This window comes from Mytilus edulis, chromosome 4 (assembly GCF_963676685.1).
Source record: "Mytilus edulis chromosome 4, xbMytEdul2.2, whole genome shotgun sequence".
NCBI lineage: Eukaryota > Metazoa > Mollusca > Bivalvia > Mytilida > Mytilidae > Mytilus > Mytilus edulis.
In genome coordinates this window covers 67,377,335-67,445,533 of record NC_092347.1, presented here as the reverse complement: position 1 = coordinate 67,445,533, position 68,199 = coordinate 67,377,335, and the positions used below count along the sequence as shown (strand labels likewise).

The window sequence follows — 68,199 nt, the reverse complement described above, 5'->3', positions numbered from 1 at the left end:
TTTTTTTTCTCTTTAAAATTTAATAAAACCTAAAAAAAAATTAAAAAAATTAAAAATTTACAAAATCATTTTTTCCAAAATTCTGAAAAAAAAGTTTAATTAATTTCCATGTTTTTTTCCAAAATTAAACAAAAAGAAGAAAAAAATGGTTAATTATCACTGTGTATCATCACCACCAGGTATAGATAGGTACCCTTGGATATAGGTATAAATGCCACATGAAAATATTCACGTCTGCCAAAAGATTGGAATGTGTTCACATTTCATTTCAATGGTAAAAACTCTTCACTGAACAGATCAGTTGGAGGTGAAAATTTTCTTAACATAACCTGGACAGTAGCTGCAATTAGTTCCTGAAAGTTCCTAATCATTTAGTAGTGGTAAGTGTTATTTTAGTTTATTGTTATTATATCTGTAATAAACATGTTTTGTTGCACTATGATTTTTGCCTTTGTTTCAATAGCAGTTAACTTTTTGTATATATTGTACATGTACATGCAAGTCCTCAAAACATCAACCCAAAAATGTAAGATCTGTAAATTTGCTTTCGCAATTTTTTTGTTCTTCCCATGCCGAGATTCTAACCCATGCTACTGAGATATTGTGACACCAAATCTGTACAATTTTTAAACACCAGAGAAGAGCAGATGATTTAAACACTTTTGTGTAATCCAGCATTATATAAGATGTTTTTGTGTCTAATGTTATAGTGCAGTTTGAGCACTCAAAAACATGTTCATTATGTCGACTGGTTGTGTTTGGTTGCTGTCTGCCATATTAAATGGATTTCCTTTTTTTTTGTTTTTTGCTTTAATTTGTCTATTAGCTTTCTCTTTTGAAATTAAAAGAAAACAGTTCACAAATTAGGTGTGCTGGGCTTATTTTAATTAACCTTCATCATAAGGCTAGTAACCTGTAACACCAAAAGTGTCAACTGTCAAGGGAGGGTTTGCATCAAGTAAATATGTTCTTCAAATACCATATGTACTCGACTCAGTCAGAAGCCTATATAAGTCTAATGTTTGTCCCTTTTTACTGTATTTTATACTTGATTTTTGTTCATTGTTTTGTTCAATAAACCTTTTTTTTTTATTCCAGTCTGATTGTCAAAGGATGCACTGTGATATTTGCTTAAGGCTCAATGTATACTGCTATCTTAAGTTATACAATAGCAGTACTCAATCAATATATTTTTGGTTCTATATCTTTTTTTTTACAAAAATAAAAATGTGTTTTTTTAACAATTCATGCAAACATAGGCATTTTTGCATGAATTATAGCTAAAAAATAGCACAATGACCAAATACTCATCATTTTATGTGTGAAAAAAGCATAGTAAATCTTCATACTGTATCTGGTCCAAAAATCTTCATTTTGGCAATCTTAGTATCTGAGGAAATATATCATGATGATTCATCTTGTCTTGGATAGAGAGTTGTCTCCTTAGCAACCAAACCACATTTTCTTATGTTTATAACTATTGTACAAATCACATGTAAACAAGTATTTTGCATCATATCATCTTGTAAAATTCATGAATAATTTTCACCAACATACAACTTTGGTTATGAAGACTTATAAGTCAGATCTCAACTTTTCCCATGAAGATTTTGTATAAGTAAATTAAGGCATATATTAGAAACAACTTTTATTGAAAAATTACAATAATAACAAAGATGTCTCAAATAGTGGCTATGGGTGAAATATTTTTTACAATTTCTATGAATAACGAGATTGGTTTGATCAACAAAACTTACAATGAACTTCAATCCTAAAAAGAATACTTTTAATGTGTCATTAAAATTCCATTCATATTCAAGATTGAAATTGTGAAAATATTTCAAACCTGTAAATTGATTTTAATTATTTATATCAGGTCCATAATTTAGCTGTACTGTTTCAAGTTTCGAAGAAAAGCTAAAAAGGGCAGTTTAATGTAACTTGGAAAATCAGTTAATTTAAATCAAGATTTAATGAAATTGCAGAATTTGTCAACTACATGAATATTGAAAGAAATTTTGTTGACATTTCTATGTTTGGTACTAATAAAAGATGACCTTTATATTTAAAACTGTTATATTTTTGTATCTGTTTGTGGAGAAAACATTGCAAATTTTGAGTACTCCTAATAACCCATGCAGTGTGTAATTTAAAAGTGTTCTCCATACTTTTGACATTTTTCAGAATAGATACAAAAAATACATCAGTCCTTCCTTATAGATTATGATTCAAATTTTAACTCCATTTGTAAATATTGATAATAAAAATACATGGTAGTGTCAAGACTCCCACCACAACATTATGTCCAAGTTGGTAAACATTAAAAATTATACAATTATAAGACAAATCTACTTTTGTTTCTAATTGTTTTGGTTATAACAGTGTCCAACCATTTTAACTTTTGGTTTTAGTGATCTACTTAATATGATTGACAACTATATAACAAAAATGTCCACTGCATTTCACAATAAGGTAATTTTTTATGTAAACTTGATGGCTTATTATGTAGTACATTTATTAATTTTTTGTGCATTCAATTAACATACAACTGATACTTCAACATAACATACATGAACCCCGTGTTTTTTCAATATAAAAAAAACCCAGGAAATTGATTATAATCATAGGAATGTGATATGCTCCTTGTTATATTGATGAAAAAAATAGAGAATGTGTCCGTGGAACTAAGATGATGCTTCCACTTGCAAATGATGTAATAAAGGGTCATAACTCAAAAAATAATGTCACCCAAATTTATTCTTGATCTGAGCTTTCTGGTAATAAGCATTGTGTAAACCTTTCATAACATTTAGTAGAGACATAGGTTCCAAAACTGAAACCAATTATAAAAGGCATTACCTCTAGAATGGTAAAAATTATAACAAAATTTTAACTTGATCTGTGTTGTATTATAATAAGCATTGTCAACATAACTTTTGGCTGAAGCAAACTAAAGTTAGAGAGAAAGGAAACAAAAAAATCAAGAATATTTCCATTTGTAAATAAATTTCGACCGCCAAACTTTACACTTGATCTGTGTTTAGTGAAAATAAACATTGTGTATTAGTTCCATAACATTTGTTTGTGACAAACTAAGGATAGAGAACTATTGATTTATACTAAAGTTTGTATCCAGAAGTCATTCATCTTTAGAAGATAATGTGATACCAACATTTGATCTAATTTTTTTTTATTTTTTGCCGTTGTATAAAAACTACAAAAGTTACTTAATACAAGAAGTAATTGCAACAGGATGCTGTTACGATGTCTTCCAAACAAAGCTCCCATATCTCGCAATTTATATGGTCCCATATTTATTTCATTTGAATTTTTGTCCCATACAAGAATATATATGACTTAGGTGTGGGGATCTCCACCATTTACAAGTATTCAAACAGGAGGGGATGGTGGTGGCCCCAGGTACCATATCTACATTTCATTTGATTTGTTTTATTGTCCAATACAAGAAAAAATATGGTTTAGGGGTGGTGATGTTGACTGTTTACAAGTTTCAAACAAGAGGGGGTGGGATGACACCCTAAGGACTTTTCTTTTATTTCATTTCTTTTATTGTCCCCAACAAAAATATATATGGTTAAAGGGTGGGGATCTGGACCGTTTACAAAATAATAGCACATTCTCAAATTGAACAGGGTAGGGGTGACCCCCAGGAACTTCCCTTTAATTTCATTTGATTTGTTTTATTGTCCCCTACAAGAATATATATGGTTTATGGGTGGGGATGTTGAATGTTTACAACTTTTCAAACAAGAGGGGGTGGGGTGACCTCCTAGGAACTTCCCTTTAATTTCATCTGATTTTTTTTATTGTCCCATTTAAAAATATATATGGTTTATGGGTTAGGATCTGGACCGTTTAAAAGATAAAAGCATATTCTGAAATTGAATGTCCTTTAATCATTCTGAAGACTGCATGTATCTATCACTTACAGTTTTCAAGTTAAATTCATTTAAAAATTTTCGAAAATAAAATTCCATAGGGTTCTATAGTAAACCCCTCCCTCCTTTCTACCCCCAAAAATACGCCTTAATAGACCTCAATGGATAAACAATGGATAAACGAAAGATTGTTGGCACACCTAGACATATTAGTCTACCATTCTATGAAACCCTAAGTAAATCCGACAAGCAGTTTTGGAGAAACGCTGCAGAGAAGTTTATTTTAAAAGTGGCGGAAAAAGAAGAAGAGGAAGAACTAGATTTGTAATATCAGCAATAACGGATAGAACCCCTGTCCACCTATTGCCAGGCAAGGGGCAGCCATTTTGAAATTTCCAAAGTCAAAGAGTGCATCTGCACATGCAAATAATCCTAAGGGTAAAGTTTTATTAAGTTTGGAGCATTTTGAAATGTTGGACATTTTTGCTGTTTCCATGGTAACGACAGCCATTTTGGAAATTTCAACTTCAAAATAATAATAATAATAAATAAATACAATATTTATAGAGGGCATTATATAATAACACAAATTACTCTAAGCGCTTCACATTAAAAAAATATATAAAAAATCTATACAACAGTCTGCACATATCAGACACATTTTTTTTAGCTAGATACACTTGTCATGATTGTGGCTAAGTTTAATGAAAACTTAGTGCTGAGGAACTTTGTAATTATAAAGGGTGTCTGAAGTTACTAGAATATTATATTAAAAAAACTAGAGGCTCTCAAGAGCCTGTGTCGCTCACCTTGGTCTATTTGCATATTAAACAATGGACACAGATAAATTCTTAACAAAATAGTGTTTTGGTAATGGTGAGGAGTATGTAGATTTACTGATCATTGTTGTTGCTACAATTATCTCTACCTATAATGAACTTGGTCCAGTAATCACAGTGGAAAATATTTTCTAAAAATTTACAAAAATTTATGAAAAATGTTAAAAATTTACTATAAAGGGCAAAATTTCCTTAAGGGGTCAATTGACAATTTTGGTTAGTTGACTTATTTGTAGATCTTATTCTTCTGAACATTAATGCTTTTAACAGTTAATCTCTAATATTCAAAATAATTAAAAAAAACCAGCAAAATTAACTTAAAATTAACAATTCAGGGGCAGTAACCCAACAATGGGATGTCTGATTAATCTGAAAATTTCAGGGCAGATAGATCTTGACCTGATAAATAATATTACTCCATCTCAGATTTGCTCTAAATGCTTTGGTTTTTGAGTTATAAGCCAAAAACTGCATTTTACCCCATATGTTCTATTTTTAAACATGGTGGCAATCTTGGTTGGTTGCCTGGGTCACCGGACACATTTTATAAACTAGATACCCCAATGATGATTGTGGCCAAGTTTGGTTTAATTTGGCCCAGTAGTTTTTTAGAGGAGAAGATTTTTGTAAAAGTTAACGACGACGGACGCTGGACGCAAAGTGATGAGAAAAGCTCACTTTGCCTTTTAGGCCAGGTGAGCTAAAAACGATTTGTTTTGTTATATATAATTTGTAGTAAAAATAAAATCTTATATCAAAGCAAACTCATATTAATAGCCTGTATAATATCATACTACACTGCGTTTCTATCTTAAAACACTAACAGAAAAATTTAATGATTGTTTTGAAATTAACCCAAATATCACAGAACTTGTAATTGGTATATTACTTAAAATTGAATAGCAATATATCCTCAGGAAATCAAGCGTTTATTTTAATAGTAAGATACTATATCTTTATCCATAATGTTGTTCATGAATATAACAAAATCAATGCCTTCAATGCTTTTTTGTGTGTTTTTGGCTATTGTTGTCATTTTTGAGCAAACAGGAATAAAACACTTATAATTTGAAAATCTTCTTATTTTAACTTGGTTTTAACTCATTTCTTAAGTTTTACATAAATTTTCACTATTTGCAGTTAAATAATTTTGACTGTGTTGACATGATGTATCATTTAACTACACCTGGGTACAAAAGAAAGAAAAAAAACAGCAACACAGGAATTTGTCCATAGTATATGGACTCACAACTGAGATTATCAGTTTATGTGTTCAGTGAACCATGAAATTGGATCAAAATTCTAATTGGCATTAAAATTAATAAATAGATCAAACCATAGTCTAGGGATAATGTGAATTAGTTTCAAGTTGATTGGTCATTTCAACTTCATCCAAAACTACTTTAACCACAAATTTTAACCTGAAGAGGGACAACTGACAAAAGAATGGTTGAACAAAAAACCAGACAAACAAACTGTAAAACATAATGTCCTCTACTATCAATGTGAGGGGGGATCCAATACTTAATCGATAGGGGTGACTCTAGAGTCTGGCTGTTACCCAAAGCTTAATAATTGATATTTTTAAAAATGTGTTCCTTTTCATAAATTGTTTTAGTCAAATGTTACCTTTTTTTCATAATTTCTGGGCTTCATTTGATGTGTAATGTAACAGTATAGAAAACTAAAATGTCAAAAGAGAGAAAAATGGTATATTGGTTGATTAAAAAACACAGACAATAACACCAAGAAAGATGAGACAAAGAGTTATTAATTTCTGATAGTTTACCTGACCTATTCACTTGTTTTTAAACTTGAAAAAATTGCTTTTTGCAGCTTTGTCTTATCACCTTGTATACAGGAAGTGCCCCCTCCCTGGAGACTATTGTAAGTGGTGCATAAAAAGAACCTTTGTGAGCATTCTGATAAACCTAAAGTAGTCAACAGAGAACTTCTGTTGAGTATTGTGTGATTTCAGAGAAGTTGCATTGACAAACAGTTGCAGTAGTATATTACTTAAAACCAGATTATCACCCTTGGATAACATGACAATGAAAAAATGCATTGAGTTTAAAAAACAAAAATACTAAATCTATAAGTATCTACCAACAAATAAAATGATGTTGTATTTTTTCAATATCAATCATAAATTTTCAAGCATTTAAATATAAAAACTTATTAAGTCATAAAAAGTTAATTTGTTACATTTTTTTTTAGCATATTTCACAATATAATTTCCATTCTTATGGTTTTTTTTCAGTTTTTGAATACATTTAAGGCCTTAATCTAAATATCAATCTTTCCGGTTTTCATTTGTCAAATACAAAAATATCAATAAAACAATTTCCCTAATTTAACACTTTTGGAAAACCATCATTACATTCAAATAAATTCTAGGTCAAATTTTAAAAATTGAGAATGGAAATGGGGAATGTGTCAAAGAGACAACAACCCGACCAAATAAAAAAACAACAGCAGAAGGTTACCAACAGGTCTTCAATGTAGCGAGAAATTCCCGCACCTGAAGGTGTCCTTCAGCTGGCCCCTAAACAAATATATACTAGTTCAGTGATAATGAATGCCATACCAATTTCCAAATTGTACACAAGAAACTAAAATTAAAATAATACAAGACTAACAAAGGCCAGAGGCTCCTGACATATTTGATATCAATATTTATGCTAAACCAATTTTTTTTGGGAAAAAATATTCATTGTTAATGGCCAAAAAGAGTCATTAGTATATCTCTTCCTTTCATTCAATTCTTAAAATAAAATATACATGATCTTTGACAACACAGAATTTCATTTAATTAAAATCATATCCATCAATAAAGTCTTTTACATGCTTTGGTAAAAAACAAGATGCAGTTAACTGGAAACCAGACAGCTTTACATTTGTTTTTGAAACTAATTCAGTCCATGGTTGTCTTTCACCTTTCTGACCCTTGACTGGAATTGTACAAAGATTCCAAATTGTGGTTTTTGAACCTTTGTACCACTGCACCTTTAATTTGTCCCCAACAAATTCCACAACTTTACCAATTTGTGGCCACTTGCCAGCATATGTTGGTACATCAAAAACGCCAAAATCATCTACTTTCAGTGGGCTATTAGCTGTCTTTGTTTTCTTTCCAAGTATAATCTGCAAAAAGTTATATTTTGATAAATTAAAGAACCTTTTGTAAACAAGAGGCCATATTATAATACATGTTCCTCCCATATATAGTGCAAATTAAACTGTCTGAGTGACCATGAGCAAGCCTTTATTAGCAAACATATGTTTTGTTTTCTCTTTTTTAAATGATATCAATATTTTCTTAAACAAATTTATGTTTTATTGTTAGATTTTTGAGCTTTTCATATTGTTGAATCTGATCATTATTGAAGGAGTGCAGTGAACAATAGTTGCTAGCATCTGTCAATTATTCTCTGGTGGGGAAATCTCATTGGCAATCATACCACATCAAGCTAGAAATTAGTTTTACTAAAAAATAAAAATAAAACAACAGAGTTGTGGTATGTCCCCCATGGTGCACATATTTTATCTATCCAAGGTTGAAGGACAATATTCTTGATAAAAACACTTTTTTGGTAGCCCTGTCATAGCACTTTTCATAAATCTAATTTTTCAAGAGGCATAACTCTTGAAAAAAGGATGGGATTGTCCACTGGTCTAATATGACGTGCTTCTTTCACATACATAATATTGAATTCTTCAGAATAATGAATTTTATCAAATCATCATGCACTTAATATATTTCCTAAACTTTCAAACACTTTCAAACTCTTAAATGGTGAATATGATAGTACTAATCACTAATCACAGTGCCAGCCATTTGCTTCTTTACAAAAAAAAAAAGGGAGGTTCATGGAAGTGCCTACACAAATGCTTTTACACTTATACTTACCTTAATTGTCCTATTCAGAATTGTAATAATTAATGCAAGCTATACTTTATTGTAGTTTTAAAATGGGTAGGCATTATATTTGTGTTATTTTAGCCCTCACTATGCCTCGGGCAATAATAATCATGAGTATAATGCCTGTTACCCTGTTAAAACTACAATAAAAGTATAGCTTGCATCAATCATTTCTTAATTATAGAACTTTTCCAACATATTCCTGATATCTACCTATAGTATAAGTTTTATGAAAATCTGGGAAGATTTGTACAAGTTAGGGCACTACAGAGGCCAATATACTTAAATTCAATATTTCCAAGGGCATAACTCTTTAAAAGAAAGTTGGTCATCCACCCTCATAGAATTTGTCACAGATAGAACTGATGTTAAATTTTAGAATAAGTTTTTAAAAAAATCTGACAAGAATGGTACCTAAAAGTATTTTGTCAACAGAAATTTATTGAGTAATAATTCTGAAAATGCATCAAACAGTATATCTAACTTATATATATATAAACCCTGAAACCAAATTTCAGAAATCCTTGTATAGTAGCTATTTCTATAGAAAAATGTGATGTAAGTTTTCAACATGGCTACCCTGTGTAAAACACGAAGTAATTGTAACAGGATGCTGTTATGAAGTCTCCCAAACAAAGCTCCAATAACTCCCCATTCATATGGTCCCATGTTCATTTGATTTAATTTTTTGTCCCATACAAGAATATATATGGCTTACAAGTAGGGATCTCCACCATTTACAAGTTTTCAAACAGGAGGGGGTGGTGGTGACCCCCAGGGACTTTACCTATATTTCATTTGATTTGTTTTATTGTCCCCTACAAGATAATATATGGTTTAGGAGTGGGGATCTGGACTGTTTACAAGATAATAGTACATTCTCAAATTAAACGGGGTGGGGGTGACCCCCAGGAACTTCCATCTAATTTCATGTGATTTGTTTTATTGTCCCATACAAGAATATATATGGTTTAGGGGTGGGGATCTGGACCGTTTTCAAGTTTTCAAACGAGAAGGGTTGGGGTGACCCCCTAGGGACTTCCCTTTTATTGCATTTGATTTGTTTTATTGTCCCCTACAAGAATATATATATTTTAGGGGTGGGGATCTGGACCGTTTACAAGTTTTCAACCTAGAGGGGGTGGGGTGACCCCCTAGGGACTTCCCTTTTATTTCATTTGATTTGTTTTATTGTCCCCTACAAGAATATATTTGGTTTAGGGGTGGGGATCTGGACGGTTTACAAGTTGCCAACCTAGAGGGGGTGGGGTGACCCCCTAGGTCAATCTGACAAGCGGTTTTGGAGAAACGCTGCGGACAAGTTCTTTTTTTAAAGCGGCGGAAGAAGAAGAAGAAGAATAATAATAAAAATAATAAGAACTGAGCAAAACCGATAAGTCTCCAAACTTTGTTTTGGAGACTTAATAATACCAGTGTTTGGAAAACAGGAAATTGTTAAGTGATAAATCTGAAAACACATCACACAGTATAGCTGACTTATATAAACCCTGAAACCAAATTTTGGAAATTCTTGTTAAGCAGTTCCTGAGAAAAAAAGCAAAGAAAATATACATGGGACTGACAGAGGTTAAACAGTTTACCACAACTTTTTAAAAGTTGGAGTATAATAATAATTACAAAACAAATACATACTGGTGCATATACTTCCTCTTCTTCCAGGAAATCAAAGACTTCCGTATTTGGTGTGTCAAGATTTACTGGTAATGTTGCATTGGTATTCTGCTTAGCTTCAATAATTTCATAAAGTCTGAATGGCAAATCTCCTGCTGTTTCTGAAATTATTTTTTAAATGTTATTAACTATTTGTCAGTATTAATTAATCTTTTTTTTTTTTTTACCAAAAGGCAGTTTATGCTTCACAGAGCAGTGAATTGCTATGACATCATTTTGCTTAAACATGAAGCTAATGGCCATCATAAATTTCCATTGAATTGGAAAGTATTTACTCTTTATTTTAGATAAGTGGTAATGAAATCATATATTTCCTTTGCTTTATTAAAAAAGAAGATGTGGTACAATTGCCAATGAGACAAGAATTAACAAGTCTAGGTCACCATAAGGCTTTCCACAATGAGCAAAGCACATACCATATTATTCAGCTATAAATTATGCCTCAAATTGACAATGTAAAACAATTTAAAAAAAAATAAAAAAATGTGACGACAACCACTGAACTGAAGGCTCCTGAATTGGGACAGGCATGACATACATAATGTGGCTGGGTTAAACATGTTAGCCAGACTTTTAGGTTTCCTGCTCATACAATGATTTTTTTTGTCAAGGGTCAAAATTCGAAGCTTTTCGACAAAGAATATATGAAGAACAGAAAATCACAACAATTTCACCAGTGTAGTAGATTCTACTTTTTTTAATATTTGTAAAACATAACCTATTATTTTAACACTATATAATTACATAAGATGTATGTTTCATTTTAATACTTTATTTTGATTGGTTAACTGCACATCACGTGTTATTCCGTAAGCAATTGCATCACTCAATAAAACTTTTCATTAATGATAGCACGTGGTCCCACAATAAAGTGCAAAAGTGAATAAAATACAAAATTTATAAAATTCGTGTTTTCATGATCATAGCTAAAAAATGTAATTATAAGTATTAAATGCTTCTTTTTGTAACTTTATAGTATTTTTGAACATGTATCAATAGATACTACTTTTTTACAAAGTATGAACAAATTATTTTAGACTCCCATACCACTATAACAAGGTAGATAAGCTGTTGCATAAAATGAATTCATTTGGTCACTGTGTCTATAAAATTGTGTATCACAAGGACTGTTACATGTTCAGTTATAATCTAATATAAGACATTATCATATACTTAGACTAAATAACATATAAATTTTACCATATGATAATAGCATTAAATTGGACGTAAATTTCATATTTTTCGAATTGGTGCTTAGCGGGCTGATATGAAAAGTTTATCACATGCTTCGATTGTTATCACATGCCTTTCCGTAACGTTATCACATGGCATTCCGGTGATACTCGGCCAATTTCGGAAAATACCAATGGTACGTTTTCAGTAAAAAACATTACAAAGTAGTAAATAAAACAATTATAATGGAAATTATATCGTTTAAAATAATAAAAATAATTAAAAAACAAACAAATTATTAAATAAATGTTTTCAATTTTTTGTGAAACATAATTTAGAAAGTTTCTTTAAAGAAAATTAATTTTTCCAAACAATGTTCACAATTATGTATATTGTTGAATAATTTTTTGTCAATTCGTTTATATGAAACTGTTGTGGGTTTTTTCTCTCTCTGTTGAGGCATATGATAGAAAAATTTCATATATAATGTATCAAATTTTGGGTCCAACGTCCGTGAACGTTTTTACCGTAACTTTAAACTTCAGGAACCACGTAAACATGGTATGCGGCTGTTGGGCTGATACTACATGTGATATGAAAAATGCCATGTAATAATCTGATAGTATTATATGGTCAACTACAGAATTTGTTAATATAACTTAGTGAAAACAAAATTGATAAGTAAACAGACTACTCTTTTTAATAATCACTCATTAATCATGTCAAAAGATACAGATCTCATGAAGAGGTAAAAGGATTATCATTAAAATCAAGATTACACATACCAGTACTGTTTGCAGATAGGAAAAGTTGCCTCCACCAAACTATGTCTTCACTTTTAAAATATTTAAAAGCCTTTTCAATGTCATTTTCTAGTTTAACTAGGTCAACTTTTTCAAAGTTAGGCTCTATAATATTTGGCTGTCCAGATGGTCTTGATTTTAGAAGGTATTTTTCTGTACCTTCACAATGGTCCCAATTCTGAAGATACAATGTTATAAAGCATTAAAGGCACTGTGATATAATGCTTTGATTATTTTCTGCTAGTATAAAACATATCTTTATTACAATTATTAGAAATAATAATACTGTCCAATACATATACATGTACCATGAATTCCCATTTAAATCGAAGGCAAATTCCCAGCAAAATCGATGTTTTGTTAAGGCAATCAACAAATTTATTCTGATAAAAATATAAAATGGAAGAGGCACAATGGAATTTAAATATGGTAAAAGATCATGACAAAGTTTCATTAACAGCAAAAAATAGGGTAGTTACAAGGATTAGTATAGATATCTGTTTGTTGTTTATATTGCATTGTGTTGTTCTGAAGCTTTCAGTTTTTGTACTAAATAATAAAATTCTAAGATTAGCCGTCGTAGCATTTAATTTTTTACCAATGTTAGTCTTCACGCTGAGTGGCAACCCCAGGCAGGTAAAAATCATATCTACAGGCCAACAGAATCTAACTAAACATTTTCAAAAATTGAGCTCTGGGACTGTAGATTTTGCACTTCATTGTGAAGACTGATGTTATGAGGAGGTTTATGCACCAGTAAAAGAAAGGGGGAGGGGGGGTTCAAACTGTAAACTCCTATTCAGATGCATTGCTCATTCACAAACTAGAGGCTCTAAAGTGTCGCTCACCTTGGTCAATGTGCATTTTGAACAATGGACACAGATAAATTCATGACATAATTGTGTTTCGTTGATGGTGATGTGTTTGTAGATCTTACTTTACTTAACATTCTTGCTGCTTACAATAATCTCTATCTGTAAAGATCTTGGCACAGTAGTTTGAGTGTAAAATGTGAGTGCAAATCTACAAATTTTATGAGAAAATTGTTAAAATTGACTATGAAGGGCAATTATTATTTCTTAGGGGTCAATTGACCATTTTGGTCATGTTGACTTATTTTTAGGTTTTACTTTGCTGTACATTATTGTTGTTTACAGTTTATCTCTATCTATAATAATATTCAAGATAATAACAAAAAACAGCAAAATTCAGGGGCAGCAACCTGAACATTCTTGCTGCTTACAATTATCTCTTTCTATAATAAACTTGGCCCAGTAGTTTTGGTGGAAAATGTTAGTAAAAATTTACAAATTTTATGAAAATTGTTAAAAATTGAGTATAAAGGACAATAACTCCTTTAGGGTCAATTGACCATTTTGGTCATGTTGACTAATTTTAAGGTCTTACTTTGCTGTACATTATTGCTGTTTACAGTTTATCTCTATATATACTAATATTCAAATTAATAAAAAATAAACGGTAAGATTTCCTTAAAATTATCAATTCAGGGGCAGCAACCTAACAACGTGTTGTCTGAACAATCTGAAAATTTCAGGGCAGATAGATTTTGACCTGATAAACAATAAAATCACAGTCAGATTTGCTCTAAATGGTTTGGTTTTTGAGTTATAAGCGGAAAGCTGCGTTTTATCCCTATGTTCTATTTTTAGCTGTGATGGCCATCTTGGTTGGTTGGCGGGTCACGCCACACATTTTTTAAACTAAATACTCCAATGATGATTGTGACCAAGTTTGGTTTAATTTGGCCCAGTAATTTCAGAGGAGAAGATTTTTGTAAAAGCTACTGACGACAGATGACGCCGGACTCCAAGTGATGAGAAAAGCTGGTGACCTAAAAAGGAAAGGGGTTTTTCAACCCCGGCCCCCTGGATTCGCCACTGTTCTCCATATGTGATAGGTACAAGGAGCAATGATATTGAGTTGATGCTAATGTTTTGTTAATACTATAATCAAATGCAAAGCTCTATATAAAAAAAAATATCTTGCAAAGATTACCAATTGGTTATTTTATTTAGATTTTGCCTATGATGTTGTTGATGTTTTCTTTTGACAACAGGTGCACACTAAAACTCGAGCATCAACATAATTTCTCACTTTATTATGTTGAGAAAGGTAATTAGTACGACTAGAAAGTTTTCATAGTTTTATATACAGGAACTTGATCATCTTTACCTTATCATTGGCATATGCCTTTGTAAACAGCATTGCTCTTCCATTTTCATCAGATTCAAATTTGAAGGCATGTGGTTTTGAATGTCCAGAAATAGACGAAATGTGAGGAGCAATCCACTCAGTAACATTAAATACATCTTCAGTGATTATACCAGTCGGTGATAATGTGGTACACTTTTCAAAACCCTTGATGAGTGATGGCAATGTCAGTGCAGAGTGGTCTGTAAGCCAATGTGAAAACCTACAATTGAAGTAGTTAGATTTACATCAATTTTATAAATAATTTAAATTTATTAATTACTCTGTAAAAATATCAAATCTACTGTCTTTAAATCATTTTTACACAAGCGGCTGTCACAACGACAGCAAACCGGATTTATTAACAGATATTTGTGTCCTGGCAATATCACAAGAACCATTACTGATGAATGGTGAAAGTGAAAATTGTCAATATCAAATTTGACCTTCATTTTGTCATCAGTATCAACATATTAAAATTTGAAAAGCTTAGATTGAATGGTTCATGAGTAAATGCAACAACGTGAATGGAAACGCCATTTTACGATCATAAAAGAACCATAACTCCTGAACGGTAAAAGTCAAAATTGTCATTATTGAACTTGACCTCTATTTTATCATCAGTAACAACATGTAAAAATTTCAAAAGCTATGGTTGAATGGTTCATTAGAAAATGCACAGACACGACTGGAAACACCATTTTTCAATCTTTCACGAACCATAACTCCTGAACGGTAAAAGTCAAAATCATCATTATTGAACTTGACCTCCATTTTATCATCAGTAACAACATAATAAAATTTTGGAAGCTTTGGTAGAACAGTTTATGCGTAAATGCACAGACACAACTGGAAACTCCATTTTTCAATCTTTCAAGAACCATAACTCCTGAACGGTAAAAGTCAAAATCGCCATTATTGAACTTGACCTTCGTTTAGTTGTCAGAAACAACATATTAAAATTTTAAAGGTTTGGTTGAATGATTCATGAGTTGTTGCACTGACAACATTTGATTGCCGCCCGCCCGCCATACATCCCCAAATCAATAAACGACATTTTTGTCATAAAAATCCGGTTAAGAATCATTAATTTATCATTAGGCACTATCATAATAATATGTTTTGAAAAATATCTGTCATGGAATAATTTTATAAAGCATGTCTTCTACACAGTCTTCTTAAATATCCTCATGATCATGATAAACAGCTGTTAACCATAAAGTTCTACATTATCCGGGACAGACAGAAAGACAGTAATGCACAGACCCGAATACATAATGCCCCTATAATATAGGTAGGGCATGAAAACATTTTATATCAATTGAGCTAATTAATACATTGGCATGTTATATATAAGACTCTGGTAATACAAAAATGACTCATAATCACATTGACACCAGGGTGTTTACTAGTTTGTTTAATAACAAGTTAATAAGGCGACAAAGGATTAAATAAAGGTTCAAATTTTTGCCATATAAAATTGAGAATGGAAATGTGGAATTTGTTAAAGAGACAATGACATGACAAAAGAGCAGAAAACAGCTAAGGTCCACCTATTTAAGTCTTAAACACAGCAAGATATATCTGCACCCAAAGACTGACTACTAATAAAAAAATGTTTACCAGTTCAATTAGACGTAATACTCAACTCGAAATATATAAAAGAAACTAAAATTAAAATTCATATAAGACTAACATAGGCTAGAGACTCCTGACTTGTAAAAAGCGCAAAAAAAAACAGGGTTGAACATGTTTTTTTTTTAGATTTCAAAATTTTCCCTCAACCTCTAATCAATATAGAAAAGAAAAAAAAAAACACAGCAAAAAACCCAGTTTTTAAGAAGTCTGAGTCCAATGTCAAAATAGGTAACAAAAGAAACTTACACAAAATGACTATTAGCAGTAATGAACATGCCAACTCCAGACCTCAATTAAACTGATTGAAATATTATGTCTTCATCATACGAATATTGAGCACAATCCATGCCATGAGGGGTTTGGTATCATACCATCATAAAATAAATGAGAAGAGCATACCTGGTATAATTATTCACCCCTATCATATTAACTACTTGTTTTAGAATAAATGTGTTTATTTCTGTTGCAAAACTCCTATAAGTGAATCAGTACTAGAACCAAAATGTGTCTTAGGTGACCTTACAATATTATCATAGCTATATCCCTTCTTAATAAGTATATTTAAAGGTTTTGCTAGATTTCTTAGGTGAATCTTGACATTTTTGTGCTTTGTTTAGAATATTACCATAATAGATTGGATGAGAAATATCTAAAAGTATAACTGTCTGCATAAATAAACATGATGTTTTTGACTAGTTTGTAATATCTTATACCCTGTTGTTATAATCTTTCCGTAAGTCACTGTCACCTAGACCTTTATTATATTTTGTGCATTTTTCCTTTGATCTTTATTTTATGATAATTTTTCATATCATGATACTTGCTTGAGATGGAAAATAATTGCTAGAAACTAAGGAAGGACGTGGAGTTGTTTATGAAATTGACAAAATTGTCTTAGGTAGAATAGGGATAAACAGATTATCCTTGGTCATCTCAACTTGATTGCTTTTCTTGCTTTCGGCGTCCCGTCTCAATCCAAAAAACAAATCTTGTTGAGATGATCAATGATAATCTAATAAAAAACTGAGTTTCCACATTTTCTTGCCTTAAACAGAGAATAAACTTGTATATTTTTCCATAAGATTCATGATTAAAATTGATGACTGTGAGTCACAGTTTAAGGGTACTGAATGACTCAATGTAAAAGTTGCTTAACTGTGCTGCAAAGAGATTTGATCCATGGTAAACATACAATATATACAAATGCTTCAGCAATCAACATGCTGGTTAATACCTTGAAAAAACTTGATCAATATCTTCATGTGTGTGGCCAACTGGTAAAAATGAAACCTTTATTTTTTTGAAGACTTTTAGCTCCACCAACAATCCCAGAAAGGCAAACAGATACCTGCAATTAAAATTTTGTGTTGTCAATATAGACAATAGATGCAAACTGAGGGCAAAGCCTCAATTTATTTATATACGTGAATGAAAATTTGAAGAGCAATCTATCTTTGCTAATAAGGTTCAAATTAACTCTTGAAAACAAGATTTAGTTACTAATCTTACAGTAAAAGTGAGAAAAAACAATTGTGTGAAAATGACCAATGATCATCTGGTTATTGCAATTTTCCAATGATGCTGTTGAGGTTTACATTATCAATATGGCATGGTGTTGTTTTTAACAATCATTTCCACCAACTCTTCTAAAGTGTTCAGATTAAAGCACTATTTTATATTCTTTGAATGCAAATATGGTAAAAGAACAAAAAAGGCTTCTATTCCCTATTGACCTTCAAAGTGACAAATTTATTCTCACCAATTTAAATGATGTGAAATTTTAATGCTTTATTTTTTAAAGGTTTCATGAGGATGTTCATATAAAAAACACAACTTTCTTGTGATCATTACAAAAAAATTATCAACTTTAATCTTGTTCTGACAAAATTCATAGATAAACAAGATCTAATAATCTATCTCGTGTCAAACAATACTTCCTTGCTTTTGACAGTTTAAAAATCATAAATATCGCACAAGATCAGCAAGTCTTAAATGGCCTACCATTTTAAGATTAGAAAGTTTTTAAATCTTTAAGTACAGAAATATTTGCAACATTTGATGCAATAGCAAATCTTTTTATCTTTCTAAAATTGTGGTATAGGAGAATAAACTTATCAGAGGCTTCAAAGAGCCTGTGTCACTCACATATATCTAATGTGGTTTGTTAATCTTGTAAAATACAGTTCAAATCAAAATACATAGTACTAGATAATGATTGAGACCAAGTTCAGTTAATTTCCAAACAGTAGCAAAATTTTAAGCAAGTCATTCCATATAAGTCTCAAAATAATAACCCCTTATCATTATTCAAAATTAGTTTTAAAGTTGTGAGACCAAAAGAAACCTGTATGAACAATTGATTATGCAAAATTTGTTACCTCCAATTTAATGAGAAATGACTAAGCTCCCAAGTCTGGAATACTGATATGGTCGAAAGATCTCCAAATGATACCAAAATAGCAGGTACACAACTTCAATATATATACAAACTTCCTGTAATTATCTTTTTAAGGATTTTAAGTTAAAAACTGTAGGAGCAGTTCATTACACAAACTATGTTCTCCTTTTCCTAACCTGACCACTCAACATCACCAGACTATTGACCAGATTTTGACTTCCTAAAACCCAGAACAAATAAAAATAATGATTCTTTCAGAGGTGCTTTCCCTTAAATGATACTTTAAACTCAAATTGAAATTGACAATAAAAGTAAAACTTAAGGTGGAACCTAACACTACAGGGAGATAACTCTGTAATATCAGCTAAATGTTTTAATTATGTTGTGTTTTTAGGGGATTATTTAGTTTCTCAATGATCAAAATTAGTGTTTGTCAAACTGCTATGTAACCAGTGTAATTTTTCTGACAATTTGGTTGGTTCAAATTTTTTGAAATTTTTATATTTTTGTTAATAGGTCAAAGTAAATACTTTGTCAAAATTTTATGAAAATTTAAAGAGCCAAATTAATTTTAGTGAAAATGTTGGGTACCACCTTAAAAATCATATATTTAAATATATTGTGTTAGATGTACAAGAACAAAACAAATAGATCTTACCGATTCTTATTCTCTCTACCACAATTATCCATTTGCATATACAGTGTGGCTGGTAACTTTTCTTTTAACATCCACAATATATTTATCAAAACGTGAATAGTAAGGGCACTTCCATGTTGGTACTGCATGTAATCAAAAAAACCATATATCCCAACACCATGCACAATTGCTCCTAAAATGTACATACATAACTATTTTAAACAAGATGATGCAAGAAAAGAAACATAATTAATATTTTCCACCAACCAACATTACACATTTTTCCACATAAGAGCCAGGGGGTCTGTAAATCAAGGAAAAATAAGTTAAAATTCTGTTTTAAATTTTGATTGGCTATATAAAATAGTGATTTGACACATCATAAAAATAACTTTTCCAATATTTAGTCTTTCAATGATAAGTTTTTGGACATTGACCAACTGTCTTACGTTCATGATTTTTTTTTACATTCTTTAAAAACATTTAATTCAATGTCAACTGTATGGTTTTACTTTAATTTTGACTTTATGAATGTATATCATACCTGCCAAATGAACACGCAATTTCCAAAGACAGCTAACCATTGAACTGACATACATGTAGTGCGGTATTTCTGTCTTGCTTTGGTCCATCCCATCAATGATGATGCTCAGGTATTTGTCTGGATGTTTCTTTGCCTTTTGGATATGTTTATAATACTTTTGTCGTTCCAAGCTTTAAAAAAATATTTGTTATAACATTTATACTCAATAAGTCATTCTAAAAACATTATACATGTATTATGGTATAGGAATAAAAGTTCAAATATTTTTTATAATTACTTGTAACTTCTATGTCTTATAGGAACCTATGTTTCAATACTGTATTTGATATTTTTTCATAGATCTAATTTATATTATAACAATATAGACCCTAAGCTTAAGAGTGGGTGTATAACAAATAGAAAATTGTGTTAATGTTGATCTATAATCATTATACAACATATGACTACTCTTCTCAATCTCGAAATTTTTTAGTGTTTCATTTAACCCAAATTAAGAATGTACACCTCTGAGAGGCAACATTTTCTTCAAAAAAAGTAAAACTTTTTGTCTTAACCTGACTTTTGGGTTTATATGTCTAAAGAATAGATTGCGAGGAAAAAAATCATTATGATGATGCATTTTTTTTTATTGCGTAAAGGCCTTTTAAAAGTACGCAATTTTAATGATTTTCACAATTTCCATCAATTTACCCATTTCTGGGCTATTATCGTGAAATTAAATTTTAAGTCAAACTACCAAAAGAAGACAAAGTGGACCGTTCTAAATAAATTAAGACAGTTTTATCCTATTTTGATGTTTTTTCAAGTCAAATTTTCCATGCCGCCAATTTTTGTAAATTTGTGATTTTTCTCTGAACAAAAGGCATATAACATTAACTTGTTTGTTAAAGGACTGAATGAAAATATACATATTGAAAAATTGGTAATCTTTTGACTATCATTAACAACCAGTTCCATATCAATTGTTTTTATTGTTATTTTGTATTAACCAAAAGTATTTTTGCCCAACCTTTTAAGGAAGTCAAGGGGTATTATTGATTAATGGTCTGAGGTTCTATAAGACAGCCTGTGTCTGTGATCAGGTTTAAGTTTTTTGTATGGTAGTTTAGTAACTTGAAACTGAGTTCACATGTTTGTTAAGGATATTTCTCTTTTTATATAAAAGTTAATGATATGTTGAATTAGGGTTTTGACCCCAATTTCATTGTTTACTGAACAGGAATTAAATATACATAATGACCCATGCTATCACAAAAAAGTGCATAAATTTAAAAAAAAAAAAAAAATGATAAAAATTGATTTTTCATTATCTTATTGAAGAGATGTAATTATAAGTATTGAAATATTCTTGTTAATAAATGTCATAGGGTTGTAATATATTATTTTCCAAAGCTGCATTATACCGTACAATAGATTAACAATATACCTTTGTTTCTTTAGATGTTCATTGCGCATACTAATTAATACAAGTCTGCTTTTTTTGTCTTTGACATCAGCCAAATGAAGCTTAATTCTTGTGCATATATTACATTTGGAAAGTCTGGAATTCTAAAATATAAATAAATGAATATAATTTGAATCCAAATCTCATAAGGCAGCAACCATTTGATTTTCTGGGGGGGGCTATGGTTTTTTTTTCTGGACAAATTTTTTTTTTCGACTGCGGCGAAAAACAATTTTTTTCTTTCAATTTTAGCATTACATAAAGTGGCAGCTGAGGGTGAAACAAACAATTTTTTTTTCTCAGAATCAAAAACAAATTATTTTTTTCTCCAAAAACTGGAAACAAACTTTTTTTTCCAAAAAAAACCATAGCCCCCCCCCCAGAAAATCAAATGGTTGCTGCCTAATTGGTCTCTATAATTTTCAATATTCAAATTAGATATTTTCAATATCTTTAAAAAATTGTTTAGTGTCTTGATTCTCATTTTATAGTCATTTATACTGTTTAATTGTGTTACAATAGAGTATTACCTGTTTAATTGTTTTTTTTCAATTTATATATTATATGTTCTATTTTTAGCCTTGGTGGCCATCTTGGTTGCTTGGCCGGATCGCCAGACACATTTTTTAAACTAGATACCTTAATAATGATTTTGACCATGTTTGGTCAAATTAAGCACAGTGGTTTCAGAGGAGAAGATTTTTGTAAAGGTTTACAGATGCTGGACGCCAAGTGATAAGAAAAGCTCAATTGGTGCTTTGGGCCAGGTGCTAAAAAAGACACAATGCTAAGATGCTCCATGCTATTAATGAATATTTTATACTTGAAGATGTCCAAATATAACTAAACATGCATTACCTTAGGTATCTTTACATGTGGCAAATCTTTCTTCCACATCTTATAAAAATGTTTTTCTGAGATAAGAGGTGACTGCAATTGAGTTAATTCTTCTTTCATGTTCTCATATATGCCTTGTTTGGTGAGGCACGGTGGCAGATGTAACTCACACTTGTCTGGCTGCATTTGTGCATATTTTGTAATAAAGTCCCTCAACCAAACCATGGCATACTGAGTAGCCACACCTGTTCTACCTTCTTTATTGCCCTGTGAAGGAATAGTTTTTTCACAATCTGGAATCAGAAAGAACTTTAAACAGATCTACTCCAAAATGGAATACAAAACATCATGTTATACATCTAAATAGTTTACTTAGGGCTGTTCCATAAAATTAAAACATACAGCAGGTCCAAGGAAGACACACATTAATCTATTGGTGGGTAAAAAATACATTGACAATTTAAGTGGTATTGCAAGTTTACTAGTCTTATGCTGATAAGTTAACCATTATTAACAAGGACCCAGAAGTTCATAGATTTCTAGTCAAGGAATTTTCATAACTTTTAAGTTCCAGAACAGCTAATGGAATGCAACAGATTGAAATGATTCAACCGGTAAATTTCTAAGACATTGTCATTACAATTGTTTCCATCGACTTTGAAAACAAAATTACTCTGGATTCATTATCATTTGTCGGATACCAATTTTCATGGATTTCGTTGGTACAAGTGAACCAGGAATTAAAATGTCCAACGAAAAACAAATTTTCATTTGAAATGTATTTAGAAATTGGCAAAACAACGAAATCAGATATCCACAAACAAGCAAAATTTGCTCAATCCACAAAAACTGGTACCCACGAAAAATAATTGAATCCACAGTAAATCTGGAAGTATTTTGCAACAATATTAATTTAGCTACTTATTCCAGATCAATTATGTTCATCAAATTGATAGGAAATCGCAGGATTATTACTTTTATTTCCTTAAAAAGTGCATGAATACCAAACTTTGTCTAAATCATCCTACGATATCTTAGTTTAATAAATGGGTGTCATGATCCCATCCATCAACAAAGATGTGCACCAACGGCTAAAAGTTGAACCTTGGGATAAAATGTAGTTTTTTGCTTTTATCTCTGAAACTAAAAGCATTTAAAGAAAATCTGACCAGGTATAAAAATGCTCATCAGGTCAATCCTATGTCCCCTTAAATCTTCCCCTCTGAAACTAATGATTATAGATAAATAAACACTCTTAAAGGGGCAATAGCTCAGCTGTCAAATTCATGGTCACCGATTTGACTCAAATTCTCATATTTGATTTATAACAAAGTAAAAAATTTATCCAAACTACCAAAAGTCTAAAATAAACAGTTTACAAAGCATGGGGTAGAGAAAATGTAGGTTTGTTTCGTGTGGATTTTAGTCCATACATCATCTAATTAACTACATGTATTGATTTGACCTCAGATGACCATATACACGATGTAAACATAAATAAAGATATGAATAGATTAAACCAACACATGCAATTGGATTTTTATAGGTCTGTTTGGTTTTGTTTTAATTATATTAAACATCTATGTTTCTCATTGTTTTTAACCATATAAGATTGATTTTTCATGGATCGAATCAGTTATCAAATGATTTACCGTACTTTCACTTTCATTGCTGACATTTTTTTCTTTAAAAATAACCAGTACACGTACAATGCATGCATTGTCAATCTCTAGCAAGGGGTTATATTGAAGTTCACATGAATACAGATTTAATGAGATAGACTTATTTCACTTGCAAGTGAATCAGTAATTATTAATGTTTCTTCGCTTAATTTGACAAAATTGAACCATTTTGGCTGCTAAAAGCGAATTATAATTTTACTATTTCACTTGAAATCATCATTGATAGAACAAAAAAAAATCTTACTTTAGATTTTTTATATACAAAAAAAGATCAGCAAGACAAGATCTATTAATGAGTCAAAGAATCTAGACAGACTAAAACATCAGTAATACATGATCAACAAAAAAGAGATTTTTTTATGGTATGTTCTCAACAACAATGTTGGATGATAAGCAACTCATGCTATCTGAAGAGCCTCGAGTTTTATATTCTTATTGGTTTAAATTAAGCTCTTCAACATTTTTTGTCTTTATACATCCTTGGCCTTGAAATATTTGGCTTTGAGCAATATTCCTGATGAAGATAAATCTAAAAAGCTCTTCAGATGCATGAAATTTATAATTTTGTTGCTTTCATTTTTAATGAGAATGAAAAATTAAAGAAGTGAAAATGGCAAATTTTAAGAATCTGTCAGCTCTCAATGAAATGTGGGAATTCATCCTGTGAAAAAATATATTTGCCCTAAATCCCAATTTCACATTTAGGACAAACTTACCTATCAGTTGAGAATATGACCTTTCCAGACCCTTTGCACTGCATGCATGCATTTTCTTGACCTTTTTAAAGTCACTTAGTCTTTCCTTTGTACATGATGAGAGTTTCAATAGGACAACACTAATTCTAAGCATGGAAGCAATATTCTTTTTACTGGAGACACTTTGTGTAAGTTATCATCAGCCAATATGTGTTTCCTTCGACTAAAAAACAGTGCCAATTAAATATTTTACTTAAATAAACACTTACTAAAGAATCTAGTTCTTATGGCATAGTAAGTTGATAATGGGACACCAATCACACTTAACCACGCGGTAAGGCAGACATTCCATTCACTTATGCTGTAAAAAAATGTGAAACTGCCATCTCCTTCATTCCACCTATAAAACACAAATAAAATTTTAAAAAAAAGTATGGTTGGTTCGTACTTGCATGACAATTCAATGCACTATCAAGCATAGGTTAAAATTTTACAAAAAGAAGACACTTTAAATTTTTGTACTGCCAATTGATGCTTCCTATTCAGTCATGCAATTATAGAGAGAAAACATTTATAAATAACATGCAGCTAATTTCATTGTTCAGAAAGGACAAATCCATTAGACACAAGTTTTTCAACTTAGAATGCCTTCTCCTATATACATAATATACATATATATGACTATGAACGAACATTATAGGATTAAACATTTTTTCTAGAGGTTATTATTGTGTAAACCGGGGCAAATAACTCACAGACTTCAGACTTTTATATCAAGTTTGTGAGTAAGAGACCAAGTTTACAAATATCTGTTTCTTAAATCATAATAACTAATATCAGATACAAATTCTTGAAGCAAGTCATGTAGAAATTTGTAGCCTAATTGTTTATAATTTTATAAAACAGGGCCACTTTTTTACCTCCCGCACTTACATTTAATTTTCCCCATCACTTCTCACTGTAAATAGTGTTTGGCTAGCATAACTTGATAATCCAGTTGCTATACAAGCAGCCTCGATTTGAATATATTGTAGTTGGTAACATAACCCTGAAATCATTCGCAACCATCCTTTTGTTACTGGTATTGATATCTAAGGAAAATGTTACAGAGATCCATCAACCATCACTAAAGTTATTCACCAGTATGTAAATGTGTCGTTAGACTCAGACAGTGACCAAATTATAGCACTATTCTAAAATATTTTTTGGGGGTCAATTAAAAACTTAAACCTAATGTCACAATGTTCTGTTCTTACACTTTAGCGGTGTGGTCACGTTTCTCCAACATTTGATAATTAGACTTAAACAACATTAGGGATTATGGGGTCCTCTTAAGGACTGGATCTTGATATCTACCTGTAATTCACCTGTTCATAACCAAAATATTGTTAAAAAGGTATATGTTTTTTTAAGACATATATATTTAGGAGATAACTGTATTGTATTTTACGCACTGACAGCATCAATTGGGGATTTGATGGTCGCAAATTAAGTTTACTGACGACGCCTTAGCGGAGACAGTAAACGGGTATTTGCAACTATTATCTACTAGTATTGATACTAGTAGTGCACAATATTCATCAAGCCAGTCCCCACAGTTAAACACTATATAGATCACGACGCGACGTGATGTACCCAATTTGTATCAGCTCTGTTTTCGTGGAAAAAGTAGACAGATTACGACTGACTCTTTCGTCTGCTAAGACATCATACCATGAAAACTGGCTTCAGCTCTTGTGATATACAGACAGAACGACTAAGTATATAATTATATGGTTCTTCGCACTAGAAGACAATAGCTTTCGGTGACTTTTTATTTAAATAAAACTTGGCTGTTTTGCATTGGTTTAGATTTTAACATTAACATGCAACACAAATACAAAAATATATCAAGTAATAGAATAAATTACTAAAGTAATAGACAGTGAACATTTCGATTTTTCATGTTACTTTTAATAAAAAAAATCTTTTAAAAAAATAATTTCGAGATTATTTCTTGATATTTTTTTATGAAATTTTCAGTTTGATTAAGATTTCCCTTGTCTATATAAAGATTTTTTTTGTTGAATAACCTTTTAATTTTGTAAATAAAATACGGATGAAAATAATTACGTAGCAGTTTCGAGTTATACTCGACCAAAAAATATATGGTTTGTTAATGTTTTGATATATATTTTTTTTAACTATATCCTTTTAACAATATTTTAGTTAAGACCTGATATAGGTTAATTACAGGTAATTATCACAATGCCAGTCCTTATGAGGACCCCCTTATCCCTTATGTTGTTTTAGTCTAATTATCAAATGTTGGAGAAACTGACTAAACCCACTATAACATTTCTAGGGTCAGTGAAGCATAAAATTTTGATTAAACTTAATTGAGCAAAGCATTTAAATTAAAAAGATCATATATCATAATTAGGAACACAGTGTAGGAAAGATTCTTGTTGATTGACTTCTACATCATAAACTACGTTTTTTAGTTAACCATAAACTTTAACCTGATCTGGACATATTGATGAATAAAATAATGACAAACTGATATACAGACCAGAAACTATAAATTCATATTGCCCTTCTACTGAAGTAGGTGCAGCATAAAAGTAAATAGCAAAGACTGATAGCAAGAGAAACTTCACAGGGGTAAAATTCTTATTTGACTAATGTTTTGGGGTCACAAGCATCGTATTATATTAAGATTAAAGCATTTGGTGGAGGCACCCTATTAATTAAGATAATGAAAAAGACCAATTTTAATTTATTTTTTTCAAAAAATAAAGGTGCTATCTCAAAAAACATTATACCAACCAAATCTCACCTTGAATTGTGTTTTGATGTAACAAGCATTTAACCCCGCCACATTATTTATGTTTATGCCTGTCCCAAGTCAGGAGCCTGTAATTCAGTGGTTGTCATTTGTTTATTTGTTACATATTTGTTTTTCATTCATTTTTTTTACTTAAATAAGGCCGTTAGTTTTCTCGTTTGAATTGTCTTACATTGTCTTATCAGGCCCTTTTATTGCTGACTATGCATTATGGGTTTTGCTCATTGTTGAAGGCCGTTAAGGTGACCTATAGTTGTTAATGTTTGTGTCATTTTGGTCTTGTGTGGATAGTTGTCTCATTGGCAATCATACCACATATTCTTTTTTATATTGAATATCAGTTTCAAAACATTTGGTTGTGGCAAAATGAAATATTTTGAAATTTTTCAATTTGATTCATATTAGGGGCATTATACTGAAGAACAGAAAATTGACTAAACCAAAATTTGAACTTGATTTGTGTATTGTGAATATAAACATTGTGTATACAATATGTGACAATATAATAAAATTAATATCTATTCATTATTTCTAAGTATAATACCATTAATTTGAATCAAATTAAAGTTGGAGCACAGAAACTTATTTTGGAAAGTACTTACAGAAAGACAAGACTTCAATGGTAGTTGCATATAAATTAAAATAAGTAAATAGAGGTGGGGTAGTTCTGTTTACTAAATATCTTACTTGTTGTGAGACCATAGCCAGTTTAGCACCCACTGGTTTCTTTCTGTTTTGCTGTAGGCAGCCATGTTTTCATATACCATCACAAGACAGTTCTCTGAGACCAGTGACAAGCACAACATTGCACAGCATCCTAAGGACATAAGCCCACACACATCTAACCTCTGTTTTTCTTCAAAAATATTTATTAATAGTTTAAGTAAGGATTAGCATTTTTTTAATTAGTGTTCTTAATTTTATGATCACACAGGTTGAAAATTAAGAACACCAATAAATAGAAATTACTGGTGTCTTAGAAGTTTCATTTTAAAGATAAATATTGATTTAAATACAAAGTTTTAGAACTGTAATTTTACTCACAAAAAAAATACAAATCCCATAAAAAAACTAATATAGTTCAATTTTCTCCCTTGAAACTTTTTCATACCAGGGCTCCAATGCCTTGCACATTCTTTTAACACAACTTGACTTTTGCTTTCATTTGTTAGATTTTATAAGAAAATATTTACAATAGATGCCCAATCTAACAAAAAATCTATCATAGTTCTGGAATATACATACATGTATAAGTAATTAGACAAAACAATATTTCCTAGATCTGTAAATATTGAGAATTCAATGTGTGTTTGCTGTAAAATAAAATGTTAAAATGTGGGGGAATTTATACAGATACTCAAAGAGTGAAATTAAAAGGCAAGACAAATAAGACTAGATATCATTGAGATGGGAGCCATCTCTGTGGGCCCCGCTTTCAATAACGTGGGGTAAATAAGTTGTATGGATAATCTGATATGAAGCATTATTTGAAGTTATTACATAGTGTCACGTGTGATTTTAATCTAAGATTTTAAGTTAAAACTGATAAATATTCTCAACTTACTTTCATAGTATAATAGTGATATGACTGCATGATGTGAACTCATTGTTGACTACTCTAAGGTGACTTCTGGATATATGGATTGATGTTCGAACAATATGTTTAAAGGTGCTGCCCAATTGATATTTGTCACATATTTTTAGAATTATGCCTTCAATATATTATGACCCACCAAGTATAAAGTATGAAATATTAACGGTTCTCGAGAGGTAGAGGGGACACAATTTGTTAAGAACAATGAATGGATGGACAGACCGACGGACTGACCTTTGACCTAGGATGCATAAATTATGACACATTCTCTGGTGTTGGTTAATATAAATGTTACTGGTAAGTTGAAAATGTTTGTCAGGTATAAAGTATGAAATAATAACAGCTGTCCTCTCAAAATATAGTGTGGATCAAATTTGTGATGGGTTGGACGGTGCGATGCGATGGACAGACCAACAGACAGACAGACCTTTGACCTAGGAAGTGGTACATACATCATGTCACACCCTCTGGTGTTGGTTAAAATGGATGTCAAGTATAATATTTGAAATCATAACGGTTCCCAAGCGGACACAATCTTCACAAGAGGACACAGGGTTGTCAACTGAAACCAAAGTTTTTTTGACGTTGACCTTTGACCTAGGAAGTTGTACAGACATCATAACACGCCCTCTGGTGGTGGTTAAAATGGATGTCAAGTATAAACTTTGAAATCATAACGGTTATCTAGATATTGAGCGGACACGATCTTCACCACAGGACACCGGGTTGTCAACTGAAACCAAAGTTTTCGACCTTGACCTTTGACCTAGGATGTTGTACATACATCATGACACACCCTCTGATGTTGGTTAATAATCATTTAAGTATCAAATATAAAATCATAACGGTCATCTATGTATGGAGCGGACACCATCTTCACCAAACTAGAGGCTCTAAAGAGCCTGTGTCGCTCACCTTGGTCTATGTGAATATTAAACAAAGGAAGCAGATTGAAAATTGACTACAAAGTTCAATAACTCCTACAGGGGTCAATTGACCATTTCGTTCATGTTGACTTATTTGTAGATCTTACTTTGCTGAAAATTATTGCTGTTTATAGTTTACCTATATCTATAATAATATTCAATATAATAACCAAAAACAGCAAAATGTCCTTAAAATTACCAATTCAGGGGCCGCAACCCAAAAACAGGTTGTCCAATTCATCTGAAAATTTCAGGGCAGATAGATCTTGACCTGATTAACAATTTTACTTCATGTCAGATTTTCTCTAAATTATTTGGTTTTTGAGTTATAAGCCAAAAACTGCATTTTACCCCTATGTTCTATTTTTAGCAGTGGCGGCCATCTTGGTTTGATGGCCAGGTCACCGGACACATTTTTTAAACAAGAAACCCCAAAGATGATTGTGGCCAAGTTTGGATCAATTTGGCACAGCAGTTTCAGAGAAGAAGATTTTAGTAAAAGATATATAAAATTTACGAAAAATGGTTAAAAATTGACTTTAAAGGGCAATAACTCCTAAAGAGGTCAACTGACCATTTTGGTCATGTTGACTTATTTGTAACTCTGACCTTGCTGAACATTATTGCTGTTTACAGTTTACCTATATCTATAATAATATTCAATATAATAACCAAAAACAGCAAAATTTCCTTAAAATTAACAATTCAGGGGCCGCAACCCAAAAACAGGTTGTCCAATTCATCTGAAAATTTCAGGGCAGATAGATCTTCGCCTGATTAACAATTTTATCCATGTCAGATTAGCTCTAAATGCTTTGGTTTTTGAGTTATAAGCCAAAAACTGCATTTTACCCCTATGTTCTATTTATAGCCATGGCGGTCATCTTGGTTAGTTGGCGGGGTCACCGGACACAATTTTTAAACTAGATACCCCAATGATGATTGTGGCCAAGTTTCAAATAATTTGGTCCAGCAGTTTCAGAGGAGAAGATTTTTCTAAAAGATTACTAAGATTTACGAAAAATGGTTAAAAATTGACTATAAAGGGCAATAACTCCTAAAGTGGTCAACTGATCATTTTGGTCATGTTGACTTATTTGTAGATCTTTCTTTGCTGAACATTATTGCTTTTTACAGTTTATCTCTATCTAAAATAATATTCAAGATAATAACCAAAAACAACAAAATTTCCTTAAAATTACCAATTCAGGGGCAGCAACCTAACAACGGAATGTCAGATTCATCTGAAAATTTCAGAGCAGATAGATCTTAACCTGATTAACAATATTACCCTTTGTCAGATTTGCCCTAAATGCTTTGGTTTTTGAGTTATAAGCCAAAAACTGCATTTTACCCCTATGTTCTATTTATAGCCATGGCGGCCATCTTGGTTAGTTGGCGGGGTCACCGGACACAATTTTTAAACTAGATACCCCAATGATGATTGTGGCCAAGTTTGGTTAAATTTGGCCTAGTAGTTTCAGAGGAGAAGATTTTTGTAAAAGTTAACGCAGGACGACGATTGACGACGACGGACGCCGACGGACGCCGGACGACGACGGACGCCGGACGCCAAGTGATGAGAAAAGCTCACTTGGCCCTTCGGGCCAGGTGAGCTAAAAACACAGGGTAGTCAACGTAAACCAAAGTTTTTGACCTTGACCTTTGACCTAGGAAGTTCTACATACATCATGACACACCCTCTGCTGTTGGTTAAAATGGATGTCAAGTATAAACTTTGAAATCATAATGGTTCTCAAGATATAGAGCGGACACGATCTTCACCACAGGATACAGGGTTGTCAACTGAAACCAAAGTTTTCGACCTTGACCTTTGACCTAGGAAGTTGTACATACATCATGACACGCCCTCTGGTGGTGGTTAATATACATGTTAAGTATAAAGTATGAAATCATAATGGTTCTCTAGATATGGAGCGGACACGAAAGTGTTACGGACGGACAGACTGATCACTATAGGGCGACCCGCCTAAAGGCAGAGCCCTAATTACTCCTTAGTTGATAATATGACTGGTATGCTTACTCTTGGCCTTCACTGTGCACTCATGTTCCTCTTCCTCTTCTTCTTCCGCAATAAGTGTTCCATGGATACTGGACTTGCTTCCCACAGGTCTACCCCTCTTTTCTAAAAGTATTGAAAAACTTTCGAATAAATTCCCTATTACAAATATTGCCAAACATACCAAAACACAATGATAGTGAAATGAACAAGCTTTTTGAGAGTACATACATTGCAGTCCCCTACTGCTTAATTTGAATGGTATTTTAACAAATTCTATCAAACTTGATCTACTATTATCTAATTGTCATGGTGTAAACTATATATAACAAATATTAAGTCGATATCTTCAAGGATGGCAACAAAAATATGGAAAACTGATTATTATTGAAGTGAATTTTCCAGCAAGGACCACAACTCTACACAAAATCACCAGACTGGAACAAAGTCTGAACATGATCTGTAACTTGCCATGCTTAAATAATGTACCAATTATTAAATCAGCATCTTTACACAGCCAATTTTGCATAGGTACTATTTTTGTACTTAAAATCTGTAGTACTGAAAATTTTACTTTTGATATTTAGTACTATTTCTTTACTTTAAAATTATTATACTATTTACCTACCCGTATTTTACAGTACTTGACTTGTACTTAAAATGTTGGTACATAAATAATACCAGAGGCGGATTTAGGGGGGGGGCTGCTTTTTTTCCCCCCTTTTTGGAAAAAAATTGGTTACTTATATAGGGAATCACTGAAGCGTGACTGGAGCGGCCCCCCTCTTAGGTCAGTCAGTGGGCCCCCACTTATGAAAATTCCTGGATCAGCCACTGAATACTTAAAGTAATCACAATATTCCATGTTTGAAAGTCTTAATTTTAAGAGATTTGAAATACACATACTATCAAAATGCTGAAAATGTAACCAAAAATATGTAGTACATGTACTTATATTTTCAAGTACAAATCAAGTACCGTAAAATACAGGTACCTAAATATTAAAATAATTTTAAAGTAACAAAATAGTACTGAATATTAGAAGTAGATTTCCAGTACTACAGATTTTTGGTACAGACATAGTACCTATGCAAAATTGGCTGTGTATGCTTGACCCCCAAAAATTAAAAAAATGTGAAAAACTGATTATTTCAGTGGATTTTCCAAGTTCAAGGACCATAACTCTACACACAGTTTCATATTGAAACAAAGTTAGAAACTTGATCCGTTACTTGTCAGGACAAAACAATACTGTAAATTAAGAAATTATTGCAATGTTTTTATTTTTTCGAAAAATGCTACAGAGTTGTAAACGCAATAATTTCATTTAGCCTTTTCAAATATTTAATATGCACTAAACATGATTTTTCTCAAAATCATAAAAATTAAAATTGCATTTAATTAACCCTTTACTCCATAGTGACACCTTTTGGCGACACCCCCTTTACTCCATAATGACGCCTTTTGATGCCTGTGTAGTACCTAAGTTGTAATGCTTTGACTACAAAGTGGCTGTAGTAGACTTAGGCAGCAACCATTTGATTTTCTGGGGGTGGCTATGGAATTTTTTTTTGGACAAACTTTTTTTTCGCCTTCAGCTAAAGACGATCTATTTTTTTGGCGACAAGTCAAAAACAATTTTTCTTTTTTAAACTTTAGCATTACATATATTGGCAGCTGAGGGTGATACAAACAATTTTTTTTTCTCAGGGTCAAAAACAAATTATTTTTTCCTCCAAAAACTGGAGGCAATTTTTTTTTCCACAAATCTTTATTTACAGTACACAAAATTAATATCTTTAACCTCGTAGAAAAACTGGACCATGTTCTAGGGGAAGTGCCTCAAAATAATCATAAAACTTATATATATATATAATAATAAAACTTCAAAGTTAATATCAATGACCTATAAAAATAGTTCATATCAAACTAGCTTTAAAGCAGAATAGTGTGTTGACAGAAGTGTAAAAAGTAATCTAGATTGCAAATTTAATCTCCCCAAATAACGCATGGCTAAAAATGGTCACAACTTTTAAAAAGACAAATATATATATGTCTTCTTTGTGATTCGCCCTGTTGTCAGAATTTCATATAGTCACATTTTTTCAAAAGTCCCTTTAATGACAAGTAGTATATTGGAGAGCTTCAACCCCATTTTTAAAATGAAAAATTGTGTAGTTTGCTTACATTTAATTGGAATAGTTTTTTTCTGAAGCTATTTTCATATGTTAAAACATTTCTATTCAATATTTACTTTTCTTCTTAATCTATAAAAATTGCTAAGTTTGGACTGTTTAAAAATGAGGTTACTTTAATTGCAAATGAAGACACAAACAAACTTTAGTTTCTGAATCATAGTAGTAAATTATCCAATAATATATTAAGTATATAATATTTCATACAACCAGATAACTAGTTACTGATAAAAAATTTTGAACCTAAATATGAAAAAAACCTATGGTCAAGTCAGTTGAAACTTGCTCCTTATCTAAAGTAAATCGTTAAATTTTATGCAGGGCATATATGTATATATGCATAAAAAAAAATGACTGAAATTTTGAGTCAATTTACGAGTACATGTATAGGGAAGTTGACTTTTGTATCTGCAATGAAATTGAAGAACTCTGACCATGCAGGCAGGCTAACATAATATCTAGTAACAAAATAACTACAGGAGATGCCATATCAGCTGCTAGTCAATTGAAAACTGTACTAAAAATCTCAATGTCAACTGTAATTAGTCTCAGACACAAATAACAGACACATATTTCATTTCGCTGCAAGTATACTTAAAAAAGACATTGAAACTTTACAAATTTTCACAGAAGAATACCAAACTTGGAATGATTTGTCTCTTCTTTCTTCAATTCAGTCAATGCCTTCGTATTTATTGCAATTCATTTTATGGTTACTTGATGATACTGCATACAGCCAAGTCTATTCTTAGAGAAATTGGGTAAATGAATGCTTGGCAATTGTTGAGTAAATCTTTCATGTGGCCTATCTTTTTTCTCCCATTCATTTAGGATTGGCTTTACAAATATACCATGGCATGACTTTAATTCAAAAACCTTGTTGAAACATTGAACGCCAACTGATTTGTGCTTCAGTAAAGTGAGACGCTATCTAATAAGTATTGCCAACCATAAAATTGAGCAAATTCAAGAAAGTGTGTAAGTCCCATATAATGTTTCCCAAACATCTTTGCAGAATGCAGACAAGCATATGGATGTCATCGCACCTTCCTAAACCCCCTTTTAGATATCCTATTAGATCTCTGTTATATCTTGGATGAATTGATAGGGATAGTTTGAAGCTGGTATTTCTTTTGAAACATATGATTCCAGACTTCCTACAATATATGGGTGCTTGAAAAAGAACCTTTAATGTGCAGCCCTGTGTCCATGAGTGAAATGTGTAGAAATATTTTAATATCTTGTGACTGCTTATTAAGTGCCAGTCTTCTTAAAAATCAGGCAATTTAGGTAAAAATTAAAACATGGTTAGAAAAAATCGACCGAGCTAACCATGTTATTTAATACTAACCATCATCCTGAGTTAAAAAGTATTAAGTCTTTCGTTTGTGTGTGTCTAGTAATATCAAATAACTTAATAAAATTTGGTTGAAATGATAGCAAATTACAGAGTTATCTCCCCTTATTCCTTAATTTCTAGTGCATTTCAACCAAATCGTATCTTCTATTTATATTACCAGAACAGAAAATAGAAATGAAAGTTATTTTTGTGCACAACTACATATTATGAAATAAAATCAAGGTCAACTTTGGTGAGGTTTTTTTTGGTCATATTTACACCACTGCCTGATTCTTAGGCAGACTGGCACTTAAAATGAAGATGGAGATAATGCTTGATTTCATATATAGCTTGTTGCACTGGTACACAATGTCCTAAGTAAGGGGAAGGTTGGCACGTACTTCAAAAAGTTAAACCCTGCCACATTCTGTATGTGTCTGTCTCAAGTCAGGAACTGGAATGCAGCGGTTGTCATTTGTTTCTGTATAATATATTGGTTTCTTTCTTTTCTATTTGAACATTAATCAGGCCATTAGATTTTTGTTTGTTTTACATTTTCATCTCAGTAATTGGAGAATATGCAGTTATGACTTTTACTCATTGTTGAAGCTATACAGAACCTTTAATTGTTAACTTATGTCACAGTTGGTCTAATTTGGAGAGTGAATAATTTCGTTTGCAATCATGTCACATCTTTTTTTTTGATATGAAATACTTTAGATGTTTGTGGTACATTGCACAGGTGGAAAAGGGTGGGGGTGGTATAGGTACAAAACCTTTATTGTAATAGATATTAACCAGAGTAAAATACACAACAACAAATAATACTATGGAAGCAAAAGCAATGAGTAATCATTAAAGAAACTTGAAGTATCCCTGGCAAATTCAGTCATATTTGACCGTAGTGTTCTATTGCTCTGGTTTGATACCTCACACAATTTAATAGTTTAAAAATAATTCCTAAGTATGGTTCTGCATGACACTTGATTTTTACCTGGATTTGAAATTTTTTATAAGGTTAAGGTGCTCTAAACATTTTATAGGTTGAAAATATTTTTGAAGTTTTGTTTATAAAACATTGTTTTAGGATTTTTCTTTTATAAAAAAAAGTCTGAATGATTAAGGTTTATGTGTAATAAGCACCATTACTAAAGCCAAAACAGCATCGTTTTTAGGTAGAGTTTAGAAATAGAAAAAAAACGCCAATTGAAACTTCCCAAATTTTCACAGATTTTTCATATGATCTTTGACCTCAATTTGAAAAAAAATTTGACCATATCAAGTCCTGACTACTGGCACATTGTTATAGTACAAGGTTTCCTCTTTCCAATGATATATAATTTTAAATAGGTGTGTGTTTGTCAGTGATGAGATTGAATTTAAAAAAATCTCAGCCTTCACCGACACCACATTAGAAAACCTATTGTTTATGCTGGAGTAATCGCTGGTAAAGCAATCCCTATGTCATGTATGTCACACTGGCTGCTTTATGAAGTTTTGCGGCAAGTTGTGACAAAACAAGTGAAACTGCGAGCTACTGCTCACTGATGATACCCCCGCCGCAAGTGGATAATATCAATAGTGTAAAAATATGCAAGTGTTCGGTAAACAGGAAGTTGTCGAGTGATGAATCTGAAAACGCATCACTCGGTATAGCTGACTTATATAAATCCTGAAACCAAATTTCAGAAATCCTTGTATTGTAGTTCCTGAGAAAAATGTGACGAAACTTTTCAACTTGGCTATCATGTGTAAATTCATACAAGTGTTGGGTAAACAGGAAGTCGATGAATGATGAATCTGAAAACGCATCACACGGTATGGCTGACATATATAAATGTTGATACCAAATTACAGAAAGGGTGGATGTGTAGTTCCTGAGAAAAATGTGACGAAAGTTTCATGGGACGGACAGAGGTAAAACAGTATACCCCCCTTTTTTCAAAGCGGGTGTATAAAAACAATAATTCATACATTGTAAATTAATACATACTTGTTTTCGATACTTCTTCAGCTACACTTTTCATTACATCCCATTCATTATTGTCTTCACCATCATCATGATCATTGCTATCACCAGATTCTAATTCACTATCTAAAATAGCAGATGTATATTTTGTCATTATCATAATCATCATCATCATCAGACTATGGGTACTTAAATAGTCTATGTAACATATAAAGTTTTGTTGTAGAGTGTGTTGTTGTATATATATATATATATATATATATAGCTATCTGCTTATTTAGAGAAACAACATATGTCATTATGTTTTAACAGTATATAATTAAAATACAATTGTATGTTTCATTATCGGATTATAATATGTTTTTTTATTGCATTTGTTATGGTTAGCTTATAGTAATGTAAGAAACAAAGTTAATCATAAGTGTTTGTAGTTTCTCTGTCATTTCTCATTTTTTTTAGTCGAAGAAGCGAGACTGAGCGATCCTACATTCCGTCGTCGTCGGTGGCGTTCACAAATATTCACTCTGTGGTTAAAGTTTTTGAAATTTTAATAACTTTCTTAAACTATACTGGATTTCTACCAAACTTGGACAGAAGCTTGTTTATGATTATAAGATAGTGTTCAGACGTTAATTTGTAAAAAGATAACTCCATTTGTTCTGTATTTTACTTTTAAACGGACTTATAGTAACCACTTGTCAAATTTGCTTTAAATGCTTCAGTTTCAGAGAAATAAGCCAAAAAAACTGCATTTTATCCCAATGTATTGATTTGGGCTTTGTCAGCCATCTTTGCTAGCAGACAAGGTTATCAGACACATTTTAAAAACTAGATACCCTAATGATGATCGTGGCCAAGTTTGATTAAATTTTGCCTTGTAGTTTTCAAGCAGAAGGTTTTTGTACAAGTAAAAGGGCAACTCTTTGGTGCCAGATGTCAAGTGACGAGAAAAGCTCGTGAACTTGGCCCTGTGTGCCAGGTGAGCTAAAAATTAACATTACAAAAAAATCTTTAACTTTTTTTCAACTGGTTACTAAACCATGAAATTGAGGTATAGGACAATGGACATATGACAGATGGACACTTTGTAACGTAATTAATGCATACATATATATATATACATGCATGAAGCATCCAGATCTCCAGCATACCAAAATATGAAGCTTTAAAGAAGTAAACTAACGCCAGATCACTATCCATAGCTATAAATATATAGGCTAGGTCGAGTTTTCTGCAACAAAAATTGCAGCCTTGACAAAAATTGAGTCTCAATAACACATTTTATAAGAAAAGTGACTTGAAAAAGGACTCTTCCAGGAGTAATAGATTAAGATAGAGCAAGCCATACTCAGTCTTTTAGGAAGCTTTTTCTGACTTTTTCACCCAACTTCTTATATCTTGCTATCATAGAAATTTTTCATGAGTAATACTTCAAAAAAAGTAGTAAAAACAAATTATTCAAAAAAAGAAACTTTTTATGGCCCTTTGTGGAAAGTGGCGTAAATTTAAAGTTTTACGTAAGGACTGATTGAAGCCTCCTTGGCGTCAGTAAACTTTTATATGGATAAATACTTCGCCTTGACTACTTCTTTTACTCATTCATAATAACATTTCTATACTTAAATTAGTTTAAGTTACCCCATTTTTGTCAAGCCTTCGACTTTAGTCGAAAAAGCGAGACTGGGCGATCCTACATTCCGTCGTCGTCGGTGGCGTTCACAAATATTCACTCTGTGGTTAAAGTTTTTGAAATTTTAATAACTTTCTTAAACTATACTGGATTTCTACCAAACTTTGACAGAAGCTTGTTTATGATCATAAAATAGTATCCAGAAGTAAATTTTGTAAAAATAAAATCCATTTTTTCAGTATTTTACTATAAATGGACTTAGTTTTTCCTGAGGGGAAACAAAACATTCACTCTGTGGTTAAAGTTTTTAGAATTTTAATAACTTTCTCAAACTATCCTGGGTTTGTACCAAACTTTGACCAAAGCTTGTTTATGATCATAAGGTAATATCCAGAAGTAAATTTTGTAAAAATAAAAATCAATTTTTTCAATATTTTACTTATAAATGGACTTAGTTTTTTTCTTCTGGGAAACATTACATTCACTCTGTGGTTAAAGTTTTTAGAATTTTAATAACTTTCTTAAACTATCCTGGGTTTGTACCAAACTTGGACAGAAGCTTATTTATGATCATAAGATTGTATCCAGAAGTAAAGTTTGTAAAAAGATTACTCGTTTTTTTTATGTAATTTACTTTTAAATGGACTTAGATTTTCTTACAATCATAAAACAGTAACAAGAGGAATATTTTAATGATTTTTTTCCTCATTGTTGTTGAGCCTGCGATTTACAGCACAAATAGGCGAGAAACTGGGTTCCGCGGAACCCTTACAATTTTTTTTAAATTTATTAGCCTATAATAAGAAATTTTGAGGAATTGAGATTATTATAAATGGATCAAAAGAGACCTTATCATAGTATCAAAGAGATCCATTAGTGATATACATGTATATCATCCTGGAGTCGTCTTTTGTACTATATTCAGTTGTTTCGTAGGCAGATGAGACAAATACTAGTTAACTATCTATCTGTCCTGTCACTTTATTCTATAGTCATGATAATGATGCTGATTGATTTTACTTTTTCAAAGAAGTTTTGCTTGACCCAGATGGCTGTAGAAGTTATCTTACAATATACAAGATTTCTTGATGGTAATGCAATAAGTAACCAGTATAACAAAAGAAAAAAATCACATTAAGTGTATTCAACAAAAAAGTCTTCTTTAAATAGCTAGTAGAAAGATACATTCATCTTTTAAAATACAATTGCTGCCATATAAAGATTGTAATTATGCTATGTGGATTTTTATCAATCTGCAAGAGCTAAAATAATGACTTCATCACATCATTCTTAAAAAAAAGTTAGGTGGCGTAAAGGGGAGATAATCTGAAAGGAAGAAGAATGACTAACTTTTCTCATGAGTTGGTCTCATTAACATTAACCTATATTTTGTACTACTCAATGTTTGTTCATTACTTGAATATACCGGTACCTGCAATCTTCAACATTAATTACATGATTTTAAGGCCTTTCTAAAAACTTTTTCATGCTTTGATCATTCAATCAATCAAAATGTAAGAATATTTGAATAAAATCATAACTAGAGACTCTGAAGAGGTTGTATCGCTCACCTGATTCTACTTGGGTTTTTGAAATCATATAAAAAGATAAAATTTTGCTACAAAGTAACAACACTTGGCAAGCAATTAACTCATTAAGAAAGGAACATTTATGCTAAGTTTGCTTTCATTCAATTCAGTGCTTCTCTAATGAAGTCATTTGTATGCATTTCCCATAGGGTCCTATGTTAAACTATTAGTCTAAGTCCCCCTCTGGCGGTCATCTTGGATGATGGATCAGCTACAAAGAAACAACACTTGGTCAGCACCTCATAGGGAACATTCATGCCATGTTTGGTTTTATTCCATTCATTGGTTCTCTAAAAGAAGTCATTTGTATGCATTTCACATAGGGTCCTTTGCTAAACTAAGTCCTCTGCTGGTGGCCATCTTAGATGATGGATCTGCTAAAAAGTAACAACCTTTGGTCAGCACCTCATAGGGAACATTCATGCCATGTTTAGTTTAATTCCATTCAGTGGTTCTCTAAAAGAAGTCATTTGTATGCATTTCCGATTGGGTCCAATGTTAAACTAAGTCCCCTGTTGGCCGCCATCTTGAATGATGGATCAGCTACAAAGTAACAACACTTGGTAAGCACCTCATAAGGAACATGCATGCCATGTTTGGTTTTATTCCATTTAGTGGTTTTCTAAAAGAAGTCATGTGTATGCATTTCCCTTAGGGTCCTATGTTAAACTAAGCCCCCCCCCCCCCCCTTGCTGGCAGCTATCTTGGATGATGGATCTGCTACAAAGTAACAACACTTGGTCAGCACCTCATAGGGAACATTCAAGGCATGTTTGGTTTTATCCATTCATTGGGTCTCTAAATGAAGTCATTTGTATGTATTTCCAATAGGGTCCTATGTTAAACTTAGTCCCCTGCTGGCAGCCATCTTGGATGATGGATCGGCTAAAAAGTAACAACACTTGGACAGAACCTCATAAGGATCATTCATGCCATGTTTGGTTTTATTCCATTCAGTGGTTCTGTAGAAAAAGTTCAAAATGTAAAAGTTAACGACGACGGACACCAAGTGGTGAGAAAAACTCACTTGGCCCTTTGGGCCAGGTGAGCTAGAAAAGGAAATAGTTATGAAAAGTATTAGGCTTATTATTTAATATGACAGATGTATTTTTATATACCAGTAAATAAGAAGATTTGGAATGATTGGCAATGAGACAACTCTCCACCAGAGACCAAATGACACAGAATTTAACAACTATAGGTCACTGTACGGCCTTCAACAATGAGCAAAGCCCATAACCCATATTCAGCTATAAAAGGCACCTAAATGACAATGTAGAACAAATCAAACAAGAAAACTAACGGCCTTATTTATATAAAACAAGAATGTGTCCATAGTACACGGATGCCCCACTCGCACTATCATTTTCTATGTAAAGTGGACCGTGAAAATTAGGGTCAAAACTTCAATTTGGAATTAAAATTACAAAAATCATATTATAGGAAACATGTGACTAAGTTTCAAGTTGATGTAACTTTAACTTCATCAAAAACTACCTTGACCAAAAACTTTAACATGAACTTCGCAGTATCATTTTCTTTGTTCAGTGGACCATAAAATTGGGGTCAAAACTATAATTTGGCATAAAATAAGAAAGATCATATCATGGGGAACATGTGTACTAAGTTTCAAGTTGATTGGACTTCAACTTCTTCAAAAACTACCTTGACCAAAAACTTTAACCTGAAGCCAACGGACCCACAGACGGACGAAAGAACGAACGAACTGAGGCACAGATCAGAAAACATAATGCCCCTCTACTATCGTAGGTGGGGCATAAAAATGTAGATCACCAATGAGTTCAAAAAGATATATATCAATTCAACCGACAAAAAATGTCATTTTTGCACTAAAGGGAGATAATTTGAAGCTTTTTCAATGATATAAACATTGTTAAAGTCATCTGTGGTTAAAGCAAATCGATTTGTCTGGGTGATTTTAGTGCCATACATGTATCATAAAGTGATTACTAATAGTGTAATAAATAAAATTTGTAATGAAAAAACAAAAGTTTAATTTTTGCTGATTTTTTTTGTACCCATAATTTTAAAACAAGAACATAGTTGAAAGATTGAGAATTTTTATATATAATTATTTAAGAAATCACAAATCTCTATTGCAATGGAGGAAATGTTCAATTTGAACTGTCAACCGAGATCTTATGAATATCAAATGAAAATGCTGGAATGTCAGTTCCAGAGGTCATGTTTGGCCAATCAAATCAACACATTTTTCATATCACAGTCTCTTCATATATACATATATATATATATCTTTTTTGCCTTTAATGTTTAATAAACTTTATGCACTGCAGTACTCACCATTTCCAATGTTGCTGTTGTTTGTTAATATATACATTTCCTCTGCACTTTCCCAATCTTCATTAAAATAAGAAATGTCTGAAAATCAAAATATACATATATATTTAAATGAAGAGGAACTCCTGATTATAAACAAGAGGCTCGCAAGATCCAGAATAGCTCACCTGTTTTTCAGAGAAGATTTTTAAATGTTAACAAACTTGATGAACAAATTTTGAAAAATGTCTTTAAAGGGCAATATTACCAATTACTCCTTAAGGGGTCAATTGACAATTTCGGTCATATTTACTTTTTTGTAGATCTAACTTTGCTGAACATCATTGTTGTTTATAATTTATATCTATCTATCATAATATTCAAGATAATAACAATAACAAAATTGCAAAATTTCCTTAAAACTAACAATTTAGTGCCAGCAACCCAATAATGGTTTGTTCGATTTGTCTGAAATATTGCAGGGCTGATAGATCTTGACCAATTGAACAAATTTACCCTATGTCAGATTGCTGTAAAAGCTCTCTTTTTTTTTTTTTTTTAGATGTAAGTGAAAAACTGTTATGCCCCCCCCCCCCCCCCCCCCCCCCCCCCCCCCTATGTTTTATTTTTAGCCATGGTGGCCATGTTTGTCGAAATTTCAAATACAATTTATAAAATAAATACCCAAAGGAACATTTAAGTTAAAGTTTGAAGATGTTTGGCCCAGTAGTTTCAGAGGAGAAGATTTTGAAAATGGTTTACGACGACAGAGGATGGCAAAAGCTCACATGGGGTCCTTTGACCTTGCACTCTAAAAAAGACCTGATGAATATCCAATGAAAATGCTGCAATGTCAGTTCCTGTGCATTGCTGGCCAATCAAATCAACATATTTTTGGGATCACACTCTTTTCATATATATCTTTTTTGCCTTTAATGTTTTAATAAACTACATGTATATATGCATGATTATGCAGTACTCACCATTTTCAATGTTAATGTTGATTTCCTCTCCACTATCCAAATCTTCATTCAAATAAGTAATGTCTGAAAATAAGAATATATAAATGAAGAGATACATTGTACTTCTGAATAATTACATTAGATGTATGTTTCATTAAAATACGTTATTCTGATTGGCTAATTGCACATCACATGTTATTTCTTAGCAATTGCATGAGACAATAACATTTCATTCATGAAGACACGAGGACCCACAATAAAGTGCACAGGTGAATTAAAAAAATTAAACTTCATGAAAATCGTGTTTTTATAAACCTAACTAAAAATTGTTATTATAAGTATTGAATGCTTCTTTTTGTAACAATATAGGGTTGTAAAAGCTTCCACGCTTCATACAAAATGTACTTCAATCAACGCTTTTACACCCCAATAAATTTACAAAAAGAAGCATTCAATTCTTAAATATAAAAAAGAAATATACTAACAATCATGACAATGAAAGTGTCAAGTGTGTACCAAAATAGCTTAAATACAGGGCAATAACAAAATTTCATATTTTGAAAAAAGGATGCCCAAAAAGGATAAATGATTTCAATCTAGTCTTACTTAGGGACGACATCAAAAGTTCAATGAAGGATAAAAAACTTAATTCACATAGTTTTTTTACTGACCCCCTTCCCTCCTATTAACTTGATTTGGGAAAAATTGATTGACCCATATGGATATATATGTAAAAATCAATGCCGGATAACCAAATCTTGCAACAGTTCACAAACCCCCACCCCCAAACTATTTGAATTAAGTTTTTTATCTTACATTGATCTTATGATGTCGTCCCTTAAAATGAAAGTATAAATGTTACCACAAAAGCATGATACATTTATATAACCAAGAGTTCATAAATATTTGAAGATTTTCCACTGCAAAACTTTCAAAAATGAGGCCTCTTTTTTTCTCATTGACCACATAATGTCAATTAATGGGACTCTTAGATTTGTCAATTTGTTTATCATCATTTTAGAAATAAAAATTGTCAAATAAAGCACATGTACAATGCTGTACAATTGCTCTCAGATTACATAAATAATTATGTTTTATAAGATAGATCTCTGAGTTGAGTCAAACTTTTTTTAATTCTTGTGGACCATTTTCATAACTTAAAGCAATGAATATATTGAAGCCCACCCAGGTGGTCGTGTGGTCAAGCGGGAAGGCTACAGTGCAGGCGATTTGGTGTCACTATATCGCAATAGCATGGGTTCGAGTCCCGGTGAGGGAAGAACAAAATATTTGCGAAAGCAAATTTACAGGTCTAACATTGTTGGGTTGATGTTTAGATGAATTGTATACACATTATGTACACAGCCATGTATCACCATCATTGATGATGATCTGATGGATAAGTCTGTTGTAGAGTTGTCACTGACTCAGAAGTACTTATATATATATGCGAAAGCAAATTTACAGATCTAACATTGTTGGGTTGATGTTTAGACGAGTTATATATATATATATCATAAAGACATTGAGATTGTCAAATAACATGACTTTTATTTTTTTTTGTTAAAAGTTTCAAAGTTTTAAAGACAAAAATTAACTGATGGAATGCAGAAACATCAATTAACATTGTCTTTTAATGTATATATACAGATTCTTACATTGATACCAGTGGATTATCAGATTTATCCAATCGAGATAGTTAAATTATCAATTTTAAAGTCCGAGCCGCCTTGGCAAGGACTTTAAAATTTATAATTTAACTATTGAGATTGGATAAATCCGATAATCCACGAGTAACTATATAAGAATCTGTTTCTCTAATGATTAAAAAGACATTTTCTTTTTTTGTTAACTGAAAATCCCCTTCGAGTGCCTTTCACATTGCACGAAGTTGTCAATTTCATTAACACCTGTTGTCAAATGTTGATTCATCCAGTTAGCTAAAAAGGTCATGACCCTTAAAATCATCCAATGATCTTTTGAGATCACCAGCAACCACACGTTGATTAAATTTTTCTATACAATGGGTTCGGAAAGGGATAAATTTCCATAGAATTAGAGAAATGTAAATATATAATATATGAAAGAATATAAAGTTTTTGAGACACGCCAAACATAGTCCAAATAATAATTCGCTGTGGAATAGAAGTTCCTTCATAACATAAGTTCCAAAAGGGAAAAAATATTCTGGAATAGATATTCTGACAATGTTTGTTTATAACAAAGTTTCCATTGGAACTTCTGTTAGGCAGAACAAATATATGTTGACATTGTAAGGTTATTTTTTTTTCTTGTTTGCAAACTCACACAACTCATTCATTAAAAAGGGTAAAATCCTATTGAAAATATGTTTTATAACTTGTCCAACTTATGAAAATGTTTTAACATCCTTTAAATTTGAAATAAGGTCTGCATACTAGCCCAAATCAAGTAGATAAACGGTGATGAATTTAATTAGAAATGCAAACTCGCCCCACTTATGAAAAAAGATACTTTCTGTTATATATCTATTTGAACCTTAGATTTACATGTTTTTCTAGTTCTTTCTTTTTCATCTTTTTGTTGAAATAAACATGAATAGGTGGGTTTCACTATTTCTGTGACATGAATGCCAACTAGCCCAACTTGTGTAAAATAGCAAAAATCAGGATGAATTGAGTCATACATGTTAGTGAACCTGCTTCATTTATGAAAAAAGGATTTGTTAAAAATAATGCCAAGTTAATTTCCCACAGTCACATGGAAGTTAAATTGATGTCTGTCCACTGATAAATAAAAAAAAGTACTAGTTGTAATATGTCAGCATTATATAATATACAGTTTGATATATTTTAGGGTTTTCTTTTTTGCATTAAGTGGGACAAGTTGGCAGATCTGAAAATAATAATAATATATTCCCCTACTCCAGATTTTATCTCTTTTTATTGAAGGCAGGAGAAACATTAACTAAATTCATCCCTTTTTTTTAAGTGGGGCAAATTCGTACAAAAGTGGGACAATTTGCCAGTGGGCCGATTTGTCCTGCTTCCATTATGGCAGTTGTCATTGGCATATTTGTTTGTTTGTTTGTTTTTCATATAAATCTTTTGAAAAAATACTTGGTATTGTTATTTTATGATAATTTTATGATTAAAATCATGGTAAAAAGATCTGAAACAAGTTATAAGTTATACCCATGCATTGTAAATCTCTGTAATTGCAACTTCTATTTCTGTTTCAAAATTCAAGTATAAATTGAAGCTGAGAGTACCTTGCTTTTAAAAACTAAACAAAACAAAAACCTGTGTGTTTTAATTGTTTATTTCAACGTATCATGTGACTTTTCTCATTTAAATATAAATAAGTAAAGTCACATGACCCCTCACACGGTACAAAGAAAAACACAGTAAATGCACATTGTCATTGTTTTGTTTTGCAAGGAAAGCTGTTATGAATTAGTTAATTACATAATAACTCAATCATTTTTTCTATAAATTAAAATACAGTAGCATATAGAGTCAAAATGGTTATTAAACTTTGATAAAAAAAAACACAGGTAGTTATAATAAACATGAAAAATTATGAGTCAAATGTGGATCAGTGAAACTTGAAATCGTCTATTTTACGCTGGGTTTTTTTAATATAGGTAGTGTAGTGATACGAATGATTAAAATCATACATAAATTTGACAGCTTACCCTTATCGTGTATCAATGTGACATTTCATGCTTTAGGTTTCAACTTATTTTAAGTTTTATACATATACGGGAAAATTCGCTGGAATGTCGAATCGGCATTGGTATTTTTTTTTAATAAATCAGAGGCAGTTTAGTGTTGTGAATTAAAAGTTCATCTTATCCTGTATTAATGTGACATTTCATGATACGTATGGGTTTTGAGTTTTTACGGGAAAATGTGCTGGAATGTCGAAACTTGAAAATTGTTTATTTTGCGCTGGTATTTTTTAATGAACATACTGGTAAAGTAGTGTCTACTAGTGAAAAGTGTTAGATATTATCAAATTATGCATAAATAGTAATACAGCTTACCCATTGGAATATTCTGAACGTCTGTTTGGTGCTCGCGACTTTTCTTTGATCTTCTGTCAAAACAAAATCAGCAGACGATTTCTTTGAAAATCGTTCGATAATCTCGGATGTTTTCTTTGAAATTCGAGGAACAATTCCGAGGAATTCACGTGACTTTCTTTGTACATTTCCACGTGACTTTTGTGATACAGCAGAAGACACAACGAAGATGCCATGGACAGTTGGAAAAGTCGGCGATTTTTTTTTCATTTTGATAAAAGGTGAAAAAATTATTAATCCAATTACAAAGGAAGCACATGGACATATAAGTCAAGTAGAACCTGGCAGAACATCAACTGAGCTATGGGTAAATATTTTGAATTACAAACATATACTTTATATCATGTAAAAAAAAAAAAAAAAATCAGTTTCAGTGTGTAGGCATATTTTTTTTTTTTTAATTCAGCTCAATTTAGCTCTGAATTTCTTGAGAAAATAATAATTTGCATTTATGACATATATATCTTCTGAAATATTGTTTCACTTTCCTCCCCCCCCCCCCCCCCCCCCCCCGAAAAAATCAAATGTTTGCTGCCTTACAGATCCAAAAAATCAAATGTGTGTTTTCTACTATACATATCTTTGATAAAAAAATAGGAAGGCATTGATTTCTTTTTTATAATTTGTCATTTTTTTATAATGAGTCTATGGGAGGGACATTCTGACAGAATTATGGGGGGGGGATACTTTAGGGTAGTATGAAGGCTATTTAGAGCGTAATAAGTAGAGGGAGAGGGTGTTAATAGGAAATGCACATCTTTTTTTATTTTGCCTCACATTTCAATTTTTGTATCTCTAATAAATTTTGAGAAACAAAAAATGAAATGAGAAGGAAGGTGAAATATAAAAATTAGGGAGAAAAGTATGTGGTTTGAATAATTTATATATATATAATGAGACCAGTTTAAAAATAAGAGAGTTTTTTTTTTTTCAATAATTATATAAAACTGGTAATATATCAAATTCTGAAGAGAGGGCTTTTGAAAAATCATGTTTGTAACTTCATTTAATTTGCTATTTTGATTGCTAAATTTTTCTTAATGTCCCTACCTGCATAAACTATAAAGATCATGTGATGAATTTAAAATACTATAGATCTTTTGCTTCATTTTTCAAGTATTTTTGTAGGCAGTCCAAATTAAATAGATTTTTTCAGTATTTCAGAATTTTCACTTTTGAAAAAAAACAAAATGCTGTTTTCTGGAGGTGACAACACTGTGTTAGTTAAAGTTCTATGATTAGGTGACTGAAGTTAAAAGTGATCCACTTTTGGTTATATCAATGAAACATTGTATTTCAGTATGAAGTTTTATGTAATAAGTAATGGATATTTCTGATTCCCATGGAGACTTTTTAGCCCCTCCCCCTTTTTATACAGACTTAATTGCAATTTTAGTTTGTAATTTGTTCATTTTTAAAGTGGGATGTGAAATTATCGGGAACCCTTTTTTCCTTTAGAATCTGCATGATTTATGTACAACTTTAAAGGTCAAAGGTCAATGTCCACAACTTTGGTCTAAGTTGATATTAAGGGAGCTAACATTTGATTTTTATGGAGGGGCTTGGATATAAAATTGGAAAAACGGCATAAAAGGAGTTTGAGTAAAAAAGAGAAACAAAAGGCAGGATGAAAATTTGGGTAAAAACAGCACTCTTTAACTTTAGAATGTATGATTAAGGAACAACAATTTTAATTTACTTTTTGTTTCCAAGGTTTCCGTCTGTTGCGTCTGTTTGGCTTTCAGCTATATATTATATATATTACTCTCAGCTACATTATGAACCTGATTAAGTCAAAGTAAACAGCTGCTGAGTTCTTTAACAGGTCATATTTGGCAATCACATTTCTTACATGATATTGCAATTCTTAAAAAGTTAATTAGCATTCACATAATTTCAAAAAAGAAGAAGCAGTTGGATTGCTGATGAGACACCTCTCCACAAGAGACCAAATAATATAGAAATTAACAACTAAACGTCCTTGTATGGTCATCAACAATGTGCAAAGCCCATAACATAAATGCATTACAATAACCATGATAGCGTTCCTTGGCATTTTAAAATTGGTCCTAGAACACAGTTTTATGCATTTGGTAGTGCATTTCTTTTAGACAATAAATGAAAATTAAAAAAATACCACCTGTACCTCAGTAGGAATCAATGGTGCCTATGAAAATATATGTCCTCACTGTTATGGACATGGATATTATTTAATATTATAGTTCTGCAAGGTGGACATTTTCTCATATGATTATTAATGTATTAAATTATATCCATTGCCTTGTTATAACTGGACGTATTGTAACTTCTTATTGCGATCTTTGATACATTTTAACTTTGACAGAGAGTTATCTTATTTTTACTCATGAATATGGTACCATGAATACACATGTATAATGATTTTAATTCAAATAAGTATATATAACAGATATTGTTCATCATTAATGTCCTTGCAGGATACAATTTATAAACTACTGATATTTCTACAAAAATGGTCCTGTATAGATGGACCATATTTAATAACTTCCTGTAAAATGCTGTCCTCTTAGGGGAAAATATTGCATAGCAATTAAAAAGCCAATAGACAAAATTCTATATTTTCTGTTGCATTATTCTAACAATAAATACAGTAAAGTTCTTCAGTTTTGATTTTATTCTTCTTCTTATTGTTCTTCTTCATTAACATTAGCAGGTCATTTTTTAGCACTTGGCTGGTCTAAATTAACTTTTTTTCTAATATAGGATTTTGCTATTTTTATACGACCCCAAAAATTTTTGGGATCATATAATGGTATGATGTCCTCATGTGCATTGTCGTCGATCCAAAGACACATTGGTTTCCAGCTAATAACTTTAGTTAAAGTTAATAGATCTTCATGAAATTTTTTCAGAAGGTTAAATACCACAAAAGGAAGGTTGGTATTGATTTTAGGAACGAAGGTCCCAACAGATTAGGAATAAGGGGCCCCCCAAAACAAGCATTTTTCTATTTTCAGGATAATTATAACTTGTCAATGAGTAGAAGTATTTCAATTGCTCTGAAATTATACCGCAATGTTTAAAACCACAAGTAAAAGGTTTCGATTCATTTAAAGGGTTATAAGGCCAAAGTTTAGGAATTAAGGGCCAAAAAGGGTAAAAAAAAAGCATAGTTTCACGACAATAACTTATGTGTAATTGTATAAATCTCTCTGAATTTGTACCACAATGTACCAATACACAGAGGAGGCTGGGATTAGGTTTTGGGTTAATTGCCCAAAATATGTAGGAGTTAGGGGCAAAAAAGAAGCATGTTCTAGTTTCCAAATAATCATAACAATAACATTGTGTTTAAGTGTATGGATCTCTCTGAAATTGAACTACAAGTTTAAATACTACAAAGGAAAGCATGGGATTGAGTGTAAGGGTTATTGTGTAAAGCAAAATTATATCCGGGTGAAATTTGATCCGGAGGTAAAAATGTCACAGTAGTTGTTGTTATTTTTTTATCCGGAGGAAAATATTTCCCTGGGATATTTTTTCCTCTGACGTGAAATTCTATCTGGGTAGTTAACTTATTGAATAGTTATTAGAAAAAACTTATCCTTTAAAAAACTATGAAATAATAACATTTAGTGTATTTGAATTAATGCGAAATAGTTAAAAAAAAATGTATAATGGGAAATGATAATTTCACAAATTATCATTGAAAAAAATTCCTTAAATATTAAATATTCAAGTCAATATCATCCTTTTAAAAAGAAAATGATCATGAAACATAGGGAAGAAAACCAGAAGTAATTTCAAAGATTGTTATTGTGAAAATAATATCATGATTAAATAAAGTTAGTGAAATATATGATCATATATGTAAAAGTGAGTTGTTTTCAGATCTCCGAGTACAAATATAAACAATTTATAAGTAAGGTAGAAATATAGTTGCATTTCTACTGTTAAAAGTAATAGAAGAATTTGAGTATGATGATATTTTAACTATATAAATAGTTTTGTCTGGGGACAAAGATGTCGTTGTTAATTATATGGAAATCAGATATATATAATGGCACTATGATAACGATATATTGGAACAATAGCATGTTTTACAGCTGGATAGTATTTACCTGTGAAATGTTATCTGTCTTATTAAATCAAGTTGTAAGTCATCTTTTCATATAAATGAACATATAAAATATAAGATTCAAGGAAAAATTTCACTATGAAATAGATTCAGAAATATATTATATTAATATCTTTAAAATATAAATTCCTCATAACTACCTCCCTTTGATAAATTATGCAAATTTGTTCTACCTTTGTGAAACATTTTATAATTATAAACAGGTATATATTGATTGTGAGTAAATTACATAGAAGATAATGGGACTTTATTTCACACGGTTCTGTGAAATATAGTATGGTCAATATATACTGGTACATACTATCCGCATAGCACAGATGGATTTTCACTCCTCTGGAAAAAATCAACCTGTGAACTACCATGCCTGGAAAAATATTACCAGGACAAATTATCCTCAGGATAAAATATCACAGAGCAGGAAATAAACCGTTACAATTGATCCAAAGGGTTTCAAAAAGTTGGGTGGGGGATTTTTGTGTACCATTTTTTGATGGGCTTCCTATTTTTTTTTTAAATTTAGTTTCAAGAAATCTCAAATTGCACAGTATTGCATGTATTGTGCAATAGATTTCTCAGATCTTTGACCATATTATTTTTGTAACAAAAACCTATATTAGATCAAAAATTTAATCACAATCTAAATTCACACAGAATCAAGCTTGTATATTGTGACCAAATTTGCCCAAACTATTCAGGGTTCAACCACTGGGGTTGCATAAAGCTGTGCCCTGCAAGCTCACAATCTACCTCAGAAAGAAGCATACATTTTTGTTAATGTCCTTTTTTTCCTGTTGAACTAATAGGAGAAATATTGGTAATATCAAAATAAAAAAGAACTAAATTACAGAAATTGCTTAAATTTTACACCAGGGAAAAACTTAAAGGGAGCCCAGTCGCCCTTGGCTCCTAGATTTTGAGCTGGGCCCCTAAACTTTCAGATAAAGTTAAGTTGAACATATAGAAAATAATTATGAAATATCTGGTCTGGGCTCCCAGTTTGAATTTCCCAAGTTCAGTCCCTGTAATAAATGTAACAACTATTTAGTTTATGTACAAACAATAAAAAATATAGGCCATCGATGAGTTAAAAAAGATATTCAATTTAATTGTCAAAAATTAAATTTTTGCACCAAAGGGAGATAATTTAGAGCTTTTTCAATGACATAAACATTTTTAAAGTCATCTGTCGCCAAACCAAATCGATTTGTCTTGGTAATTTTTGTACCATATCATAATTAAGAAATAGTGTAATAAATATGTAATAAAAAACAAATGTGTAATTTTTTGCAGATTTTTTTTGTACCCACAAGCCCCCTTTAGTGCCTGGATCTATATTTACTTCCAATCAATATTTGTTTGTTTACATTTAAATCAATTTCTAATCAATTGTTCAGATTTAATTAGAATTCAAATATAATAAAACTTTTTAATGACCATTGTGTTACTTCCATTGGAGGACACTATTTGAAAGCAAGCTGCAACTAACATGAATCCAAGACTTGTCCTCTGGGTGGACATTATTTCATACACATATTCTATGAAAAAACTGTCCAGGATACTTTTACGCTTTCTCAACAATAATTTTAGAGTGTGGAATACTACTTTTTGAAAACTTTTGACAGCTTTTGAAGTGCTTTTCCTTAATTGTTTTCACCTGGACCAAATCACCACTTTACTTTAAAATTCATGACCTAAATTTGTTAACAGTTGACCTTTGCAACCGCCCCTTCCCTAACCCAACTTGCTATTAAGGGCATAAAATAGGAGAGAGAAAACTGAGAACTGACCACTGTGGACACTATATTTAAGGACAATGAAAATCAAATGATGATAACTGCATACTCACACTTTATAGAACAGAGAAAGTTGACCAATCTGAATACAACTTGGTATGTCCAAAGCTTAATAGATTATAAGACTGCTTACAAAGTTTCATGGCAAAAGAACTTTGCATGTTAAATTTAGACATTAAAATTCAAAAATTCAACTATCAACATTTGGGGATTAAGAAATTAAATTATTGCAAAAAACTAATTTTTCAAAGCCTTAAATTATTATTTATTATGTTTAACAAAGCAATAGAATTTAGAGTTCTCATTTAGTTTATCACACTTAGCAAATTTTTTCAAAAGTTGCATTAAATTATTTTATATATATATGAGCCTGTGTGTAGAAATAGTCCAAATATCATAAATTTGACCCTTGAACCTGTAAGTATTTGCAACAGAAGATTTTTAAGTTTTAATATTCTTTAGAATTATTCCCCAAATATAAACAAAAAGTATTCTCATAAAATCTAACTTGAGGAAAACTAAAAAATCATGGTTTGAAAATTCCTATGGCAATTTGCATTGATATGGGAGATAACTCTGCCAAAAAATGCAGAAATATTTTTAAAAATTACCAACTAAAACTTTACTGCTTCTATTCAATGGAATGTTTTAATTCTTTATATTTTAGCCATCTTTATAGAGTATAAAAAAAACCAAGAGGTGTTGTTTTCATATCTGTTATCAAGCTACAACCTAGATTTCATAATTCATTAGTTGATCATTTATTAGAGTTTTCAAAATGTCAAGGTCAAGAATCTAAAATTAATAAAATTAATGAAGGATTTTTTCTTCTTTTTGTGGGTTACAGTTTCTTTAAGGTAGATGCTGAACAATTATAATTTACAGATATAAACAATACCAACTATTCACATATTTTTTTTCAAAATGGTCACACAAAGCCATAATTTTGCAATTTCTTTCATTAATGAAAAATGTGCAAAATTAAAAACAAAATTACCCATAACACTTATGTTTTTATTACATGTTAATAGCAAAAGATTATATTATAATTCAAATATGAACTAATAATATAAAAAAAAGATGTGGTATTATTTCCAATGAGACAACTATCCTCAAAAGACCAAAAATGACACAAATATTAACAACTATAGGTAACCGTACGGCCTTCAACAATGAGCATAATAACTCCATCAAAGTATCATATTTTGCATGAATTTTAAGAAAATCAACACTGACAAAACCAAAACAAATAATTATTGAAGAGTTATCCTCTTTCTAATGTTAATTTCCATATAAGAAATTAAAAATGCTGAATTCTGAGTTTTCCTCAAGTTTCATTTCATGGGCCTTTATTTTTAGATTAGATTTTCTGTTGCAATTAGTTTGAGGTTCAAACTAAGTTTGACTCACTGGACATCCTTTCATATGTATTTATGTACTTTAAATTAAAAAAAAAATTGAAATACTACATCATACCAATATAAAAGGATTTAAGGTCGTAGCACATGTTTACATTTAAAAATGCATATTGAAACTGAATAGTGGGGGGGGGGGGGGGGGGGGGGGGAATTGTGTCTGTTCTATCATTTCTAATAAAAAGGTGACATAATACAATAAATCTAAGCACAGAAAGACTTGCATTCAATTTTTGCAGACAGTATGGTCTGAAACAAATATTTTTCACTTTTTAGTGAAAAACTTCTTTAGTCTCAACAGGCTTATATTTGAACACTTGTTATCCTAAAGAAGAAAAGAAGGATATATGTGATATGAAACAGGTACAAAAGACATTGTTAAGTGCTTTTATACAAATTAAGTGAGGTTTTTACTATAGACTTCAACTTTTATGCATAGGCGGATCCAGGGGGGTCTGGGATAGAAATATTTGGTTGATTACATAGAGAATCACTGAAGTATGACTGGAGAGGGCCCTCCTTTGGTGACAGTCAGCGGACCTCCCCTTATGAAAAGTTCTGGATTCACCACTTTTATGTACCAAGCTCCTCACATTTAATTTGATTCAATCAGGGCATTAGACAAGACCTGTCATTTATACAACACACATATTAGATAATATTGACTTCAAATCACTACCTTACTTTAAAAATCATGATCCAAATTGTTTACAGTGCCATTTCATCCCCCTGCTTGAACTTGAGTACTTGTATTTGGGGCATAAAACATGGGAAGAAATTAATTTGGAAGGGCTATTTTAGTATTTAAACTTAAGAGGCTCTAAAGTGTTGCTCACCTTGGTCTATGTGTATATTAAACTAGAGGGTCTTAAGAGCCTGTGTTGCTAACCTTGGTCTATTGGCCAGGTGAGATAAAAAAAAAAAAAGACACAGATGGATTTATGACAAAATTGTGTTTTGGTGATGGTGATGCTGTCACGGAATAGAAGTTCCTTCATAATATAAGTACCAAAAGGAAAATATATTCTGGAATATTATTTCCACAGGAATAAATATTACAGTATATGTTCCTAACGGAATAAATGGTATAGAATATTTGTTCCAACAGGAATAGATATTATGACAATGTTTATAACAAAGTTTCCATTGGAACTTCTGTCAGGTGGAACAAATATATGTTGACAATGTATTTGTAGATCTTACATTACTGAACATTCTTGCTGCCTTCAATTTTCTTTATTTATTATAAACTTGCAATTGGTCCTTAATTTACAGAGAAGTTTTGGAAAAATTTACAAAAATTTACCAAATTAATGGAAATTGTTATAAATTGACTATAAAGGGCAACTCCTTAAGGGGGTCAATTGACCATTTTGATCATGTTGATTTATTTGTAGGTCTTACTTATGTTGTACATTAACGCTGTTTACTGTTAATCTCCATCTATAATAATATGTCAAGATGATAACCATGCAAAAGCTGCAAATTTTCTTAAAATTACCAATTCAGATGCAGCTGTCAATGTGTATTTGTTCCACCTAACAAAAGTTCCAGTGGAAACTTTATTATAAACAATGTCATAATACCTGTACCTGTCGGAACACATATTCTATACTATTTATTCCATTAGGAACATCTACTGTAATATTTATTATCGCTATTTTGTGCGTTTTTCCTTTGATATTTTTTGTGATAATTTTCACATCATACTTCTAGCTTGAGATGGAAAAATTATTGCTAGAAACTAAGGAGGCCACGTGGCATTGCTAACGAAATTGACATTGAAATTTACAACGTCGTCATAGGTAAAATAGCAATAAACAGATTATCATTGGTAAAATAGCAATAAACAGATTATCATTGGTCATCTCAACTCGATTGCTTTTCTTACTTTCGCTGTACCAGCTCAGATTATCATTGGTCATCTCAACTCGATTGCTTTTCTTACTTTCGCTGTACCAGCTCAAGCGAGAAAATCAATCTTGTTGAGATAATCAATGATAATCTATAATTCCTGTGGAAATAATATTCCAGAATAGTTTTTCCATTTGGAACTTATATTATGAGAGAACTTCTATTCCTTGACACAGCAACCCAACAACTGGTTGCCTGCATAGTCTGATAATTTCAGGGCAGATAGATCTTGACCTAATGAGCCATCTTATTTTAAAAGATTTGCTTGAATTGCTTTGGGTTTAGAAATTACATATTAGCCAAAAACTGCATTTTACCCAATAATGTTATATATACTATTATTAGCTATGTTGGCCATCTTGGTTACGGGCTGGGTCATCTGACACAATGTATAAACTAGATACCCTATAAATGATGATTTTGTACAACTTTGGTAAAATTCATTATAGTTGTTTTGGAGGAGAAGATGTTTGTAAAAGATAACAAAAATTTACCAAAAATCGTTAAAAATTGACTATAAAGGGTAATTACTTTTAAGGAGTCAACTGACCATTGGGCCATTCCAGTTAATATCTGATAATGGGGGATGGATGGTCCTTTCTGAGGGGTGTAAAATTTATACATCTTAGGGGTGAAATTTTGGGTTTTTTCATCTCACAGGTACACTTTTACGCAACAATTTCTGAGGGTCTTGCAACAGTAAATAATTAAAAATAATTACATCTTAGGGGTTGCAAAAAATACCTATTTCATATCTATGGGGTGCTTTGGAATGTAGACACTTTCGTATAATGCATTACCTGGTATTGGATTTAAAATTCTGATGGGTACAATCCTTGCAGTAAAAATTCTGATAGGTCAATTTTTCCCATGAAAGCCCATCCACCCAATATGAACAGAAACTGTACATCTGATAGGTCTTAATTTATAGATCTGATAGGTAGTTTGTCATGATGTTTTTAGGTCTTAATTTATAGATCTGATAGGTAGTTTTTCATGATGTTGTAGTTTTTCATGATGTTTTTTTCTGATAGGTATGAACAAAAATTTCCCCATCCATCCCGTCAGAAATTAACTGGAATGGCCCATTTTGGTCATGTTGACTTATTTGTAGATCGTACTTTGCTGAACATTATTGCTGTTTACAGTTGATCTCTATTTATAATAATATTCAAGCTAATAACCAAACAGGGCAAATTGTTCTTCAAATTACCAATTCAGGGGCAGAAACCTAACAACAGGTTGTCTGGTTTATCTGAAAATTTCAGGACAGATAGATAATGACCTAATGAACACTTTTATCCATGTCAGATTTGCTCTAAATGCTTTGGTTTCAGAGATAAAAGCCAAAAACTACATTTTGCACCTATGTTCTCTTTTTAGCCATGGTGGCAATCTTTGTTAGTTGGCCAGGTCACAAGACACTTTTTTTATACTATGATGATTGTGGCCAAGTTCAGTTAGATTTTGACCAGTAGTTTCAGAGGAGAAGATTTTAGTAAAAGTTAGCAACAACGGACAATGAATGCCAACTGATGAGTAAGCTGACTTGGTTCTTTGAGCTAGGTGAGCTAAAAACTGGAAAGTAACACACTGTTCACACTAGCGACTTATCTTAAATCAAAGGACGATAACTGAATATTCTGAACAATTGAGCCTACTCACTTTTGTTTAATAACATTTCTTCTATTTTATAGTTTCATTTTGATGGAGAAAAAGTGGGGAAGAGGTTAACAAGAGACCAATTTGAGACTGGAATGATGAAAGTGGACAATACCACCAACTCAAGATTTTGTGCTTCACTTACATCTTTGTGCAACTTGAATTTAAAGAGACGCACCACAGCAAAAAAAAGAAAGTCCACAACCATGATCACCCCTGATGTGAACCTTGGTAATGTCACAGAACTTGAAGAAGTGGATACCAACAGCATGAAAGAACTCAGCAACAAGTTCTTAGGTAAAAATATTTATAGTTGGAGAATTTTACTTGAATCAAATGTTTATTTTCATTTTTTAGGAGTGGGGGAGCTGTTAAAATCTATGTCATTTGGTCTCTTATGGAGAGTTAATTAATTTTTCATTGGCAATCATACCATATCTCCTTTTTTATTTATATAATATATCTGACATTGTACAAAGACTACAAACTGCATACTTAGTTAAACAATTCAATTAGGTGTTTGGGTAGAATTTGAATGCAGTAGAATTGACCATACTTCAATGTTAATTAGCCAAAACATTGTTGATTATTTGAATTTTTTAAAGGCTTGATGTTACAACCAAGGTTTATAAAACAAAAAAATACAAAAGTATGATACATGCAGAAGACAATAAACAATTGCAAAACAGATCATTATAACTTGTATCCCTTGGAATTAAGAATTGATTGACATTTTTCTTAGTACATTATTTTATCATTGTTCATGTTATTTTTTCTTCTTCTAAAGATGTAATTCCAAAATATAATCTTTTAAACTTTTGTATCACAATCTTTAATTCTGTAGGTAAATACACCGTCAAAGCCAGTCTGCTAGAGGAACCCCCAACCAAATATCTAGTGAGACCTACTAGTGAAAAGTGGGTTGGTGCAATCAAAGAAAGTATAAGAAAGACATCAACACCTTTAGGAGCCACTACAATATTTCCTGTTTTGATAGATCCAAAACAGGTGAATATAAAATCACTTTTTTTTATTTCTTAAATGTGATGTCTGTTTTTTTAGTCAATTTTGCCTTATTGAAAGATAATGTTGAAGAAAATATTAACTATTTTTGTAATTTCACCATGGTATTTTGACACTTGAATAACAACTAAATATAACATTTTCAAACTAGGGGCCAACTTGCCACAACGAATGTTAAATAAATATAACTGAATTGCATTATTTTCATCATTTGATAGTTCATAAATTATACCTTTAGTTTTTTTCCTTGAATTGTTTTACATTTGGCATTTCAAATAATTTTATAGCTTACTATTCAGTATAGGATTTGATTTTTGTTGAAGGCAATACTATGACCTATAGTTGTTAGTTTCTGTGTCATATGGTGGCTTGAGGTGAGTTGTCTCATTGGCAATCATACCACATCTTCATTTTTGTCGAGCCTGCAACTTTTGTTGCAGAAAGCTCGACATAGGGATAGTGATCCGGCGGCTACGGCGGCGGTGTTAGCTCACTTCTTAAAAGCTATATATTTTAGAAGGTGGAAGACCTGGATGCTTCATATTTTGTATATAGATGCCTCATGTTACGAAGTATCCATCAGTCACATGTCCAATGTCCTTGACCTCATTTTCATGGTTCAGTGACCACTTGAAAAAAAAGTTCAGAATTTTTGTAACGTTGAATTCTCTCTTATTATAAGTAATAGGATAACTATATTTGGTATGTGCGTACCTTGCAAGGTCCTCATGCCCGTCAGACAGTTTTCACTTGACCTCGACCTCATTTCATGGATCAGTGAACAAGGTTAAGTTTTGGTGGTCAAGTCCATATCTCAGATACTATAAGCAATAGGGCTAGTATATTTGGTGTATGGAAGGACTGGAAGGTGTACATGTCCAACTGGCAGGTGTCATCTGACCTTGACCTCATTTTCATGGTTCAGTGGTTATAGTTAAGTTTTTGTGTTTTGGTCTGTTTTTCTCATACTTTATGCAATAGGTCTACTATATTTGTTGTATGGAATGATTGTAAGGTGTACATGTCTAGCGGGCAGATGTCATCTGACCTTGACCTCATTTTCATGGTTCAGTGGTCAAAGTTAAGTTTTTAAGTTTTGATCTTTTTATCTAATATTATATGCCAAAGGTCAACTATATTTGGTGTATGGAAATATATTATGATCTATATGTCAGTCCCGCAGGTTTTATTTGACCATGACCTCAATTGCACGGTTCATTGGACAGTGTTAAGTTTTTGTGTTTTGGTCTATTTTTCTTAAACTATAAGTAATAGGTCAACTATATTTGTTGTATGGAAGCATTGTTAGCTGTACATGTCTGCCTGGCATGGTTCATCTGACCTTAACCTCATTTTCATGGTTCATTGGTCTTTGTTTAACTATCTTGTTTAATGTTAAGTTTATGTGACAGTTGTAATAACGCTTTATACTTAGGACTATCAACATAATATCAATGATCAGTAAAGAAGGCGAGACATTTCAGTGTGTGCACTCTTGTTAATATAAGCACAATACAAGGGCATTGTCATGGACATTTTGGATCCCAACTTTAGTTTTGGTATAGTGATTTGACTACCATTTCCATGCTAGTCTTGTTCCGAGCTGTGTGATTCTTACTTTGATATCTTTGCGAATTGGTCTCTTCAGATCATGTCGGGGGTCTGATAAAAATATCATAAGAGCTATAAACATTTTCTTTTTAATGAAGTTTTATAAATTTATTAATTTAAATATGATAAAAGATCTATCTATTATGAATGAAAAAACCAGGGCAAAGAAAGCAATATATTCAAACAATGATCCAAAATGGCCAAAAAGTGAAGTATATACTTTGGGTACCCTGATTTCTTTTTTCAACACAGATCACATAAACTTATATATATATATCAAGTTTAAATTCTATTTATATTGCCCAATTCAGTTTATGACTTTTTATATTTCAGTTAAAGAACATTGATGACTTTAGGGCAGAAAAGATGGTAGAATATAAGTTGCTAAGTATTGGTGGAAATCATTTGAGATGTGCTATAAAGGACTTGTTTTCTGAAAATCCTAGTAGATTTTCAAGCTTTGAGTAAGTAATCACATTCATTCTTTATATCTTTAAACAATTAGAAATTGCTACATAATGACATGTTTTATTTTAACAGTGTTAACTGTATCTTTAAGTATGTGTTATGAATACAAAACAATGGGTACTTTTGACTATACTGTAGAGGTCAATGAAGATGAATATGATGAATCTAAACTTAATACATTAAAAATAAGATTTGGTAATTAATTGTGGTGAGTCATTTAAAAGTTTGTAGAGACAAAATTTAATGAATGTTAGAAACTATATTTCAAGGTCATCATTCAATTTTTAACAATTCAGAATAAAAAAAAAACTAAAAAAAGATGTGGTATAATGGTCGATGAGACAACTCTCCATCCAATACCAAATTAAAGGTCACAGTACTGCCACCAACAATAATATGTGGCCCCCCAAAGTGGACAATACATGTCCAAAAATTACTACGTTGTAGTGTAAAAACATTAAAGGAGACAAAACAGCTGCCAGATTTCAATAATAGAAATTATATAACAAAAAAACAGTCAGCAACAACAACTAACAGGCTCCTCAGACTTGGGACAGGCACATATATAGTATATATGCAGCAATGTTAGATGTGTTTGATGGATCCAAAGCCTTTTCATATTATTTATAATATATATATATATATATGATTATTAACACAGACACTATATATGAGGGGGGATAGGACCTTTATCAGGACTACATGATTGGGTGTTTTTAAGCTCAAGATTTTTGGATTGATCCTTTTAGGATCCAGGTATTCTTTTATTCAAAATTTTGAGATTTCAGGATTTGATTTGTTGTAAATTAGAGACCTCTTGATTTCGGAAATAGAGACCAGGACCTCTCCTACTCCCCACTCATTTATTTCTATAATCATACATTAACTTATTAAAATATCTTTACTACCAGGACAGTTACTGTTAAAGTCTTTTGCTGTCTAACTGTGGATGAGACCAAATTAATTGCAAACCAACACAACGCAAGTCTAGATACATTGCAGATGACTTTTCAGGTATTATAAAATTGAGAATGGAAATGGGGAATGTGTCAAAGAGACAATCACCCGTCCATAGAAAAAAATAATAGCAGAAGGTCACCAACAGGTCTTCAATGTAGCGAGAAATACCCGCACCTGGAGGCGTCCTTCAGCTGGCCACTTAAAAACTATATACTAGTTCAGTGATAATGAACGCCATAATAACTTCCAAATTGTACACAAGAAACTATAATTAAAATAATACAAGACTAACAAAGGCCAGATCGCTCCTGACTTAGGACAGGCGCAAAAATGCAACAGGGTTATAACAATTTACACTTGAGTTTTATCATTTATTCCTTATTATATTTGTGTTATTTTAGCCCTCACTATTGCTGGTGCAAAAATAATCATGATAATATTCTGCCTACCCTGTTTAAACTACAATAAAGTATAGCTTGCATCCTTTATTTCTTAAATGTGCTTGTTTGTGAGATATTAACCATTGAAATTTTGGCGAAAAAAATATTCTCTTTTGAATTTTCATAGCTTTATCATGGACAAGTTTAAGTTGTAAGAAACTATTAAAAAAAAATGATTATAAAAATTTTATAAGACTTTTACAGATGGCTTATCATTCAAATGGTTAAAACCAAAGGTTTCTGACAGAAATCTCAAAACATGACTCACTTGAACTTCATTTAATCAGTTTTATGAATTTATTTCGTACATTCCAAAAAAATATTTCATATCAATTTTCTTTGTCTTGAAAACTCCCATATTTCTTTTTTTGTTTTTTGTTTTAAAAGGGGCTCTCGGATCTAAATCAATTTTTTTTATTCAATATGAGATTTCGTTAATTTTTTCTATAAATGACTTTCATTTCATAGGAAAATAAAATAAAAAAAATGGGGTCACTGATCATTTATGCTCAAAATCTGTCTTCGAAAGAAGCATACATTTTTGTAAAGGTACTTTTTTCTGTTGAATTAATAGGAGAAAAAGAGGTAATATCGAAATAAAAAAGGAATCTAATTACAGAAATTGCTTAAACTTTACAATTATTGCTTATTTGAAAACAATAATAAAAAAATATAAGTCACCAATGAGTTAAGATATTTCAATTTCAATGCCAAAAAATAGCATATTTGCACCAAAGGGAGATAATTTAGAGGTTTTTCAATGATATATAAACATTTTAAAAGTCATCTGGAGCCAAACCGAATCGATTATTTAGTTAATTTTTGTATCATGTCATAAAGTAATTACTTATAATGTTTTATTCTTTGCTGAAATTTTTGTACCCGTGAGCCTCAAAGCAGAGAAGTAAAGTTCTGCTTGTTGCCAACAATAATATCTTGTTAGCTTTAATTATATTTTATGAATTTATTTCAACCTTTCATCAACAAATTTTTCATCTGTTGAGTCCTTTAATTTAGATTTTCCGTCAACACTGTGTTGTTTTTACAAGGGTTGTGCTGTCTTTTTGTTTTGAAGGGGAAGTAATACTAACCCTATATCAAATTTACATAGTCACCATGTGTAGGTAGTAAGATGAATATAACTATTGTAACCACCTAGATTTATCTGCTTGTAAGTGTGGACCTATGGCTTAGATTCCCTTTCAAGTCATACATGAGTTTTTAAAAGTGTCCTTTTCTGATTTTCTGTAACTGTCCTTTTTTTTCTAGGTGCCATTTAAAATCACAACAGCACATACATGTGTGTTGATACACTTATGATTTATGAAATCAGTGACAAATATTTATATATTTTAATGCAAAACCAACTTTTTAAAACATTAATTTTGATCTCATAGATCCCAGTTCTCATGGGATTTTGGAGACAACTATTCATCAATTATATGTCACAGTACAACATTTGAGAGAAACTTTTATGATCTTAACTATGAACATTCTAACCTGAAACACACAGATGGAAAATATAATTATTATCCCTTAATTATTGTAGGGTGAACAAAATATAAGAATTGCAATTATCTGGGTGATGGTTAAAGAAAAACTTAGTGCCTTCAACATGCTTACATCTTTTTCTAATTCTATGCCCAAATATATTGATGGAAGAAACTGATTCTTAAAAAAAATATCTGGGTGATGGTTAAAGATTGAAATAAACAATTAATTTCCCCATAGGCGACAATGGTAGCCTTTTTCGAGATACAGACTTTAGAAAGTTGATTTTCTTAACGAAACCTTGCTAGAATCAAAGAAAAGTTATTAGGACAGTATTTTTTGGTCTAAAAAATATAGGGTCGCGTTGCTTTTCTTAGCGTATTTTGTACTTATCTCCCATGCCTATCAATTTTGCCCTTAAAAATACGGGTCTTGTCCTAGCGTTGAAAAGTCATCTCAGTGCCTTTAGGGCTACGTAATAATTTTTATTTTGCCTTTTGTATAAAGCAGAGTGCACGAAGTCTCTAAAAATAAAAAATAACGGGAGCACATATCGACCAATCAGGATTCGCCATACTCTTAATTCTGAATACCATGTTATGCTCATAAAATGGCTGTGCCCATAAAATCTAATGGTGTATTGTAACCTATAGGAAAACTTAGTGCCTTCAACATGCTTACATCTTTTTTTAATTCTATGCCCAAATATATTGATGGAAGAAACTGATTTAAAAAAAAAAATATTCTGTCTTCAGCTTTCAGTATTAAATTTTATTTATTTGGTTTATTTTTCAGGACAAAGTGCTACAAGCCAGAGAATTATTCACTAGAAACCCTGGAAATGGTTTCAGAGACAGAGTGGCAGCAAACCTCACTGATATGACCCTTAAAGTGAGTAAAGAATGTTTTAATAAAACTTTTTACAGATAAGGATCCAGCTGTTAAAACAACTAGGCAGATACAAATGTTATGACCAATACAATTGTTGCAGGAAAAAAAGGACACCAATATATCGCCGACCGGGGTAAAGATTAAGTCACCAGAAGCCTTAAGTGTGGGCCATTTTCTGCATTAAATGAGTTGTCCAATTTCGATACTTTATCATGTTTATCTACACATATACAAATTATAAACCAAGTTTAGAAAGTGTTCCAATAAATATGAATAATATGTATTTATAACTGAAATTTTACATTTACTAAATAACCAAAATACGTCCTTCAAACCAAACTGAATTCTATATATTTGTAATACTAGCATAAATTAATTGAAACATTTTAAACATGGCTAAAGGATAATATCAGATTATAACATGGCATTTTTCATATCGCATGTATTATCAGCCCTAGGTTCAATATCAGCCCAAGAGCCGCAAGGCTCGAGGGCTGATAATACATGTGATATGAAAAATGTCATGTTATGATCTTTTTATCATATGCTTCAACAATGGAGTAAAATACAGATTCCTATGTTGATCCTTTTACGTGGTTCCCAAATAGAAGTTCAAAGAGTGAAAAGTTCACGGACGTCGGACCCCAAATTTAGTACATTCGATATGAAATATTTCTATCATAAGCTTCATCAGAGAAGAAAATCATTTTGATATGGACGAATCGACCAAAAAAAATCAACACTAAACATAATGAACATGGTTTGGAAAAGTTAACTTTCTAAATTATGTTTGAAACTGTTCCTGTCCTTCAACTGGCCCCTAAACAAATATATACTAACTCAATGATAATGAACGTCATACTAAACTCCAAATTGTACACAAGAAACAAAAAGTTGAAATGATACAAGACTAACAAAGACCAATTGCATGAGTAAATTTTTATCCTGTCCAGAACTATGAAAAAAGTTTCAAATGACATTTTGCCCTCTCCCTGGATCTGCCAATAAAGTCCTATCAATGAAATTTTCACCCCGTTTTTTCAGTCAAGCCCCAGCTTAAGGTGATACCTTACACTACAGGGAGACAACTGAAAATTTCAATCACATTGTATTGTTGAGGGAATATAAAGCTTCTAGAAGATCACAATTCATGTTTGTCAAACTGCTATATTTTTCAAAGGAAGTGTGTGGTTCAAGTTTTTTACCAGTCTATGCCAAACTACCATAAAATCCTAAAAGTTCAGTCGGACCAAATGATTATTTTGTCAGTCAGGCATAGTTTGGGATACACTGTTTATATGACTGCTAAATTTTTGTATAATGCTATGTTGTTGTTTCCGAAGTCACATTTGGTTTCAGTACAATAGCTTTAGTTTATGTAATCTTTTTAGAAGGTTTAATACCACAAAAGGAAGAAGGAGATTTGTTTTTGGGGTGATGGTCCTAACCATTTAGAAGATAGGGTCCAAAAAGCAAGCATTTTTCTAGTTACAGGATAATTACTTAATTGTGTATAAGTTTTTAGATTGCTATGAAATTGTACCACAATCTTTAAAGCCACATAAGAGGTTGGAATTCTTTTGAATGTTATGGTGCCATAATTGTTTAGGATTTAAGAGGCCAAAAACAAGCATTTTTGTAGTTTCTGAACAGTAACTTGTTTGTAAGTGTATCGATCTCTCTAACATTGTACCACAAGGTTCTATATAAAAAAGGAAAGGTTGAGAGAGAGTTAAGTGTAATTTGCCCCCTCCCCCCTCTGGATCCGCCTATGAACCATTATAATCAATAAAACAATCGTTTATAACATATTCCATCATCCATTCCACTTTGCAGCTTTTGTTTTTGTTTTGTAGTCAGAACTTTTTTTGAGGTTTATAAAAGGAAATTGTGGAGTCTACATCATAAATATAGGGCAAAGCCTTACATCAGATACTTCTACTTATTTTGTGTTTGGATGGTTCGCAATTAACATCTTCAAAAAATTATTCGAAGTTGAGATTATAATTATTTAACGTTTTTTAAAGTAACATATGTTAGTTTCATTTCTCTTGAATATAAACAGAAACTGTAATAAATAACTTTTTTTTCTTATTGAGAGTATTTTCTATTATAGGATGTTAGTGCAGACAGCATTACAACAGTTACATCTGTTGCAAGTTATGAAGAGTTAACATTTGAGGAGGTTAACAAGATGTTCACAGAATACGAGGCTAAGCATGGCCCTACAAAGAGCTTCCCTCAAAAAGTAAGTTTAAAATTAAATGATAAGAATTTGATAGACATACATCTGATGTAAATATTACAGAATTTGAACAGGATCAAAATCAAGTGGTGTTAGAATTTATATGGAATAAAACAACAGATTGTTTCCTTTACAACACCAAATTGGAAAAAATAAAACTAGCAGTAGTTGATTGATTATGAAAATAATTAAAAAAAAAAAAGGTTTTGTCTGAATCGAACGTATCATCCAGTTTGAAAAAAATTGTATAAGAGGATACCGTGAAAAAGATCTAACGAGCATTGGTATGTCTTATTGTTTTGAGTTTCTATTTTAGACACAAATTCAGACTCTCTCAGGA

The 68,199-nt window shown here is 31.5% G+C and overlaps 2 protein-coding genes across 2 annotated transcripts in view; one reads left to right on the top strand and one right to left on the bottom strand.

Annotated features, from left to right (window-relative positions):
* Nucleotides 1–7,454: 7,454 nt before the first annotated feature.
* LOC139520291 (uncharacterized) lies at nucleotides 7,455–43,998 on the bottom strand. The gene is made up of 15 exons (XM_071312806.1): nucleotides 43,785–43,998; nucleotides 42,826–42,903; nucleotides 37,309–37,410; nucleotides 31,806–31,907; nucleotides 27,929–28,097; nucleotides 24,684–24,814; nucleotides 22,059–22,330; nucleotides 21,183–21,304; nucleotides 19,757–19,926; nucleotides 19,234–19,405; nucleotides 17,412–17,525; nucleotides 14,522–14,762; nucleotides 12,311–12,506; nucleotides 10,314–10,453; nucleotides 7,455–7,882 (listed from the first exon to the last, which is right to left on the bottom strand). Exons 1-15 carry the CDS (start codon nucleotides 43,879–43,881, stop codon nucleotides 7,547–7,549), a joined length of 2,442 nt encoding a protein of 813 aa, XP_071168907.1. The 5' UTR covers nucleotides 43,882–43,998; the 3' UTR covers nucleotides 7,455–7,546.
* A 17,714-nt stretch (nucleotides 43,999–61,712) lies between these two features.
* The window catches only part of LOC139520290 (uncharacterized), a 23,677-nt gene continuing 17,190 nt past the window's right edge, over nucleotides 61,713–68,199 (top strand). Inside the window, exons 1-4 of the mRNA XM_071312804.1 lie at nucleotides 61,713–61,828; nucleotides 62,744–62,846; nucleotides 65,519–65,614; nucleotides 67,731–67,862. Coding sequence (XP_071168905.1) covers nucleotides 61,731–61,828; nucleotides 62,744–62,846; nucleotides 65,519–65,614; nucleotides 67,731–67,862 — 429 coding nt within the window. The 5' untranslated portion in view covers nucleotides 61,713–61,730. The remainder of the gene's footprint in view (nucleotides 61,829–62,743; nucleotides 62,847–65,518; nucleotides 65,615–67,730; nucleotides 67,863–68,199) is intronic.

Excerpts from the sequence above, each read along its gene's own strand:
- LOC139520291 (XM_071312806.1), bottom strand. The coding sequence starts at position 43,881 with ATGTATCTCTTCATTTATATATTCTTATTTTCAGACATTACTTATTTG. Across the intron at positions 28,098-31,805 it reads GTGCACAGTGAAGGCCAAGA|AAAAACAGAGGTTAGATGTG; the intron begins GTAAGCATACCA and ends ATATTTTTGAAG. Across the intron at positions 22,331-24,683 it reads CATAAGAACTAGATTCTTTA|ATTGTGAAAAAACTATTCCT; the intron begins GTAAGTGTTTAT and ends TTCTGATTCCAG.